Source organism: Lactuca virosa, chromosome 8, assembly GCF_052849685.1.
Source record: "Lactuca virosa cultivar CGN04683 chromosome 8, Lactuca_virosa_CGN04683_v6, whole genome shotgun sequence".
NCBI lineage: Eukaryota > Viridiplantae > Streptophyta > Magnoliopsida > Asterales > Asteraceae > Lactuca > Lactuca virosa.
In genome coordinates, this window is record NC_136433.1 from 377,733,219 (window position 1) to 377,805,307 (window position 72,089).

General features: G+C 36.7%; 1 protein-coding gene across 1 annotated transcript; it reads right to left on the bottom strand.

Moving 5' to 3' along the window:
- Nucleotides 1-17,412: 17,412 nt before the first annotated feature.
- On the bottom strand, nucleotides 17,413-18,438 carry LOC145131948 (uncharacterized). Its single transcript, XM_079066590.1, has one exon. It carries the CDS (start codon nucleotides 18,436-18,438, stop codon nucleotides 17,413-17,415), a length of 1,026 nt encoding a protein of 341 aa, XP_078922716.1.
- Between the last annotated feature and the right edge of the window lie 53,651 nt (nucleotides 18,439-72,089).

The window sequence follows — 72,089 nt, forward strand, 5'->3', positions numbered from 1 at the left end:
ACATATTTTTTTGGAAGGTGCTAAGCCGTGGAACTCTTTTCATGTTTGGAATCTATAAATACATCGAATTAGCTCTCAACCCTAACTTATGCACTAAGTTATTGCCGAGTTTTGAAGACCAGAGACATCCCTTGGAGGCTTTGGAGTCCAGAATTCGAATGAGAGATTTTTTTTGAAGAGATCTTAAGGCAACATTACTTCTAAACATTTATTTCCTTTGTTTTAATCATGTTTTGTAAAGTCAATTTTGTTTTTATCTGTTTTTTTCAGTAGTTATGGGCTAAAAACCCTAACTTTCATTTAGAGTAGAGGATCTCACTTGCTTTGTGTTGGTTTTCTGGATTTGGATTATTATTTAGTTACTTATTCATTATGTTATCCTGATAAAGAACCTTTTGTGTTAATGATATCTTCTTTTCTGTTTATTGTTCAGTTTTATTGAGATTAGATGATCTATGTATCTTAGTATACTTGTATCTTGTGATTCTGTGATTAAGAAGGTTATACGAATAGTGTTTTGAGCAAAAACATAGGGTTAAATAGAGATGTTAATAAATTAATGTGAAAGTTAATATGTGATGAACATTCATGTATTGAATTGATATTTATTACCATTTATATCAATCATAATTTCAAGTCTTGCATAATTCAAACTTAATACTAGTCTACTTGTTTGGTTATCCACTTGATAACTGAATAAATAAACTTGATACTCTAAAGGATTAGTCTTTTGATCATAATTCTAATCAATATTGGAATCAGTAAGCAACAACACTTTAATCCATTGCATTATCCATGAAATCAACCATAGAAGTGAGTAAATTGCATCTAAACGAGAAGTCTCTTTTAAAATCTTGTCTGAAAAACCATTTTTTGTTTCTTTTTAAGTTTAATTTGCTTTTGTTAATTTCTTTTAAGTGATCTGGACTTGCAAAACCAGAACACCCCCTTATTTTCTTATTTTAATTAGTTAACTTTAGTAGACATCTTAGATGTAAATCATTGTTGTTCCCTGTGTTCGATACCTAACTTACATGAACTCTTCTATTATTCGATTAGGTACACTGCCTATTACATATTAGCTAGTCTAGATTGGTTTGGTTTGTAAATAAAGAACTAGTATAAATTACGTATCAGATCTTTTCAGGAATTATAAAAATCAAATTAAGAATTACTTTACACTTAAGATGATTTGTAGCTTAGAGAATTACTTGCTAAATTGCTGGTTAGAACCTATATTTATGTTGATTAGTTATTTGACTCATAGGTTAGGTTGCATGCTTTTAAAATTAAATAGTTTTAGATTGCCTGATTCGGCATTATAGTCGATAGACTATTTGATTTTAGCGGCACGCAATCATATTTTGTCTGATAATTTGATAAAGTTAGTAGAAGTTCTCGACCAATAGCTGGATGAAGCAGAAAGAATCCTAAGATAAGAATCTAGGAAAATAATAATTAGGTCCTTATAACACTATGTGTGAAAAAGACCTAACAATAGGGGAGAGTAGTGACTTCGAAGCATTGGGGAAATTCTTGGATCTAGTATGGATAGGTATGGAAGATAGTGTGGGCCCGTACTACCGGAAACACATGATCCATACGAGAATCAAGAAAAATTGCAGAGTTTCTATGAAACTGGAAAGGGTTTAATGTTGTTCAAAGACAACACAAGAAATTTGTATTGATCTAGTCCCATTTATATATCTAGCATGGTGATGATTACTAGAGCAAGATGTTATGGTTCTGGATCGGAAGGGTCAGGACCAAGTGAGATTGACATATGCGACTGGATAGAGGCGACAATATGCACAACCATGAGAGAAATCATTCTAGAGATTTTCGAATCTATCAAAACCAAACTAATCGCCATGCTCGATGAGCGGTATGTTGTTGTTGCTAGTACCACTGTCATCACAGCCATGGTTGTTGTCGCTGTTGCAGCTTCACCTAGAGATAAGGCCAAGCCCCTAGAGTTTGATGGTATTAGAGATCTGATTGTTTCCATGAGATGGATCTCAGATGTAGAAGGATGCTTCTACACTTGTGCTTGTCCAACTAACTTAAAGTTTAGGTACGCATAGAATCTACTCCGTCGTGGAGCAAAAGATCGATGGAACTATTTCACCAAAGGACTACTCACCTGCGGAGAAAGGCATAGTGACTAGGTAGCAGTTTGATGAAAAGTTCAAGGAAGAGTATGTCCCATTGATGGAAAGGGAGTGACTAGCTCATTAATTCATATCATCAAGAAGACAACTAAATCGGTGACATATATCACAAAAATGTTCACTGAGAGAGAGCCTTGTTCTACCTCGAGTATGTACCTCAAAACAATTGAAAATGTCTCGGTATTTGAGAATGCTCAAGACTGACATCAGGGAGTTTGTATCAAACAATCGATACAAGACTTTAGCTAAGATACAAGAGCATGCTAGGAGGAGGAAATCGAGTTGGAAACCTAGACGAAGGAGAAAAGGCATACTCTGGCTCCATCTCAACCAACTGCCAAGAAATTCAAATCCAATGGTTCACGGTTTGGAAAGAAGAAGGGACGCGCTTGCAACAAGTGCGGGAAGTTTCATGATGGTCCTTGTCGAGCAGGACCTGGGTACCACAAATGTGGAAAAGAAGGGCACTGTGCCAGGGACTACAAATAGAACCTGAACGTATGTTTCAATTGCAACCAACTAGGTCACTTCACGACTCAATGTCCTCTTCTGAAGGCAACACGTACAACACGTGCTCCAACACCTATGACATTAAAGATAACTGATGGGTGCCAAGGCAGAGCTGAGGCTTCAAGGGACAAGGGGAGAGCCTTTCAGCTCACAGCAGAAGAAGCTAAAGAGGCGCCAGACCTCGTAGCTAGTACTTTTTTAGTCAACTCCATACATGTCTTAGTGATATTCGATTATGGAGCAAGTTATTCATTTGTATCACTCAAGTTTAGCAAGAACCTTCATAACGCCATAGAATATTTATAACATCCTCTAAGAGTAGAAATAGTTGATGATGAAACAGTTAATTCATCAAAGGTTTACCGTAGTTATACTTTAAGAATCGGCGATAGTAGTTTCCCAATAAATCTCATTCCCAATTCCTATGCGAGAAATGAACGTAATATTAGGTATGGATTAGCTAAACCAGCTTAAGGCCCTGGTCGACTACAGGCAGAAGATCGTAAGGGTTCAAACTCCAAGTGGGGGGAAACTTACTTTTCAGGGTGAAGATTCCAAAAGTAGTTCAGTGTTTTGTTCTGCCGCAAGGGCCAGAAATACCTACAACATGGTTGTCAAGTATTCTTGGCATATGTAATTGACACTCGGGAAGAAAAGAAGGAAGCTATTGCAGAAGTACCAATAGTTTGTGAATTCCCTGATGTATTTCCTGAGGACCTACCTGGTGTACCTCTAGAGCGACATGTAGAATTTAGGATCGACTTAGTTCCTAGCGCGACACCGGTAGCCAAGGTAGCATATCGCCTTGCACCCCCAGAAATGCAAGAGTTGTTTAATCAGCTTCAAGAGTTGATGTACAAAGGGTTTATTCAACGGACTAATTCTCTTTGGAGAGCACGAATTATGTTTGTTAAAAAGAAATATGGGTCACACTGAATGTTCATAAACTAAAGGGAACTTAACAAACTCACATTGAAGAATCTTTCCCAACTACCACAGATTGAAGATTTATTTGATCAACTCCAGGGAGCATTGTGTTTTTCAAAGATTAATTTATGATCAAGATACTACCATGTGTGAGTAAGAGACGAAGATATACGAAAGATGGCCTTCAGAAATCCGTACAACCATTATGAATTTGTGGAGATGCCTTTCGAGCTCACTAATTCACCCTCCGCATTCATGGATTTAATGAACCAGGTATGTAGGCCTATGCTTCATTGATCGGTAATTGTGTTTATCGACGGTATCTTGGTCTTTTCAAAGACTCTAGAGCAGCACAAGGAGCACTTGAGATAAGTACTCGAGGTTCTAAGAAGGAGAAGCTGTATGAGAAGTTCTCCAAGTGTCAGTTCTGGTTGCGAGAGTTCTAGTTCCTTGGGCACCTTGTCAACCAGGATGGTATTTTAGTAGACCCAGCCAAGATTGAGGTAGTAATGCGATGGCCGGTCCTAACTATCCCTTAAAAAACGTGAAGTATTCTGGAATTGGTGGGATACTACAAAAGATTTATTCAAAAATTCTCCAAGATTGCGGTACCAATGACCCGTTTGACGAAAAAGGGAGTTGTTTTTCGTTGGCTTCCTAAGAAATAGTTAGCATTTGAAACATTGAGGAAAAAGCTATGCGAAGCTCCAGTATTAAACCTTCCAAAAGGTATTGATGACATGATCGGAGTCGTCCTCACGCAGAGAGGTCGAGTAATCGCATATGCCTCAAGATGGTTAAAGCCTCACGGGGCTAATTACCTGACACATGAGCTAGAATTAGGATCAGTATTCTTTGTTCTCAAGATGTGGAGGCATTACTCGTATGGAGTGTGGTGTGCCATCAACACAGACCACAAAATCCTGATGTACCTAATGGATTAGCCCAACTTGAACATGAGGCAACGTCGATGGTTAGATGTAGTGAAAGACACCAACTGTGAAATCCTTTACCATCCAGGTAAGGCCAACGCAGTAGCTGATGCAATATGTCATAAAGCAGTTAATACGTCGATGAAGGGTATGTGCTTCAAGATGACGGTAATCACCCCAATGCTAGAGATGATCAAGCAAGCTCAGGGTGAAACAGTCAAGGAAGAGAACCGAAAAAGCGAGAGAATCGTGGGGAAAATCTCAGCTTTCGACATAGATAGTCATGGGTTGTTAACCTTGTATGGCAGAGTTTAGGTTCCATCATCAAGTGGAAATCAACAAGTACTGATGGATGAGGTGCACAAGTCCAAGTTCTCAATTCATCCAGGAGCTACAAAGATGTACACGGATCTCATACATAATTATTGGTGGCCTTGTATGAAGAGAGATTTATCATGGTACACCGAAAGGTGTTTGACTTTTCGGAAGATCAAGGCTGAACACCAGATGCACCGTGGAAAATTATAGCCTCTGGATATCCCGATGTGGAAGTGGGAACAAATAACGATGGACTCTCGGCACAAAGTAACATTCTCAATAAAATTTTACAGAGATGTTTGTTTCGCTTCTCATTTTTCATGTAACAGCTCAAAAATAGTAATCAATTTTTTTCATTTAAAAACTATCAATTTCGTTCATTACTCGTTTCAAAACCTTCACTAAATATTATATCCAAAATATCAAAATATAATTATGGAAAATGCAGAAATCATGAGGGTAGGATGTTGTGCCATCACGTCGGGTCCTTCTCTTTCGAACCAGAAGTACCTAAAACCATAAACATAAACGGTAAGCCTAGAGCTTAGTGAGTTACCAAAGTACCACATACCAGATATACAAATATGGGCCCTGCCTTTAGGTATGTTTCAATCCAAATTTGCCATAGTGAGCTTCGCCACGGGGTATGTTTCAACCCGGAATAACGCAATAGGCCCCACCTTAGGGAATATTTCAACATGATTAATCAATCAACTACACATCACATAACAACTAACATTCTATATAAGCAAAAGATGGGCCGGCATTGGTGCCTTCGACCCATGTATACAATTAGAAACTCACCTCACAAACAGATGGGAAAACGAAAAAGCACGCTGCTCCGAGATCAACTCTACCAGTAACCTTTACAAAAATAGTGACCAACTCTACTAGTAACTAGGTCAAAATCCAAGTCCAACTCAACTGAGTCAACTAAGATAACTCGGTGGGAACGTTGGGCATTCCCAACTCGAACATGGGGCATTCTGCTTGGTTGACCAAACGTCGAAGGGCTAACCCTGAACATGCAACGTACCATATGGTACGCCCAACGTTTGTGGTCGCCACCCATTCAATCCATTAAGTGCTTAACCCTTAAAAACTTATGTCTAAAATCTAGATCTATACCCAAAAAAGTGTTCTTAACCATAAATTTTCCAACTTTATGGTTTTGCATGGATAATAAGACCTTATTACCAAAACCCTAGCCTCTTGACTTATTAAGACAATCTAGATCATGCATGGGAAGGAACTGATGTCCAAGATCATATTTTTATGGCTTAACACACCCTATAACATCTGAAAGGACAAGTCAAACATCTTAGAGTACTCGATACTCACAAGGATCAAGATTTGGGACAAAAAGGTGCTAACTTTAAGCTAAACTATATCTTAATGAAATATTCATCAAGGTTGGAGCTTTAGACCTCCATAAGATGCACAAGAGAGAGTAGTTGTTGGATACAAAGCCTTGAGTGAAACTCCACAACTTCTAGGTTCCTCCTTCACCACCAAGAGCACTAAAATGGCTCTCCAACCTTCAAAACACACTCATTCACTTTAGGGTTTCAAGATGGGGATGGAGGCTGAAGATAAGGGAGGGTATGAGGTTATAATGTTGTTTAAATAGGGTCCAAACCCTAAAATTTAGGGTTTTCACCCTAGCCACGTACGCCCAGCGTACGAGGATCCTGCCTAGAAATTATGAAAATACCCCTTGGGGCTGAATTTGCAAACCAAAGTCAATTCAAGGGTCAATTTGAAAATACTTGGAAATCAGGATGTTACATTTGAAGGAAGTTCCATGATGAGCTGGTACCCAGTTGCATATTAGTACAACTTATCACCCTCAGACTAATGGGTAGAGTGAATAGACTACACAAACTATTGAGGATATGTTAAGGGCATTGTTCTCGTACAACAACATCTACCATTCCAATATTGGTAGACTTCCGTTCGAGATGCTTTATGGGAGAAATTGTTGGACACCCATATGTTGGGGAGAAGCTATCCAACGAGTCTTGAGAAGTACTGAAGTTGTGGTCAATACTATATAACTTATCCAATAAGTAAGAGAAAGGTTGCAAATAGCTCAGAGTTGGCAGAAGAGTTATGCAGATCGATGAAGGTCAAATATTGAGTTCCTTGTCAGAGATCTTGTACTACTTTAATATCCAGTTTCGATAATTTTCATATTTAGGGATTTATGGTCATTAAGGGATCAAGTTAGGGCCCTGGACTTCAAAGGGTTTGGGTTCTAGGCCCGTTTGCGAGTGGATTGGATAAGTTGTGTGAGCCAAGCTTTCAATTTGTGCTTTGGAGTCCAAGTGTTTAATGGTAAAAGTAATGTTTCAGATCTTTCTTGAATTAAGGATTTAAGTTCAGATGATTTCAAGTAGAAGGAAATTAGATAAGACTGTAGGGCGTCTCGTTACCTTTTCTGAGCATATAAATGACACCAAAAACATATTAGGGATGTGGAAGTCCTGACCGTTAGAAGTTAAGCATAGTTTGGATTAAGCCTAGTATGTTGGGCGTACTGGGCAAGATTGATCGCGGAGGGAAACCTGGTACAATGGGAATACCAGGAGTACGTTGTGCGTATGGGACCCAACTCAAACCCTAATATTGAACCTTTGAGCCCTATTTAAGCAACTTAACTTTTGGAAACTCTCTCTATATTCAACCTCCATATCCCTAAAGCAATTATCTCGAAACCCTAGCCCCATTATGAAGATTTTGAACCTCTTGTGTGTTTTAGAGTGTTCTCGGTGCACCTTGGAGAAGAAGGAACTCATTGGAGAAGTGTTGGTTGTCTTGGAGCTTGTAGATCCAGGCCTTATTCACCTTGATCTATCTTCTAGAGGTATAAAGCCTCAAACTTGATGGTTATTTGATGTAAATCTGGCCTTAGGTTATGTTATGAGCATGTTTTGGTCCCATGGTTTGGATCTTCTGAGTAGAAGTTACTCCAGAAACTTTGAGCCCCATTTTTAGTCATTTTTTAGGTCATTAAGTTATAAAAATTGAATCTTGATGAGTATTATCCCTCCATGCATGAGTTGGTAGTCTTTTGATGAAGTTAGAGATCTAGGGCTTTGGTTTGGACACCATTTGTTGTGTTATAATCACTATAACACCCCTATGGTGCACATGCAACCCTAGATGCTTTGGAACTATGGTTTCTCTAATTATACATGCAATTTGATTTTTCTAAAGCATACATCCTAACTAGCATACAATAGAGGATATACAACATAAAAACCAAGTGAGATGAATACCTCTTGATGTAGTTTGTAGTTCTTGGCCTTAGAAAGCTTTAGCACCTCAAGTGTGATGCATCTAATGTGTCACAAACACCAAATGCAAGAGGAGTCTTGAGAGAATAGGCTAGTTAGCTTCAAAATCGATTATCACTCTCTTAGAATGAATGGGCAACCGATTTAGGGGTTAAGGGGTTGTATTTTTAGTGTGGAAAAGACTACGATTTCATCCATGCAAACCCTAATGCACCATGACCCTTCATATTTCTTAGGCACCATGGGTTAAACCTTTTAGCCGACCCTAATTAACCATGGATCATTAGCCCATACTATAAGAATCATTGATTTACTTAATCATTCCCCGTATATTTAGCCAGTCTCTTTTGATCACTAAATTAATTCCAAATTAAATCTTGATCAATACTAATTAAATAATATGATTTCTCAATTAATATATTATACTTATAATAAATTAATAAATCACAAATAACCTCTTTCTCAAAAGTCCATCCTATCAAATTGCTCTGGTGAAGGCAACCCAAAAAGATCATGCTACTATCGGGTCAAGTACATACCAGTTATAATTATGGGCTTAGACACCTAATCCAACGTCTCCCACTTGGATAAGTCTAATAACTATAACTGCCAATGCAACCTCAAAAGCCGATTAGAAATCGTAGCTCTCAAAAGCCGTTGTCGAACTCTGACCTAGTCAGTGACGCGTCCTTTAGATAAGGGATCATATATTCCTTTGTTCTTCAAGATATCATTCGGAAAAATACATGGAACATAGTCATACTTATTGTCCTGCAGTTTGTTTCCCGATTTCCGATTTATCTGACATAGAACATAATTGAACACGTCAATCTAGTCCTGACCGGGCCCGACACATAAGTCAAAACAAAATCATCGAGGGGCCCAAGATATCGCTTTTAATCCTCTTAGGATAAAAGGAACAGATAAACTTCGACTTATATGGTTGTACTAACTACTCATTAAATCATGCATAACGATACGTTTTATAACATCAAGTTACTGATGCGTTTTCATACCATCAATGCACAACCAAATCGTAGTCAACAACTCATATATCTTGGTTTGAAGACTATATGATATTATCGTCTCACAATCACTTGTTATAAATTCCATGAAGTAATTCATGTGAGCGTGTGTTAAATCCAATACTCAAATCTTATTTCAAGAGCACTCATGAACGTTGTAGCATAAGTTTGCTATGTCTAACACCTTAGACAATCTACAAGCCAATTTATGACAGTCTAACCTCATAACCTACTTCCAAAGTATGATCGACTGTGGATAGTTTGAATAATCTTATTATTTTGGAAGTCAAAACATGCAAGGTGAAACAATAGTAAACAATTGACACAAGATAGTAACTTTAGTTATAAATAAAACTCCTTTTATTCAATCATCAAATTTCAATTACATTTTAGCTATTACAAGTTTCTAAATATTTATCTAATCACTAAAACTAATATCGTTCTTCAGCCCGATACTCTTAGCATGCTGCAAGTGCTCAACCCTACTCAATCCCTTCGTAAGGGGATCTGTTGGGTTATCCTCTAACGATACCCTCCTAACTACGAGGAGTCCTTCTTCTACTCGATGTCTTATGAAGTGGTAATTTATGTCGATATGTCTGGATCTACCATGATCTCTCGGTTCCTTTGTTAAGGCGACCGTCCCTTCATTATCGCAGAAAATCTCCACTGCCTCCTTTATGGATGGTAAAACTCCAAGGTCTTCGATGAAGTTTTTCAACCATATCGCCTCTTTCGATGCTTCGCTCACTGCTATGTACTCTGATTCACACGTTAAATCAGCTACAATCACTTGCTTGGAACTCTTCCATGTTACATCTCCTCCAAATAGGGTAAACACCCAGCCCGACTGAGAGCGTAAATTATCTCTGTAGGTCTGAAAACCGGCGTCACAATACCCTGTCACTCTCAAGTCATCACTCCCACCAAGGGTAAGGACCCAGTCCTTAGTCCTCCGTAGGTACTTAAGAATGTTCTTTACTACATTCCAGTGTGCTTTACCAGGATTCCCTTGATATCTGCTGACCATGCTTAAAGCAAAAGCCACATCAGAGCGAGTACAAGTCATACATGATCGACCCAACTACGGAAGCATATAGTACTCGACTCATCTCTGCTATCTTAGCCTTTGTACACGGACTCTGAGTTTTACTCAATTTGGTATTGCTCTGGATAGCTAAGTCACATTTATTGGAGTTCTCCATGCTGAAACGATTCAACACCTTGTCCAAGTAAGTACTTTGACTAAGTCCTATTAGTCTTTTACTCCTGTATCTCAATATCCTTATCCCTAGGATATAGGCAGCTTCTCCAAGGTCCTTCATAGCGAAACATTTCCCAAGCCAGGACATAACCTCCTGCAAGGTGGGGATGTTGTTTCTTATGAGAAGTATGTCATCTACATACGCTACCAGAAAGCTTACTATACTCCCACTATTTTTGACATATACGCACGACTCATCTTCGCTTCTCGAAAAACCAAACTCTTTGACTTTCTCATCAAAAAAAAAACACTCCATCTGCGAGATGCTTGTTTCTATCCATAAATGGATTTCTCAAGCTAACATACTCTATTAGGGTACTTTGCATTGACAAAACCCTCTGGCTGACACATGTAAACATCTTCAGCCAACTTTCCATAAAGGAAAGCGGTTTTGACATCCATTTGCCATATTTCATAATCATGAAATGCAGCTATGGCTAACATAACCCTTATTAATTTAATCTTTGCTACTGGTGAGAAGGTCCCAACATAGTCATCTCCCTAAGTTTGAGTAAAGACCTTCGCAACCAGTCGCGCCTTATATGTGTGTACTTTCCCATCCATGTTGGTCTTCTTCTTGAAGATCCATTTGCACCCGACTGTCTTGCGACTTGGTACAATGTCAACCAAGTTCTAAACTTGATTGTCATACATTGACTGAATCTCGCTGTCCATTGCCTCTTTCGATTTAGTAGACTCGGGGCCTGCCGTGGCTTCCTTGTAGTTAGATGGTTCATCCAAATTTACCAGTGTGCTATCACTGATAAACGTATCACCTTTAGTAGCAATATGAAAGGTATAAAACTCAGGTGTCATCCTAACTCGAGAGGAACGTCGAAGAGTTAATGACTCGTCAATAGGTTCAACAGGAGTTTCCTCCTTGGGTTGAGTGCCAGTGTTTGAGGTTCCTTCATCACTTAACTCTTGAAGATCTTCAAGGTCAATTTTCCTCCTACTGTCCTCTTGTCATATGATTTCTCTCTCTCTCGGAAAACGTCTCTCCTCGCAACGAAGACAACATTGTCACTTGGTCTGTAGAAGAGATATGCAAAGGATTTTTGTGGGTAGCCGATGAAAGTTCATACAACACTACAAGGTTCGAGCTTGGCATGAGTCTCTGGTCTTATGAAATCCTCGCAACCCCAAACCTTGATGTGATCTGATGAGGGAACTTTCCCTGTCCACATCTCGTGAGGTGTTTTGGCAACCTTCTTAGTAGGGACTAGATTAAGGATATTGGCGGCAGTCTCTAAGGCATACCCCCAGAATGAGATAGGTAACGAAGCTCGACTCATCATGGAACGGACCATGTCCAACAAGGTTTGATTGCACATCTCAGCCACAACATTCAACTGCGGTGTCCTAAGTGGCGTCAACTGTGAAACAATTACACATTCCATAAGATAGTCGTGAAACTCGATACTAAGATACTCTCCACCTCGATCGGATTGCAACATCTTTATCTTCATGCCTAATTGATTCTCCACTTATTTTTTAAACTCTTTGAACTTTTCAAAGGTTTCTGACTTATGCTTGATTAAGTAGATATACCCATATCTACTATAATCATCAGTAAAAGTCACATAGAAGCCACTAGTACAAAAATGACCTACGGTCACACTTTCCGAAAAACGGCCTGTGACACTTTTTATTAAAAGTGTGGCCAAAGGTCACTAAAAAAATTGAGAGACTGTTTTTGGATACATTTAAATTAGTTTGAGTGACCATTATATAGATAATCAAAACTTTATCCACACTTAATTATACCAAATGTGACAAATATTAGTCACACTTGAACACTGAGGCAATTTGTCACAATCAGCCACAGGTATCGATTAAGATTGTCATACTTTTTTTTTAGAGACAGTAGATAAAAGTATTGTCACATGCGTTAGTTCTTTGTGTGTCTATAACCTGGTGCCTTTTTAGCCACATAACAGACAAAGTAGCTAAAAGGTTATACATATGGTCACACTAAATATTTGTGTGTCCATAGGGCGGTTCTGTACTAGTTGTACTTAGTTACGATTACAGCTATTATATGTGTCTATATGTAAATATATTTATAAAAGAACAATAATATCTTATCGGTATAATTAGGGGTCGTTCATTGAATATGTTACTATAATTATTTAATGTTCATTCTGGTTGTACTGTTGTATTTGGAAGACTCTTAAATATAACCATATTTATCTTTGATATGATTTGGCAGAATAAAAAATGAACAAAAAGTTCAATCATGGTATTTTACAAAAGTACATTGCTTTTTTTGCAATTAAAGAGTTGTATCAATTAATGAAAAAAATTGAATGGAAGTTTTGTAAAGTTAGAAACAATTTCTGAAAAAAACAAAAAAAAACTAAATATAATAAAAACAAAAACAAATAACAATATAGTTGTATTGAATAAGAGCTATAAGAAAGGACCAAATTGCCCTTTTTGTCATCTATTCTTTTAATTGCACGAGATCATACACCATTAAAAATGAAAAGAATACAACTTATTTTAACAGAATAGTATGATAAATAAATGAAAAGAATACAACTTTGTTTAACATTACATAACAAAAGTACATTGCTATAACATGCAGTTTATGTTATAACATGTCATCCACCATTACAGTAAAAAAATGAAAAAAAATAACTTTGAGTTATAACAATATTACACCAGAATAGTTTGATGGTATAATATGGTAAAAAGATATTAAGGAAAGTACATCGTCATTTTTTGTCATGTTCTTATTCTCCATGTAACGATATGCTCAAGGTTTCGCCTTTCCCTTCTACAAACAAAAATAAAGATCATTAAATGTTAAAATAAGGAAAAATATTATCGCTACAAATGTAATTCATGACATTAAGAAACACATACCGTACGTATAAAAATACCATGACAATCAGTACGAAAATAATCATTTTCCTTCTGCAAGTCAAGTGTGTCTACACGTGGCAATATATTATCATTATGAGGAACTACAATACTAAATTCTTCATCTACATCTTCATATGTATCTCTGTAATTTTTGGGAGGTGTCTTGAACACAATAGACATTTTTTGATCGAGCGGGTCTATCACGTAAAATACTTGTTGTGCTTGTGAGGCCAATATGAAGGGATCACCTTTATGGCCTAATCTTTTTAGTTCAACTAGTGTGTACCCCAATTTATCCCTTTTTACCCCATTTCTATTGTCAACCCAGTCACACATGAAAATTGGAATTCGTTTAAAATGATAATCTAGTACCCATATCTCTTGTAAAACACCATAATAAGTGTTTTTGGCATATGTTACAACTTCTTTACTGATGTGTGTGTCAGTTGCAACGACACTAACCCCACTCTTTTGGTAAACTTTACCTTCACGAGCTTTTGTACGAAAAGTATATCCATTGATAGCATATACATCGTATTTAATAATGTTCTTATTGGGTACATGTGAAATCCATCTCATTGTCTCTGTTATACTTTCTCTACAGCCCCCTAACTCTCTCTGTACCTGAATTGTAATTAGATTATGAATTTAAGAAATAAAGAAATACATAACAAACAACACAACATATATGAAAAGAATGTACCTCCTTTCGTAACCAATGACCAAATGTATTAGTGTGCTCTTGTTCTAGATGTGCCTTTCGTTTAGTAGGGTGTTGATGTTGCAAAAATTCCATGTGTCGTCTGTCAATACGTTAATGTTAATATTATAACAAAAAAAACATAAATGTGAAAAAACTTACTTGATATACGGGAGTACTTCAGATGTATTTTGCAATACAAAGAAATGTGCTTTGCTGAATAGTTCTGCAGAAACTTCTACCGATTTAGCAGCTGATAGAGGAGTATTGTCCGTAATAGAACTACTATCTACACCTTTATGAATTCAACATTTGTTATGATTGTCAGGTGGAATACCAACAGTATCCATCTTTTTAAGGAATTCACTAAAAAACTCAATCATCTCTTCTGCAACATTCTCTTCTGCAATGCATCCTTCTGGTCTATTTTTGTTTCACACGTGCCCCTTAATAACATTCTAAAGAATATTGGACCGCATAATTTTACTTCCCTAGTTAGATGAACGGTTAAATGAATCATCACATCAAAAAATGATGGTGGAAAGTGTTTCTCAAGAAGGCATAAGGTTACACATAACTCCTCTTGCAACTTATCGAGCTCATCCAGTTTGATTTCTTTTCTACATATTCATTTGAAAAAGAAACAAAACCTTGTAATAGCAACTCTGGTGGGTGGATGCATAATAGATCGAATTGCTATGGGCAAAAATTGTTGCATGAGCATGTAATTGTCATGTGATTTTAGTCCGATCAACTTCCTATCCTTCAGACTCACCAAACTAGAAAAATTAGAACAATACCCTTGAGGAACCCTTAAGTTGTATAAAGTCTCACAAAATTTGTCGTTTTCCTCTTTTGTCAATGTACAACCTGCTGCGGGAAGTGTTGTGTTGTTCCCTTATATCTTAGGATGCAGCTCTGGTTTTAAACCATAATGAACCAAATCTAATCGAGCTTTATAACCATCTTTAGTCTTCCTGGGAACGTTCAACACAGTTCCGGTTAAACTCTCGCCCACGTTCTTTTCGACATGCATAAATCTATACAATATGGAATCAAATTGTTGCGCCAATACCTTAACTGTCTATACCATATATTGAATTTCTTCCAGTATGTATTATTTTGCTGGCCCACATCTGAAGTACCCACTTGGTGTGATTTTCTCTTTTTTTTATTAATCTTCCCACCTCTTCCAGTTGTAGATTGTTGGATTTCTGCCTCCTTTCCCTTAGACACCTTTCCCCATTTATTAATTATAAATTTTGTAACATCATAAATTCCAAAACAATTTTTCACTATTAAAATAATAATTTCATTCATAAATATTATCCATCTCCATGTATCACATATCAAATCCATAAAATTTATCCCAAGATCACAATACATAAAAACTCCACAAGTGTGTACTGATCATGCCGGCGCCTTCCCGCGATCCTCACTGGTACCTGAAACACATAACACAAAACACTGTAAGCATAAATGCTTAGTGAGTTCCCCAAAATACCACATATAACACATATTAGCCACTCGAGGCTATAACTCTGTGGGCCCACTGGCCCTAACTCTGTGGACCCTCTGGTCCTAACTCTGTGGACCTTCCGGTCCTCACTCTGTAAACTCTGGAATACACACAACACAAATCACATAGAAATAATGCAATGCAACACATCACATACATAGCATACGAGATACTCTGTCACATAACTCTACTTACCACTCAAGGTAAAGTATAGTGAGAAGACTCACCCCGGATAACTCGGTAAACCTCGAACTCGGAAATACTGATCTAGCCTTCGCCTAATCACATAAAATAATTACTTTAATTAATATGATTTTCAAGGACTAGGCTAATCCCTCTCTAAGTTCTCTAAGAAGGGTAAAAGACCATTCTACCCCTCCAATGGCTCACAAGTCCAAACATTGACTCAACCCTAAAAGTCAATGAAGTCAAATCTAGTCAACGGTCAAACTTTGACCAGACTTGTCGAGTGCATCCGGGCGACTCGGTGAGTCCACGCGGGTCCTCTGAATCCTTCTAAGCCTTACTTGGCACGTCGAGTCCCTCCTCCACTCGCCGGGTTTCTCTGCAACGAATCGCAGGGCAACCCCGACTCGACTCGTCGAGTCTACTTATGAACTCGACGAGTTGCTCCCATGACAACACTCAAATGACCTTCTGAGGTCAGATCTGCTTCTCAAAACTATAGATCTGACTTCCCCACGACCAATAACCACGTAAAGGTCGAATCTTGACTTACATGCAACGCACCCAAGGCTTCTTTTGGTGAAATAACTACTAAAATGGCCACCTAGGCTCATAACCTCAAAGGAATGGCATAAAGCAGAGTGATAGGGGCTCTCTGGACCTCTTAAGGTCCAGATCTAAGAATCATTTCACCGTGGGACCTCACACACTCCAGATTCAAGCTAAATAATGCATAAAGAAACCCTAGATTCAACTAAATCATCATAAATACGAGGATAAGCACAGATTGATACCTCCAACAGCTTCCTCTGATCAAATGGAAGTAGATCCAAGCTCCCCAACCCGCCTAGCTTGTCCTTCCTCCTTCCTTCTTGCTAAAACACACAAGAAATGGTGAACAATGTCCTCCTTTCTCACTGACAAGACTCACAGATGCTCTGGTACTCTCAAAGACGAAGGTAGCCGCAAATAAGGGCCATAAGGTCCTTTAAATAGGGTGCAGGCCCGGAGATTTAGGGTTTCAGCCCACAGCACGGACTCGTCGAGTCCACTCTTTCCGACTCGTCGAGTCCATTCATTAATCCAGTCAGCAATCGTGATCCTACTCGACGAGTCTAAGCGTCAACTCGTTGAGTCCCTCTCTTTAACTCAAAATAAATGATCAAAACGTAATACCTGGAAATCCGGATGTTACAAATTTGACCCTATTATATATTTCCTCCCCATTCATAGGTTTTGGAGAGGGTGAGAACTCTTGTTGTCCATTGAATGACTTTTTTTGTCTTCTCAACGGGTGATCATACGGTAGAAATCGTCTATGACCAACATAACTTTTCTTATTCGATTCAGGGAGTCTAAGGCAGTGTGTTTCTTCGCCACATACAACACAACCTTGAAATCCGCTGTATGGACATCCACTTAATCTACCTAGAGCAGGATAATCATTAATAGTCCATAACACAACTGCACGTATTTTAAACTGCTCTTATGCATATGCATCGTATGTTTCAACTCCAATATCAAATAATAATTGCAGATCATCAATAAAAGGTGCTAGGAACACATCAATATCGTTTCCTGGTGTTCCCGAAATCAATAACGAAAGCATGATGAACTTTCTCTTCATACACAACCATGGTGGAAGGTTGTAAATGACAGTTAAAATAGGCCACACACTACGATTCCTATTTCATATGTTCACATTGACCCCGTCAGCCGAAATGCCTAGCCGCAAATTTCTTGGTTCCCCAGCAAAGTCAGGATATTTGTCATCAATGGCAGCCCATGCTGGTGAATCAGCTGCGTGACTTAAAACACCAATATCCACCTTTCTGTCTGTTGCGTGCCATGTTAAATCTTTTGCAGTAGTCTTGGACTGAAAAAGTCGTTTCAAGCGCACAATAATTGGAAAGTACCACAAAAATTTTGCAGGAATATACTTGTAAATTTTATTTTTTTGTTCATCGACCTTCCATCTTGATTTACCACAAGTAGGACATGCTGCCATGTTTGTGTATTCGTTTCTTATAAGTATACAGTTGTTAACACATGCATGTATCTTAGTATACCCTGAACCCATTGCCTTGAATGCTTTTTTGGCCTCGTATGTACTACTATACATTTCGTTTCCTTCTGGTAACATATTTTTGATCAAAACTAATAATTCTGTAAAGCACTTATCTGATACTCCATTCTTACTCTTCAAGTTGAGTAGTTGTATGATTGCAGATAATTTTGTGAAATTATGACACCCTTTATATAGTTTCTTCTCGGCATCTTCTATCAGTTCTCTAAACTTCTTAGGGTTCCCAATAAACTTTTCTTCTACAGCTTCAACCATCTCTACTGTTTCTGCAGCATATGCTGGCATTTCTGTGTTCATGTTCGTGGAATCAACAACGTATGACGTGTCCATGTCAAAATTATGTTCATATATATATCTTCTGGGTCGTTCCTCTATTTCTCCATGCTTATTCCAGTTCGTGTATGTTTCATCAATTCCATTCCTGAATAGGTGATCATCTACCACATACACCGAATGAGATATGTGGTTTACACACTTGACACATGGACATGGAATTCTTATATTTTTGGTATCTACAGGATCCATATTATTAGAAATCTTGTAATTTTGTACTGCATATTTCAAGAATTCTGCAACATCCTTTACATAGGTTTCTGATGTTCTGTAAACTCCCATCCAAGACTTATCCATATTCAGTTTACAATAGCATCAACAAGCAATATATGTTTCCTGTTTATTGAAGCATTTTAACAAACCGTTGGTGTGCATAAACGAAATAGATCACATTACAAATAAATCCAATATATGGAAACCAAAAACTTGTTAATCCAAGAAAATATAATGATACACATCATGACCAAACGAAATAGCAAAGATTCATATATTGAGGGTAATTATTTTTTAAGTCCCTGTATAAATTAGTGTAGTATATGTACCTGTATGAATTTCATGTTGAAGTATCAATTTCTGGTTGAAGTATAAACGTAGTTGCAATGCCTTTGTAGTAAGCAGAGAATGATTCAATGGGAATTCATATTGTCTAAAAATTCATATTTACGCAATGGGTGTGGATGATCAGGGACATATCGAGAAACAAAAAAAAAGCAAAAAAAATTGTTGCTAGTGGGGTTCGAACCCATGCTATTCCAAACTATACCATTAACTACATGTACACCTACCAACTGAGGTGACTGGTTGTCTATAAGTTATTAATTTACGAAAAAAACAAAACAATAAACTAAATGAGAAACATTTGACGAAAATACCCCTGCATCCTCTAGAACTGATCTAAGACAAACACAGTTAGCATCAATCATACATTCCTCATTTGATACAATAAATGTAATTTTGGTTGCACATTGTTTTTAATTAGCCTTCACAATTGGAAATAAAAAATAAATGACAAAAATACCCATGATTCTTCTCACACTTTTTTTGTTTAATTGTAGTTATGCACATCATATATGTATCCAAGATTAACTTATTTTTTTCCTATCAATACTATGATGATGCATACCCTTAGGTGATGTTTCCTTTTTCTTTTCATTATCTATACTGAATGACCATTATACCCTTATATCTCAAACACAATTTCAATGGGAAATTATAACATTTTCTTTGTTTTATGATAATAACAAATAATTGACAGATATACCCCTCCTTTAGCATAATCTCCATATGTTGAAAACAAACATGGGACAAACTAACTAATCTAACCAATAACATAACTCTAAAGTGGAACTAAGTTGCAAAGTACATTGCTTTTTTTTACAAAACAATGCAGCAAAACAGGGACAATACTGACTCAGTTATAAGTATGAAACACAATCAAAATTACAATATAAAATTAAAATTATAGTTACTTCCCATTTTGCCCCTAAGACAGTTATAATCAAAACAACATCAAATATAGACATATAATATATAACATTAAACAACAAAAAAGAGTTTCATATTGCTTACAAAAAAAGAGTTTCATATGTACTCTGTATTAAACACAAAATGGAGTACAACATAGGTCGCCTACACTATGTTTTTCCATGCAAGCACATTCTCCTTTGCCATGTCCATTGCATCTTACATTTTTTCTCTTGGAATGGTCATGTTTAGCATATGCTTGATGTATGCTATTCCATCATCAACTGTTGTCATTGGGTGTTCTGTTACAAACAGATGAATAAGCTTGTCAACTCTTTCGGATGGTGAGTTCATCAAAAAGTGGGGGAAATTGATTGGAATAAATACAGGCCTGTGTTCAACATACAGATGTTCAATCTCTCAGAGTTGGTGTGCCCTAACGATCATCTTGAAAGTTCCCAAACAATCATCATTCAGAATTGGAATCATTGACAACCCACAGTTTTATTCGGTTGGCATATGATACCAGCTACCCAAAGTTGTATACACCAAGCTTTTGGAAAAACGACCAAGCATCTCCATGTTGAGCAAATTGATGTTGACATAAGAAATAAAGTGAAATTTTGTCTATTCATACACCTTACCTGGATAGTCTGTAAAAAACCCGCCATGTACAACTCTAATGGTGAATCTCTTCCTATTTGCTTTCCCGTACTCTAGTAATGGTGTGTTTTTTGGTGGTTTACTACTTACACTCCATAGTTGGAACCTCGGATTTCCCCATGGATCAGCATTCATCTTTGTTTCCATTGATCGTCGGAGTTTTTTTTCACAGAGGAGGAGCAAATAATCAAAGTTATCGTATGGTAATGAAGATGTAAGAATGACGATTTTGATATAAGGGGAGGGTTTAAATGGATCATCATTCGGAGCTGAAGGGACATCAACACAGGCCATCACTTCTGATTAATAGAAGGCTACAAGGGAGGTGGAATTTGAACGACGGCTGTGATAATGATTACCGATATTGTATTATACATTAATATAATATTTACATTAATATATATAATATTAATTAAGTGTAATATCCATACTTGCTTTGTTTTTATTATTACCATAAAAAAATAAATTTATATATAAATTCGTTATAAATATATAAAATTATTTTTTTAATTCATATGAGTAAGGGTTGACCATTATTAGGTCATGTACTAATGGTTTTGGACCAAAAGGTGTTATAATATGGGTATGGGTTGCAGGTGGTCGGGTGTTGCAACGGGTTGACCATTATTAGGTCATGTACGGGTGTTGGTAATGGTTTTGGACCAAAATGGGGTTATAATATGGGTATGGGTTACAGGTGGTCGGGTGTTGGTACAGGTTGACCATTTATAGGTCATGTACGGGTGTTGGTAATGGTTTTGGACCAAAATGGGTTATAATATGGGTATGGGTTGCAGGTGGTCGGGTGTTGGTACGGTTTGACCATTATTAGGTCATGTACGGGTGTTGGTAATGGTTTTGGACCAAAATGGGTTATAATATGGGTATGGGTTGCAGGTGGTCGGGTGTTGGTTCGGGTTGGCCATTATTAGGTCATGTACGGGTGTTGGTAATGGTTTTGGACCAAAATGGGTTATAATATGGGTATGGGTTGCAGGTGGTCGGGTGTTGGTACAGGTTGACCGTTTTTAGGTCATGTACGGGTGTTGGTAATGGTTTTGGACCAAAATGGGTTATAATATGGGTATGGGTTGCAGGTGGTCGGGTATTGGAACAGGTTGACCATTATTAAGTCATGTACAGGTGTTGGTATTGGTTTTGGACCAAAATGGGTTATAATATGGGTATGGCTTGTAGGTGGTCGGGTATTGGTACGGGTTGACCATTATTAGGTCATGTATGGGTGTTGGTAATGGTTTTGGACCAAAATGGGTTATAATATGGGTATGTGTTGCAGGTGGTCGGGTGTTGGAACGAGTTGACCATTATTAGGTCATGTACGGGTGTTAGTAATGGTTTTGGATCAAAATGGGTTATAATATGGGTATCGGTTGCAGGTGGTCGGGTGTTGGTATGGGTTGACCATTATTAGGTCATGTACGGGTGTTGGTAATTGTTTTGGACCAAAATGGGTTATAATATGGGTATCGGTTGCAGGTGGTCGGGTGTTGGTACGGGTTGACCGTTATTAGGTCATGTACGGGTGTTAGTAATGGTTTTGGACCAAAATGGGTTATAATATGGGTATGGGTTGCAGGTGGTCGGGTGTTGGAACGGGTTGACCATTATTAAATCATGTATGAGTGTTGGTAATGGTTTCGGACCAAAATGGGTTATAATATGGGTATTGGAACAGGTTGACCATTATTAAGTCTTGTACAGGTGTTGGTAATGGTTTTGGACCAAAATGGGTTATAATATGGGTATGGCTTGTAGGTGGTCGGGTATTGGTACGGGTTGACCATTATTAGGTCATGTGTGGGTGTTGGTAATGGTTTTGGACCAAAATGGGTTATAATATGGGTATGTGTTGCAGGTGGTCGGGTGTTGGAACGAGTTGACCATTATTAGGTCATGTACGGGTGTTAGTAATGGTTTTGGATCAAAATGGGTTATAATATGGGTATCGGTTGCAGGTGGTCGGGTGTTGGTATGGGTTGACCATTATTAGGTCATGTCCGGGTGTTGGTAATTGTTTTGGACCAAAATGGGTTATAATATGGGTATCGGTTGCAGGTGGTCGGGTGTTGGTACGGGTTGACCGTTATTAGGTCATGTACGGGTGTTAGTAATGGTTTTGGACCAAAATGGGTTATAATATGGGTATGGGTTGCAGGTGGTCGGGTGTTGGAACGGGTTGACCATTATTAAATCATGTATGAGTGTTGGTAATGGTTTCGGACCAAAATGGGTTATAATATGGGTATGGGTTGCAGGTGGTCGGGTGGTGGTATGGGTTGACCATTATTAGGTCATGTACGGGTGTTGGTAATGGTTTTGGACCAAAATGGGTTATAATATGGGTATGGGTTGCAGGTGGTCGGGTGTTGGAACGGGTTGACCATTATTCGGTCATGTGCGGGTGTTGGCAATGGTTTTGGACCAAAATGGGTTATAATATGGGTATGGGTTACAGGTGGTCGGGTGTTGGTACGGGTTGACCATTATTAGGTCATGTACGGGTGTTGGTAATGGTTTTGGACCAAAACGGGTTATAATATGGGTATGGGTTGCAAGTGGTCGGGTGTTGGAATAGGTTGACCATTATTAGGTCATGTACGGGTGTTGGTAATGGTTTTGGACCAAAATGGGGTTATAATATGGGTATGGGTTGCAGGTGGTCGGGTGTTGGTACGGGTTGACCATGATTAGGTCATGTATAGGTGTTGGTAATGGCATATAAATGATTATAAAAAATTATTAAGCTAACTAGACCTTAGTATTATTTTTGTTATATAATAATATTTTTCCATTGTATATATAATTTTAAATTTTAAATATTTTTTATTTCCAATAGTCATATAGTTGTATCCTAAAATTAATTTGTTAAGTTAGAAGGACCAAATATGTAATATTTTTATTAATACCAAATAAATCGTTATAATGTTTGAAAAGCCAGAACATGTTTCCAAACCACGATTTTTGCTTCTCATCGTGTGGGATTATTATCAGATCAAAATTTGGAAAACATTTGAATTCATCAAACGAATTTAAACAAAAATAATGGGAGGCAAACATTTTTTCGTATGGTTTTTGGGCTCCAAATCAAAGCGGGAAATTGTCATCTATCTCACCGCCAAAACTATTAAGATCAATCCATCTGATCAAGGAAATTCCGGTAAATTTTTGGTAACATCCATCAATTTAGGACGTATTAATTCATTTTAATATTTAGTAGACCTTCATTTATTCCACCATTGTTTTGTTTAGCGTTAGGTTATATCCCAATTGGATCATAATTCAGTTCATCATTCATCAAGCTTTCTACTGTAAGTATATTGTTTGTGTATTCTGTCAATGTTATTGATTGTATTGATTATGGATCATGCATAAAACACACAATTTTGATTCTTCATATTGGTGTGCTTGTTGCATACCAACTGTTCGATGAAATGTGTATCTGAACAATTGTCTGTAATATTAGTTAGTCATACCTTTTCATTAAACATATAAATAATCAAACTTAGTTATTATGTTTCATGCCAACAGAAGAATCATGGAGGTGAACAAGGAACAACATGAGGATATGCCCGACTATGATACGGAATATGAGGAAGATGATGGAAACCAAGAATATGATTCGGAGACAGAAGATGGTGAAAATAAGGACATTCATTACAATAGCCATTCAGATTTGGAAGAAGAAATCCAAAACACAGTTCCTACAAGGTCAAATAGGAAGAGGGGCATGACTCCATTGCCAAAGCTGAAGACTGAGTATGTCAATTCTGGTGGTAGAAAAAAATGTGTCAGGTTTGATGAATTCTGTAAGTTTACAGGGAAGAATAATGCAGTATTTGTTAGTTATTTGGGTGATCTTGTCCGCGAGAAGGTGGGATTAAGTGCTCTTTGCTGGAAAAAAGTTAAACCGGAAGTGAAGGACAAACTATGGGAAGAGATTACAGTAAATATTTTCTTCACTTTTTTAAACTACATATCATATTATATGTAAAAATCAAGTATTAAATACTAGCATATTCATTGTTGTTTCATTTTAGCGCTATTTTGAAGTTCATGAAAGTGGAAAACAATTTGTGATGAATAGGCTTTGTATCCTTCTACGGAACTTCAGAAGGAAGTTGTATGCAGATTACATCAAGCCACAGCTAGGCAATCCCAAAAAGCATGAAAAAATCCTCGTTCGTTATCGTGCACTAATTACTGAAAAAGATAATTGGAACAAATTCGTGACATAGACGCAATCTCAAGAGTTTAATGTTACAATCTTTTTTCAAAACTTCTTCATTTACTTATCATAAACTGGGTTACAAAAGTGTGTGACAAATATTTTACTTTTTTTGATAGAATGTGTCACAAAGGACTATCAAAGCGAGAAAGATGTCAAAGTATGCTCATCGGATGGGACGAGGGCGGTATACTACTCTTACGAGGAAGTTGGTAAGCTTGGTCTTTAGCTATATGATCCTATTATATTAACTTCATAGCATTGTAGTTAACAGGCTTTTGTTTCATATTCTTTACAATTTAATTTTTTTTTATCAAGATTGAAGAGAAAGTGATTTCAAAGGAGGAAATGCCCCCAAGGTCAGTTATGTGGTGTAAAGGACGTGAAAGTAAAGGAAAATTTAAGGATGAAGATGTTAAAATCATGGCTGATAAACTAGTAACTTCACTAAACTTTTCTATTTCTTTTACTATAAATATTTTAATCACTTTTATTAGGACAATAATTATTAATATTTTGTTTGGTAGATGGAACATGAGAAGCAGATAAAAGAAGGACAAGTAAATGTTGAACCAGACACGGATGCCATGAACTTAGTTTTTGGCAAGGAAAAGGGTGGATTTTTAAAGGGTGTCGACACGGGAGTCACTTACAACAGATATTTCAATGTTCGTCGCAGCAAAGGATCATCTAAGGAAGAAATTAAAGATCTTGAAGTTGCACTGCATAATGGAAAACTTGAGCTTGAGAAAAAAGATGTTGAACTCAAGGTTTTGTCTACAAAGGTTAATGAACAAGATCAAACACTAAAGCTAGTTTTTGCTCATCTTAATGCAAAAGGAGCTGAGTTTCCAAATCTGTCACATACAGTTGTAAGTAGTTTTATTAAAAACATTTATTGTCAATGTTACTTTTAAATTGCATTTCTTTTAGACAATTTCCCTGTTTCTTTATATTTGCTAGGGTATTTCAAGTGAGAAGATTGTTCAAAGTAATGAAACGTCTCTTGTTAGTCTCAAAACCAATGAACCTTCAGAACCTGTAACACCAGTATGTTATCATCTTATAAGATCATCATTGATATAATTTTTTTTTGGTGCTAATTTCTGTTTTTTCACCTAGGACTTTAACTTATTTAGGTTATTGCAAAACCCACCAAGAAACCAGTTCAAACGAAATCTGCAACTGCAACTCCCGATGCAGAATTGATTTCCATGAAATCTGCAACAGTAGTATATACTAACTTTACAGTTTTCAATACTTTTAAGTTATCTTTTATATTAAAATATAATTTTACATATATGTCTTAAACCTTTATATTAGTCAAATACAAAACCAACCAGAAAAGCTGTTGACTCTAAGACCGCCACTATCAATCCTGACATACCAACAGTTTCACCATATAAACCCCTTCACCACATAAGTGTTTTTTACATGTTGAATATACATTTCTGTCTTTTTTTCTGATTCTAATATTACTTATCATTGTAGCCATCAAGTGTAGTCTATCATATCCGTATAAAAGGAACAACGTTGCTTGTGGTACCATTCACTTATCATCAGAAAGACAATTCATTCATGGAGTTTCTCTACAAGATGATTGCTATAAAGTTTCCATTGATGAAGTGGTAATAAAACAAGCATTTCTACCCCATAAAACTGGAGAATTCACATTAGTTGAGGATGCATACAAAATTTTTGTTCCATGGCCAAAATACCTTGTGCAAACCGAGTCAAAGGTTTGTTTAATTATGTTCACTACTTTGTGCATTACACTTTATTTTCTTCATAAATTAGTATACTAAGTTTATGATGAACTCATTTTTTTGGTTTCAATGTTGTTCTTATAGGTACCAGAAATTATATTACATCAAAACTCAACGAAAAGGAAACCAACTTACATATCATTTGATGCCCTTCTCAAGAAGACAAGGAGCAATACAAACAAGATGAATGCCTAGTTATGATTAGGTTTTGGTTTATGATGTGTTTGATTTTTTAACCATTATTTAAATTCTTTAAATTAGGACAATTTTCTTTTCTTTGATATTTTAATTAGGAATGTAATGTATGGATTTGGATTTCAATTATTAGTAATATCAAATTATGAATTTTGCTTTTGTTTCATATTGTTGGGTTTCGTTACTCTAATTTAAATTAATTTGATGTATCTATAATGTATAAAAAGTAACAGTAAATAGTAAGTTAAAGTGGTTGTAGTATGATTTTTGCCATGTTTTATAGGTTTTTAATGTCTCTAAAAATATACAATGGTTACTTTACTTCAATTTGTAACGTGTGGCTAAATGGTTAACAATAGCCATAATATACAATAATTATGAGACTACAATTGATTTAAAATGATGTTTATTCTAAAGTTTTTGTCACTAAGTTAAACAATAACAACATGAAAAACCATTTATGTGGCAAATAAATACCATAATTGATTGGTGTTGATACTAAATACTAGTAAATCGTCACTTGCAACATTAATTATATGTGTCCAGTTACCGAACATGGACATGTTCACTGTAAATTATATGTGTCTAAAATATACCCAATAGTCTTAATACGATACCGAATTATCCTTAATTTTAACAAAATGTGTATCTTTATAATACTTATGATTGTATTTCACTTAATTGTGTGTCTCTATACGGTAGGTTATAGTCACAAAAATTGATTGTTTTTTGTGACTAATAATTAGCAATTCGCCACTTATAGAAGTAATTACATGTGGCCATTTAGCAAACATGTTCACACTCACCATAATTACAAGTTTACAAAAGATATACAATAGTCTTAATAAAATTTAAACTGTGTGACAATATGGAAGAAAACAACTACACTAAAACATCATGAATGTCGAAAGTTGGTGATATACAGTCACCACGTTTACTAAATATATGTGACAACTGACGGTTTAATGCTACAATATTGGATATTTAAGGAACAAAATTTTGTACACATTTGCCACACTTTTATAATACAGCCACATGTTTTCATATCATACGGACACTACATTTTAAAGTGACCATAAGACCCATACGATGGCGTCACCTTCCGTCACACTTTCAGTGAAAAAATAAAATGTCACTATACGCATATGGTCACACTTTTTTGGTGTGACTGTAAGACATTTTTCTTGTAGTGAGCAGTTAACATCCCTTGTGGTGGATCTAAAAGGTCTACACACATCTGTGTGTATGAGATCCAACAAACCCCCATTCCTCTCACAACTACTAGTGAAGGGTGACTTGGTCATCTTTCCAAGCAAACAAGATTCGCAAGTGTCATCCAATTTTAAGTCGAATGACTCCAAGAATCCATCCTGTTGGAGTTGGGCTATGCACTTCTTGTTGACAAGTCCAAGACGACAATGCCACAAGCATGCCTTGTCCAAACCATTGGACGAATCAATATTCAACACATTTTTACCTAAGTTATCTACAACCATCACAGTTTCATATATACCATTACAAGGTAATGCTTCAAAATAAAATACACCATTATAATAAGCATTATTACTACCAATTTCATTATTAAAAGAAATGCTAAAACCTTGTTTATACAAACTACGAAAGGAAATAATATGTCTCGTCATATCTGACGAGTAACAACAATTATTCAAAACTAAATTTAACCCACTACTAAGCAATACAGAGTAAACTCCAATCTTGGTCACAGGCGACACTTTCCTCTTCCCCATGATTAAGTTTATCTTCCCATGCTCCACATCCCTACTTCCTTTTAGTCCCTACAAATCAGAACAAATGTGTAATCCACAACCTGTATCAAGGACCCAAGAATTAGCATGCAATGAGTTATTAGACAGAATAATGTAAATACCTGCGAAGTTGGGCTTTATCTTCCCATCCATAATGTCCTGCAAGTATTTGGGGCAGCTTCATTTCCAATGCCTTTTTTCATGACAATGGAAGCACTCTGCTTCCTTTGGATTGGTAGAGGGATTAGCATAACGAACTTTGGTCCCAATGGAAGAGGATCCATCAAGAGACTTTCCCTTGCGGCTCTTAAAAGGAGCCTTCCTCTTCTTCCCTTTCCCATGTCCAATTACCAGAACAGCGGCAACAGCAGTAGGAGTAGGTACAATAGCATTGCCTTTCAAATTGCTTTCTGCAGTTCTTAGTAGGCCTTGAAGCTTGCTCAGAGTGACTTCCTCATTGTTCATATGATAAGTCATTCTGAACTGATCATAACAAGGAGGTAATGAATGTAGGATGATATCAACAGCCAACTCTTCATCGAAGTTCACATTCAACTTCAGCAAGCGGTCCACAAATCTCTGCATCTTTTGCAAGTGGGCCGTGATGGACTCTCTATTCTTCATTTTGGTTGTGATCATGGAGGCAATGATCTCATACCTTTCCTGCCGAGCACTTTGATGGTACCTTTCCATCAAATCTTGGTGCATCTCGGAGGGCCAGAAGTCCTCATAGGACTTTTGAAGCTCAGCAGTCATGGTAGCAATCATAATGCACGTGTTGGGTCTAAAATTATGGTTTATACTTTTCTTTTCTAGACAAATGTATTTTTTGTAGTGTAATATGTGTTTGCGGCTGTGTTCACGACCAGGTTGGTGTGTACGGCCGTAAACCCGTTCACGGCCGTGACCCTGTTCACGGCCCTTGTCTCATATATATATATAGGGTGAGGGGTATATAGGGTGTGAAATCCAAGGTGTTTTAGAGAGAGAAACTAGCGAGAGAAGGAGAGCATATGTAGAGTGAGAAACTAGAGAGAAGAGTAGTGTGTGTGAGAGAATCTAATGTGTATGGAGCATCACTCATATCTTTGAATACATCATAGATTCAAGTTATTCTTCTTCTCCTTCTTCTTCTATTGATCTGGTATCATCCGTTTGATTGGGATTCCACACCATCAAACGGATATGATTGATACACAAGCAGATTGAGGACTTACAAGTGGTATCAGAGCTTGGATTGTATCAATCAAATTTTCCAGATCTGGAGCTTATTTGATCTTATTTTTAAAGGATTTCTGCGGTTTTGGATAGATCTGGGCAAAATAGGGGGGTTTGTTCTTCGCGTTTTTCATAAAAATGAGTTCTGGATCGAGTTTTGGAGCAAAAAGTGTGAAAAACGTCGTTTTTCTTCGCATCAGTTGAAGGTGTACGGCCGTAGACCTGTGTACAGTCGTAGACCCATGTGCGGCCTCGGAGTATACGGCCTCGATGTACGGCTCAGCAGCCTTTCAAGTGTACGGCTCGGTTGTTTGCGGTCTTCGGTGTATGACTTCGGAGTTTACGGCTCAGGAGTGGTTTTCGCTTCGTTCTCGTCCTCGCACGCACATCAGCAAAAATAGGAGACGAAATTGAGGGTGTCGGGGATCGAACCCGGGTCTCCTGATTCCTCACTTCAGCGCCTTACCAACTCAACTAGCTAGCACCTTGTTCAAATCCTTCGCGACTTAATTCAAAAGGCTTCACTGCTGCAACCTAATTTCGCATTTTTGACTTTTAGCCCAAAATTCAAAATCCTTTTATTTTTTAAATTCCATTTTCTTCCAAAATTTTAGTTTTGATTTTTTTTTTGACTTTCTAAATTGACTTTTTCCTAAAATTTTGATTTTGACTTTTAAAGTTTGACCTTTGACTTTAAACATTGACTTTTTCGTTTAACTTTTAAATTTTCAAATTTAGTTTTTCGGTTTGACTTTTAAGTTTGACTTTTTAAATTTGACTTTTAAGGTTGACTTTCTCGGTTTATAGTCAAAGGGCATTTTTTATAAAAATGAGTTCCTCAAACATCCCGGTCAATGGGGTTTCTAGTTCTCAATCTTGTATTTAGACCGTCAAGTTTTTACGTGAACAAATCGAGTTGATTAAAAGAGAAAATGAGGATCTAAAATATGAGAGATATACTATTAGGAAAGAACAAAAACCATTAAAAGAAAAATTAGAGGCCAAAACTAAGGACTTCAGGAAATTACAAGAAGATTAGAGCAACAAGTGTGTAAACTATGATCACATTAAAAGCAAACTTGCTACTGTAACTACAAAACATAACACATTGAAAATTCGTTTTGGAAATGCTGATTTTAACTTCAAAAAATTCGATCGATCAAGTGAAAAGGTTGCAAAAATAATTGAAAAACAAATGCAGTGGAGAGACCAAAAAAAAGTAGGTATAGGATATGAGAGTGTCCCACCTCCATTTAATCATTCGTATTATGTTAATCCTTTAACAAAAGAAGAGATCGACAGAGAACCTTATATGGTTTATGGTAAACCAGCTGCCGAACAAGCAACATGACCTAGCGCTAGGGTTTTAGACACTAACGTTTCTACTTCCGATGCAGATTCGTCTCTAAGCCAAGGAAAGAAAAAGGATAGAAAGAAAGTGTCTAATAATAAACCTGGTGTTTTGATTTGTGATGATTTGGTTTTAAAATCTGATGATTCTGATAAGAGTGATGATGTGTCTGATAAGTCTGATGTTACTAGCACATCCACTCCATCTACACCTGTCACACAATCTGTTTCTTGCACTTGTACATGTGGGAACAACCAGAAGCAAGGCAAGGGCACGCCACCAGGAGCAGGAAGAAACAACTTCCCAGTGAAGAAAAAGACATTTTTTCACTGTGGAACACCTGGACACATTGCAAGAAATTGTCCTAATCGTGCATACGTTCCCTACTACGCACAAGGCTGGCAAAATGCGCCAAGAGGGAGATACTCCAAAGGAAATCCCTCAAGGTCACGTTCAGACAATGGCGACTGGAACACGTAAAAGGCCAAGAATCAAACTCCCAAGGTCAAGAAGGGAATGTCGGCCCAGAAGCAAAATTCAATAGATGCTCCAGCGAAACCAAGACCGACTAGGTCATAGTCATCTCGGCAACAGGCTTCAAGTTCTGAAACAAATGCCAAGGCACCCATCAGATCGAACAAGAAATGGGTTAGACCCAACTACAGATGGGTACCAAAGGTTCACTCTCCCAAATCTTCTAATGATTCTAATATTTCTACATCTTCTATTTGTGATAAGCAGGATATGTCTTGGGAGAGAGTTCCTTGTGTAGATGACAAAGGTCAACCCAGTTTCAAAATGGACTGGGTTCAAAAGACCAACTGATCCCGCCCTGTGCTGGAGCAGCTATGGATGCATATCATCAGACTTCGGTTTGTTGGTAGTGGCTGTTCCAGGCACATGATAGGAGGCGACTCTCAGCTGTACAACATTTAGAACAATGTTTGAGAGTATGTGTCCTTTGCCGGAAAGGAAGAAAGGAAGGGATCACTCATGGGGTCAGTGCTTAATGACATGAAGAATTTTCGGATCTGTTCTGAAATTATGCGTGCTGTTCTCAGACCTTCTGGATGCAAATTCAATCGGTGACTTACGGTTTGAGTTTTGTTCTCGATACTCCTGAGTGTTTCTTTAGCTGATTCGCTTCAAAGACAAATTTTTGTTTTAGGATAGTTTAAATTTGCGCATTTAATTTCGTTCCTCTCCTATGCACAAATTTAGGTGGAGAAATAAAAACAAATCAAAAATTTTAAAATTTTAAAAAATCCAAAAACATTAGAAAATCAGAAAATCCAAAAATATGTTGTTAATGGAATGTGCTTGCAGGTGATGTGTTGGGGAAGTGATATAAACTTTGTGATAACAGGCAATCTGAATCTGTGTAAGGTACCAAAGCTGAATTGTCTAGACTCTGTGTTCAATGCGCTGGTAGGCACGAAAGATTTAAATGGACTTGACTAGGTGTTGATGAACTTAAGGAATCTAGAGACTTGAAAAATCTTGACCTAGATAGATCTATTTAGCCTGACAATACGATACTTGGGTAGATTGAGCAGGGAGATATACATGAGAATCCACCGGTCATACTAAATAATCTATATCTAGAACCGTGGTTTAACTCTTCCTCGATGTACGAACTATGTCCTTAATTCCGGTATTGATGGGGCGACTGGGGAATTCCGACAAAGTAGGTCTGTATGAAATTATTTTCTGGCTTTCTTTCTGTTAGTCATATGTTGCCTCCTTTGCGTGATTGAAATACATCCGACCTGGACTGCAACATATGCAATTCTATTTCTCTTCATCTTCTATCTATGCAATTCTTCATGTCTGTTAGTCATATGTTGTCTCCTTTGCATGATTGAAATACACCCGACCTGGTACACAGCATATGCACCATTCTACTTCTCAATCCCTCTAAATCTGGTTAGTCATATGTTTCACCCTCTGCGAGATTGGAAGAGATCCGACCTGGGAGTATGGCATATGCATTCTAAATCTGACTTCTCTCATAATAATTGTCTGCTCACCTAAAGTAAGGAGTACTTTGGAAGTTCCTGATTATTGGGGTATGTCAGGAAGCGGGAAACATGTTCCAGTACATTTAAAATTGAACAACCACTAGGTTGTCTGTAGATCTCACTGCTCAATTTAGGTAGACAACAATATCGTTGGTCGTCGTCAGCTAAGTGGTCCTTTAGGAATATTATCTAGGAACATAGGATCACATTGGCTTGTCACTTGTAGTATGTCCTAATTTTGTCACAATCTCTCGTGTTTAAGTGGACCACAATATCGGCGATTGACCAGATCTATTCATGAAGGGAGAGGTACTGATAAACGGATAAAGGTTGTCTAAAAACTTTGATCCCAAATCACTCTTAAAGTTGGCTATTATTTTTTGTTTTTGTTAAATTTGTTCATAGTTTTCTTCCAATTTAAAAAATTAGGGGAGAATTAAAATTTTAAAAACCAAACAAAAATCAGAAAATTAAAAAAAAAAACAAAAATAGTGTTATTTCTGTTTTATTTCTTGTTCAGAAAAATCAAAAAAATTAATATTGTGTGCTAACTTTGTTTTTAGTTTTGTTTTTATCTTTTAGTTTTGTTTTGTATTGAAAAGTGAATTCAGATGTAGATAAGACTCATGGAGACTGTATCGGAGAATTTCTGAGCCAAGGCTTCGTCCGTGATCATCGAAGAATTCTCATTCGAAGGAGCAAGAAATGAAGATTATTCTTTAAACATTCAGTCCTTGAACACCAGAAGCAAGGTGACGCTGCAATTGAAGATTATGTGACAGATTGCATTGAACCCTCCTCAATCAATTTGCTGCTATCTTGAGACTGCTGATGTGATCCATAAGATTAGATTTCTCTATTGTTCTCCCTGAAGATTCTCAAGCTGAATGCACTATCTTTCAAGAATCAGTACAAGAAGCCTCCTCACCCAATGTGCGTTCAGAGTCAAATTTTGAAGAAAAGCCCAACTGCTCAAGATGAAGTCATTCATTGAAGATTCATCAAGTTCATCTTGAAGCTGTGAAGAAATCGAAGATTAACGCTGAAGTCAAAGCTCCCAATGAAGATTAACAAGAAAAGCTAGCTACTTTTTAGGGTGAGTTTGTTGGGTCAGTTAGAAAAGAAAGCTATAAACCAAGGGGGAGATTGTTGGGTCTAAAATTATGGTTTACACTTTGCTTTTCTAGACAACTGTATTTTTCTATAGTGTAATATGTGTTTGCGGCTGTGTTCACGGCCAGGTTGGTGTGTACGACCGTAAACGGGTTTACGGCCGTAAACCCGTTCACGGCCCTTGTCTCATATATATAGGGTGAGGGGTGCATGAGAGTGTATGGAAATCAGGAGCTTAAGTGTGTGAAATCCAAGGTGTTTTACAGAGAGAAACTAGAGAAAGAAGGAGAGCATATTGTAGAGAGAGAAACTAGAGAGAAGAATAGTGTGTGTGTGAGAGAATCTAATGTGTATGGAGCATCACTCATATCTTTGAATACATCATACATTCAAGTTATTCTTCTTCTCCTTCTTCTTCTATTGATCTGGCATCATCCATTTGATTGGGATGCCGCACCATCAAACGAATCTTATTCAAACACAAGCAGATTGGGGACTTACAACACGAAACCTTTGTTGTGTCCCTCTCATGAACCTTGTATTCCTCAATTTGTTCGGGAGTAGCAGTTTGTTCATCAATCTCCTTCAGCTCTTTATCGATGACATATTCTTTCTCCTCGTAGCGAAGGGCCATACGAATTTTTCTAATCCAATCGTTAAAGTTTGACCCATCGAAGATAGTTCTCCCAACCAAGTTCATGAGGGAGAATTAGCTAGAAGGGTTGGAGCCTGAAGCATTGTTTGGGATAGACATTTGAAAAGAAAAAGAACAAGTTTAGATTAGATAAGAATCCTTAATATAACACCCAAATGAAATATTAAGGCTAGGACCCAACACAAGATTTCAAAATTCGGAAGAGGGATGTCGCAATCCGATTGCAAAATATTTGAAGGTAGGTAAATGACGATTTACCAACTTCCACCATGAAAAACGAAATTGATAATTAAGTTTTAATTGGATTGAAATTCCTAGATTCTTTTGAGATTCATTGAACTTTTCAATGACATGTTTAAATTTCGATAATGCCCTTCAAGTTTGTGACTGGGATGCTGAGGATCACAAACAAGGTGTGAATAACCATGCAAATGTGCTTGGTACTCTTACTGTTACAAATCAGCTAATCAATGTGCCGGTTAACCAGACACGCTCCATTGATCTATGATTAACATCAAGCTACCCTTTGCCGCCCTTGCTAGTCCCAAACTAGTGTGTTGGTTAACCACACACGCTCCACTAACGACTTAGCAAGGTGCAAAGTGCAATTTCATGGAATAACACCACTTTCACATTTTTCCTAAAGTAACTAAGATTGGGAATTTAATAAAACATTTAGTTACTTATATAATTATCATTATACTTATAACAAGAATTAATGTCCTATCATACCCGTTCGGCTAACGACCCTCCACCAGTCAAGGAAGCGTTGGGTGAGAGTGGATACCCATTAAACCACCATTTTATAGGCAGTAACCTTATACCCCCCTTATAGACCGGCTTCGTGAATGAGGCCTACTAACGGTAAGACTGACTTGTCTTATACACACACACACACACACACACATATATATATATATATATATATATATATATATATATATATATATATATATTAAACTTATAATATTATAATACTATAATGGTTGAATTTTAAACCTTTAAAATTCTAAGGTTTGGACTTAAATGTTTCATAAGTGAGACTTTACAAATTCCAAAACTTGAGGGCAAGTTTTGTAACTCTTCAAAACTTTTGGTTTCCATAGCTTATGAGTTTTAATGTTCATGAATGAGACTTTTCATATAACTTGAGAACAAGTTACAAAAATCACTTCAAGAACAATTTAGATCAACTTTAACTAACAACATTATCATATACTTTACCATTGATCTAATCTAACTCATATAGCAAGGCAATTCATATCAAATAATACAAATAATTATCTTATTATCTTAAAATTTGACAATTGTCCTTTAATTGGATGAGGATCAACATTACCATTTCAGAAAATATGATTTTTATGATACAAAATAGTTTGTGGTAATGATCTTAATCCAATTCTAGCCAAAAACTCAAAATTCTGCAAACAACAGCCTCTACTCGACGAGTGCATGAACTGGACTCGTCGGGTTGCCCTTTTAGTGAGTGAACTCGTCGAGTCAGATCATTGGACTCGGCGAGTTCATCAGTCAGAGGCCAGAAAATCGATTTTTTCAGCTTCGAAAAATAACCAAGCATCAAATATAATAGAAAACAATCCTAGGCTCTGATACCACTGTTCTGTTATAAGCACTATAACACTCCTATGGTACACATGCAACCCTAGATGCTTTGGATCTAAGCTTTCTCTAATTATACATGCAATTCGATTTTTCCAAAACATACATCCTAACTAGCATACAATAGAGGATATACAACATAAAAACAAAGTTAGATGAATACCTCTTGATGTAGTTTGTAGTTCTTGGCCTTAGAAAGCTTTATCACCTCAAGTGTGATGCCTCCAACGTGTCACAAACACCAAATGCAAGAGGAGGTTTGAGAGAATAGGCTAGTTAGCTTCAAAATCGATAATCACTCTCTTAGAATGAATGGGCAACCAATTTAGGGGTTAAGGGGTTGTATTTATAGTGTGGCAAGGACTAGGGTTTCATCCATGCAAACCCTAATGCACCATGACCCTTCATATTTTTTAGGCTCCATGGGTTAAACCTTTTAGCCCATCCTAATTAACCATGGATCATTAGCCCACACTATATGAATAATTGATTTACTTAATCAGTCCCCGTATATTTAACCAGTCTCTTTTGGTCACTAAATTAATTCTAAATTAATTCTTGATCAATACTAATTAAATAATATGATTTCTCAATTAATATATTATACTTATAATATATTAATAAATCACAAATAACCTCTTTCTCAAAATTCCATCCTATCAAATTGCTCTGGTGAAGGCAACCCAAAAGGACCATGCTAATATCGGGTCAAGTACATACCAGTTATAGGTATGGGCTTAGACACCTAATCCAACACCATTAATCCATGCAAAGTCATAAAGGCAGGAACTTGATGACTTATGACGTCCCATACGAATAAGATATGGAAGTTATGCATGTTGTCTTAAGGAATTAAGGGGTTTGGATAGATTTTGGGCTTCAGCATAGTACGTTGGGCGTACCAGGATGGTATGCAGGGCATACTCACCTAAATATAGAGGTGGCAAAAATTGACACGACACGAAACCCGACACGAACCCGACACGAAATAAACGGGTTTGGGTAAGATATTTTAACCCGTTTAAATAAACGGATTGACACGACACGACACGGAAATTAAACGGGTAAGGTTAGGGTTGAGAATATCAACTCGAATAGGACTCGAAAATGACCCATTTATTTATATGCAAGTATTTTGAATTCTTTAAATAGACTAGAAAGATACAAACCCAAACAATAAATAAAAGAAAACTTTTGGATTGAGTCATTTTGTAATGTTTAAATGACTTAGCCGTCTAGATGAAGACTTTATTTCCAATTTTTCTGTTCTCTTCCAAACTACACTGCCCCTTTGTCCACTATCTCATCCTCATGATCTTGTCTTCCGCCTCCCCATCTCCTACTCTTTTAATTTTGTCATCTAAACTTGCTATGACTTAATGTATTCAACCTCCAAACTATTAGTTTTTCCATTCCGCCTACCCAACTCCTACTCTTTTAACATGCTCAATCTTTTAACCTGATTTGACACGGTATATTTCAAGGTATACCCCTAATAAGAAACCCGACACGAACCCGACACGAAAATAAACGGGTTGATAGGACACGCCACATTAATTAAATGGGTCGGGTTAGGGTCAAGCACTTTCAACCCGTTTAGTGTTTCGACACGACACAAACCCAACACGACACAACACGATTGCCACCTCTACCTAAATAGCTATTGCGTCATTTTTGGGCCTTTATTTGTTTTGGGTTTCGGTCTTGCTTTGTTGGGCCAAGTATAGGAAGGGTAAAATAGTCTTTTACCCATTGGTATGATACAATATGAATCGGACCTTGGATTATGGGAAATTGTCGTAATTTTTTATTAAGGATAATATGGATGTGTTTTGTGTGAGGAGCCCGGTAGCAGCAACACGTGTGATTCGGTTATCTTTAGTTTGAGGTGAGTCTCCTCATTGTACCCGTGGGCCAAAGGCACCAATGTCGGCCCACTAGGATATGTTATGTAGGATGCTAGTTGTCTTCATGATACTTGCATGGAAGACCAGGATCTAGCCCCTGGAAAATTATATGAAAGACTAGGATCTGGCCCCTGGAAATTTGTATGTAAGACCGGGATTTGGCCCTCGGAATTGCAAGGAAAGACCATGATTTGGTCTATGGAAGAAAGTGATAGTAAGACTATGATTTATGCCAAAGCATTCACTATCTTATGTATGGTATGTGGTCTTTTGTGGAAACTCACTAAGCTTTGTGCTTACGGTTTATGTTTATGGTTTCTGGTACTTCCGGTTCGAAAGTGTAGGGCCCGGAATGACTGTACAACATCCCTCAAAGTTTATTCCGCCTTGATGCTTTTTGCTCTGATGTTTAAATACTACTTTTCACGTGAATGATTTTGGGAACAAATTGATGTATGAATTATTGTTTAAAAATGAAAAATTTTATCTTGTATTTTTGGGACGTTACAAGTTGGTATCAGATCCTTGGATTGATGGATTCGAGCACACTCTTCGATGTGTCTGAACTCAAATTGAGGACTTCTTACTCTTTTGAAAGAAAATGAATTTTTAAAAAGGAAGATTTTTATAAAGAAAAAGCGGGTGTGATGCGTGCAATCAGCTGAGCTCAAGTGAGTGATTCACAGACTACCCATACATGTTGATATGTTATATGATATGAATGTTTACATGCTAGGATAAGGCTAAGAATACTTTCAGGAATTGCATGATAGATTTGCCTGATATGTGATGCCTCGTAGCCTAGAAGGAATTGGATGATATGCTAGATTTGGAATTTGTGTTGATAAAAGTTATTGCTAAGTGTATGCTTTAAAAATTGTATACGGTTAGGATCATATAGCCCTAGAATGACTGATTTAGCATTATTTTATGTTCCTTGTCCAATTGTGGTCCTAGGGTAGAGTCTTTCATTCGATAGTCTATTTGATCATGTATTGTGTATCATTTTCATGTATAAGGAAACCTGCAGTGTTAGTAGAAGTTCCTATCATGGTAGTAGCGAGCAAGCTGAGATGTCCTTTGAATGGTTATGGTTAGGAGTGTTAGTACATGAATGTTTCTTGATTTGTGCGTTGTGGGACCCTTATTGATGTGAGTTAACTATCATGTGAATACGTTAAGTCACACGCTGTAAAGGTTAAATAATCTCAATGTGATGGATTTTGATCTTTTGTGCAACTCTCATTTGAGTCTAACCATTGTAGGGCTAGTATTTTACTCGAAGGATTATCTAAAACTTGTTTTCATGTGATTGTATTCATAAAGTAGTTAGCTAACATTAGTAGGAGTTCTTCAGCAGTTGATGGCAGAGTGAGGTTGGGATCCTAGGAGAGCCTAGGAAGTGTTTTAGTGGGTATGGATGTGCTATATAGCAGATACTTGGAGTACCAGTCTGAGGAGGTGACTTAGAGGGTCTGGAATAATTCTTAAGGAAAGTATGGATAGGTGTGGAAGGTAGTATTGGGCCCATACTACTGAAAGCACAGGATCCATACTCGAATCGAGAAGGGTCACAGAGAATCTAGGAAGCCTATAGGATGAGGATTCTTTAGGTATGTTATGATCATTTGTATGATTGCTTGTCATAATGGTGATGATCACTTGTGGAGGAGGATCTGGTTCAGGCTCAGGCACTAGTATTGAGCCGATGGACGAGCGGATGCCGGAGTTCATCTCGTCGGAGATCATTCGGGATATCTTGGAGCTGACTCATGTGATCTTTGGTATAATCAAGGAGGGGATCATGGAGATTATGTAGAAGCGTCAGGACGTGTACAACACTGGGATTATGGAATTCCTGGATGAGCGACCCGGGGCCTTTTGAGCAGACATCGTGGCGGGACAGTTGGGAGCACGAACTTTCTGATTTTTAGAGTTCAAGGCTTGTGGAGCTCCAGAGTTCTTTGGGGATAAAGACCCCATTCTAACTGCTGATGGATCACTGACATGGAGAATGCTCAGAAGATGAGCTATTGCCCTGAGGGGGTGAAGGTGGGATTTTCATCTTGTCTTTTGAGGGACCGAGTCCGTGATTGGTGGGGGAGGTTGGTGGTGCATTAGGATCTGTGGTCGTGGTGGCCATTTCTTGGGAGGAGTTTGTCACGAGATTCCAGAAGGAGTTTGCACCTGCAATTAAGGTGCAACAGTGGGCGAGGGAGGTTTAGGACCTTCGTCAGACTACTGAGACTATGGCAGAGATCACTGCCAAGTTTTGGGAGAGGGCTTTGTTGGTTCTTCAGTATGAGGCGGACGAGGAGATTGAGAAGGAAAGGTATCTTGATATGTTGAGGGATGACATCAGGGAGTTTGCGAGCTTGTCAGGGTGCAAGACCCTGAATGATATGATTGCTAGAGCCCGAGAGCGTGAGATTGATTTGTAGCACCTCGGGAAGAGGAACTCAGGGAAAATTCAGATCGAAGTGGGCCAGGCGAAGAGACCCAAGACTCAGGATTTTCGTTTGGGGGCCATCAGGGTCGGGGCTGTTGTGCCAAGTGTGGGAGGAACCACAAGGGGAGCTGTCGAGAGAAAGGGAGGGGTTGCTTCATTTATGGTCAGACTTGTCACTTTGGCAGGGACTGTCCTCGAGGCTCGACTCTGATGTGTTTTCACTACAATCATGTGGGCCACAAGAAGGCTGACTATCTGACGTTGATGGGTGGAGCAGTGAGTGCACCTGATCAAGTTACTTTGAGGATCACTGACGGTCGTGAGGTCAGGGCGGAGGCCCCATCAGTGTGGAGCGAAGCATTGCAGCTATAGGCAGGGGAGGCCATAGTTTCATCAGATGTTGTCACAGGTATGTTATCTTTTGTTCTCCTTGTGCCTTATTATTTGTATTTATGTGCTTTCGAACCATGTGTCTGTATGTGTAAGACATTATCTTCGGTTTAGTTTCTCTGTAATTGTCTGTTTACTAGTGTCAAGGGTCGTTATATGCCATTTGCATGCCGAGAGTTATGAGTGGGTCTCATCTTGTTGGTGGGCCTTTGTTGAAAGCAAATTAAGGGTACCTCTTGGAAGATCAGTAGTCGGATCAGTGTGCTAGTTCAACAATGGGGCAGAGGAAGTTGTGCAATTTTTTTTTACTATTGGAATTCAAGATAGATGCCGGGTGTAAGGGATCGGTTTGGATTTGAATGCAAGGGAATTGCCGACGGGTTGATATTCTCAGGACGTGAGGGTGGTCTTCACATCAGAAGCTTTGAGGAAAATATATCATGGAAGTTGGTTATCCGCTCTTGGGACAACGAAGTCAGAATTCAGAAGAACTTGCATCGCTCAGTATGGATGACAGTTGTTTATTAATGGACTCTTGGGTCTAATCGCTACTGTTGTTAGGGAAAGATCGGTAGCGAGTGGATGATGATGTTGGGCGCGTGGGTTTGTTCATACACTATAATTGTCAAAGGAAATTCGAAATTGAATTGGGTTAATATCGTTACAATGCATAAATTCTTTGGCAAGTGGGAGGTTGGGTTGGTGATCTGTCAGTTCTCATAAAGGGGTTCATCATTTGTTGTCTTTAGTAAGGTTGGTATGGCGTAGTTAAATCCAAGTGGGGGAGAACCATTTAGATTTACGGGGATAGATTCATGTGCAGAATAAGGAGGAGTTCCACATCCTAGTCGAGATGAAAGTCACTTCAAGTGGCAGTATGGATAGAGGTTGCACAAGGTTGTGGGTTCAAAAACTTTCCATGATAGGGTGGAATATTTGTAGTGATGCATGGCAGATATGTGATTCGATATAGGTTGAGGGTTGTGTTAGGGTCTCTTTGCTTGTTCTTGTCTGATGATGGTTTTGGGGTTCGAAGCATGACCCAAACACCTAATTGGGATATATTCGATGTGGTTTTGACCCATGTTTGATTGTGGGTTGGTATGGTAGATGGAGAGCAAGACCATGAGTCGGGCTCATGGGTGATATGGGAGTGTTGTAAGACTATGCGGTAACCGTTTCATACACAAGGATGATAGGTTGTTAGGGAAGTGTGGTAAGTATGGTGATGGTTTTGGGGTTCGAAGCATGCCCCAAACACCTAATTGGGATATATTCGATGTGGTTTTAACCCATGTTTGATTGTGGGTCTGTATGGTAGATGTAGAGCAAGACCATGAGTCGGGCTCATGGCTGATATGGGAGTGTTGTAAGACTATGCGGTAACCGTTTCATACACAAGGATGATAGGTTGTTAGGGGAGTGGGTTGAGGAAGGATTAGCGCGTGCCTGGGTCGAGGCGGACAGTGTCGATGGAGGACCATTCAATGATTAGTATGAGGATCGTTAGATCTGAGGCGATGTGCGGCCTGCACAACACTCGATTGGGTGAGACCAGTGGGTGAGGCATGTTTGGTTATGATAGCATGGGTGAGACCCGGTAGAAATTGGCTAGAGTAAGGTATTGGATCACATTTAGAGTGAGATGACTCTATGGTCAGTGTTTGGCATCCGTGTGGTGGTTAGGCTAGGGTAGCCCTTATCAGCTAGAGTCTTAGTTGGAGCCTTGTGGTGGGATCAGGTGTGAGACATTTAGTCGATTGGGGATTGTATATCTCAGTTAGTGGAAGGTCACCATGGAATCAAATGAATTCGGATAAAATACAAGTGTGAGTCTTTGGATTTCGGGATGTGGGTTATGTTTCGGGTTGGCACAAAGGGACGAGACTCACATTGGCAGTAATGTATGATCAAGGATTCTGTCTGGCAGGGCTATTAGCTAGATACTTTAGGACCAAAAGGATTTCTTTTAGTTAAGATTGTAGAGATAGAGGTAATATTGATTGTGTTTCAGAATGGTTCTGCCTGTGTGGAGGTAAGGTAAAGTTTGTGTTTCCGGACTTATAGCAGAGAAGTGCTAGTTTTCCCGTATTATTTAAAGTTAGTGGATCAATAATGCGTTATCTATCAGGGCTTATGAGTCCTGCTAATGTTGGGTTTCGATGGTAGCGTTGGAAGTTCGACGTGAGTGTGAGTCAACATTGGGGTCCAAGAAGAATTGGTCGGATCGTCTGATTACCTGGAAAGTATCAAGGAGTGATTTTGAGGAAGAAATTCAGTTCAAGTAGGGGAGAGTTGTAACATCCGGTTTCGAGAAGCTTCCTATTTAGGGATTTATGGTCATTAAGGGATCAAGTTAGGGCCCTGAACTTCAAAGGGTTTGGGTTCTAGGCCCATTTGAGTGGATTACATAAGTTGTTTGAGCCAAGATTTTGGTCTGTACTTTGGAGTCCAAGGGTTTAATGGTACAAGTAATGTTTCAGATCTTTCTTGAATTAAGGATTTAAGTTCGGATGATTTTAAGTTGAAGGAGATTAGATAAGATTGTAGGGATTCTCATTAACTTTGAGAGTATATAAAAACGCCGAAAATGGTTTAGGGATGCAGAAGTTGTGACCGTTATAAGTTAAGAACAGTTTGGATTAAGCCTAGTATGGTTGGCATACAGGGAGTACGTTGGCATTACTGGGCAGGATTAATCGCGGAGGGCAACCTAGTACGTGGGGCGTACCAGGAGTACATTGGGTGTACGCAACCCATACTCAAACCCTAATATTGAACCTTTGAGACCTATTTAAGCAACTTAACTTTTGGAAACTCTCTCTATATTCAGCCTCGATCTCCCTACAACAATTATCTCGAAACCCTAGCCCCGTTGTGAAGATTTTGAACCTCTTGTGTGTTTTGGAGTGTTCTTGGTGCACCTTGGGGAAGATGGAACTCATTAGAGAAGTGTTGGTTGTATTAGAGCTTGTAGATATTAGCCTTATTCACCTTGATCTATCTTCTAGAGGTATAAAGTTTCAAACTTGATAGTTATTTGATGTAGATCTAGCCTTAGGTTATGTTATGAGCATGTTTTGGTCCCATGGGTTGGATCTTGTGAGTAGAAGTTACTCCAGAACCTTTGAGCCCCCATTTTTAGTCATTTTTGGGGTCATTAAGTTATAAAACTCGAATTTTTATGAGTATTATCCCTCCATGCATGAGTTGGTGGTCTTTATATGAAGTTAGAGATTTAGGGCTTTGGTTTGGACACCATTGAGACATGCAAATTCATAAAGTAAGGAAATTTATGACTTAGGACGTCCCATAAGAATTAGATCTGGAAGTTATGCATGTTGTCTTAAGGCATTAAGAGGTTTGGATAGATTTTAGGCTTCAGCGTAATACGTTGGGCGTACCAAAATGGTACTTGAGGCGTACTCACATGAATGGCTCTTGGGCCTTTTTGGGCCTTGATTCGTTCTAGGTTTGGGCCTTGCTTTATTGGGCTAAGTATAGGAAGCGTAAAAAATAGTCTTTTACCCATTGGTATGATAGAATATGAATCGCACCTTGGATTGTGGAAAATTGTCTTAATTTTTTATTAAGGATAATTTGGATGTGTTTAGTGTGAGGAGCCCAGTAGCATTAGAGCATGTGATTCAGTTATCTTTAGTTTGAGGTGAGTCTCATCACTGCACCCATGGGTTGAAGGCACCAATGCTGGCCTACAACGATATGTTATGTAGGATGCTACTTTTTTTTGTGATACTTGCATGGAAGACTAGGATCTGGCCCCTGGAAATTTGTATGTAAGACCGGGATTTGGCCCTCGACATTACAAGGAAAGACCATGATTTGGCCCATGGAAATAAGTGACAGCAAGACTATGATTCGGCCCATAACATTCACTATCTTATGTATGGTATGTGGTATTTTGGGGAAACTCACTAAGCTTTGTGCTCATGTACTTCATGGTCGAATGTGAAGGGCCTAACGTAACTATACATCATCCCCCAGAGCTTATTTTTCCATGATGAGTTTTACTCTAATGTTTAAATACTACATTTCACTTCAATGGTTTTAGGAACAAATTGATGTATGAAATATTGTTTAAAAATGAAAAAATTTACCTTGGATTTTCGGTACGTTACAACTACTCAAGGTTTCGGCATGGAAGTGTGTCATTTGGTTCCAGAAGAGGGGCAAGTTAGGCCATAGGTACATTGGATCTGTTCGATTTATTGCTTCTGTGGTTAAGGTTGCCCACCGTCTGGATCTACCAGAAGAGCTCAGTCAGATCCACAGTACCTTTCATGTCTCCCAATTAAGAAAGTGCACTACGGATCAATCAGCAATTGTAACTTTAGAGAATATTTACATGGATAGATGTCTAAACTACGTATAGAAAACAATGGTGATCTTATATAAGAACACAAAAACCTTACGCAATAAGGTGATTAGTCTGGTGAACATATAGTGACAACACCAAAATGGATCAAAATAGACGTGGGAAACAGAAGAAGAAATGAGAAGCAACTACCCAGAATTGTTTAGTTAGATTTCTAGGTCGAAATCCTTGTAAGTTGGGGAGAATTGTAACGCCCCATTTTTACAACTTCCGTAAATTGTAATATTAAGCAATTATTATGAAATAAGAAGTACAAATATATTTGTTTTTAGCCAAAGTAATAATCATAAACATGTAGAAAACATTGATATGATTTTCGTAGATATATAGAACGCTTAAATCTGACTTCGTATGAAAAAGTTTTGCTTCTTCGAAGTTTTGTAATTAAAATGACACGACTCTGTGTATCATAAAAAAGTGAATTTAGATAGGTTTATTATTAGTCTAAGCAATCTAAAAAAAGGTTGAGAAATCATAAAACCGAGAGCGTGCATATAGAGAACGTCCAAATCTAACTTCCTATGACGAAGTTATGATTTTTAGAAGTTTCGGTATAGCAGCGCGCGACTTAAAAACCGAAATCAAGATATATCGATTGTTAACCAAAACAATCTAAATGATATTTTAAAAACTTGTAGATACAACTCCATCAATATAAAGACAGTCGAGAACAGATGTCATATAAAAGCGGTATGAATTTTAAACGGAGTTTAGCAAACTAAGCCTTCTAAAAATAATAAATTAAAAATAAAGTGAGAACTAGCTGACGAAGTCTAAACAAAAGTTGTAGATCTCATCGATAGCTACGCATTGATATAAAGAACGTCAAAAAGAGAGACCGAACGAAGAAGTTATGGGATTTTTAAGATCAGAGTTTTGCATTGCGTGCACAACTTCTAGAAGGTGAAACGTGGACCAGCGAGCAGAAGAAACATGGCACAATCCGACACCACCCAAGTGCACGGCACACCTCATAAGAACGTGAGGTGCACCTCCGCAGAATAAGCCCTATAAATAGATCTCATTTGTTCCTTCTTTCTACACACCAAATCCTTCCAAAGTCTCTCTAGAACCGAACTTCTAAGGTATTTTCAGGATTCTGAAGAATCCAATTAGCAAGGTACTATGACACAGGAGAGCCCAACTAAAAGAAGTGCTCGGTATCGAAGCCCTGCCAGCACAAATCTCAGTTTTTGCTAGAAACTCTCTATAAGTTAGGCTACACTTACGACGCTTTAAGTGTAACTTATACTTATATTCATAGTTGTTATTATGAATGTGAAAATAAGATTTATCAGTAATTCAAGTTATAATATTGATTAACCTACTTACCGGAGAGGTGTCTAGAATGGTCAAGTTGGCTTGGTTGTTGGATATTAGAAAGAGAATACGCTGAAATGGTCGTGTCTCCCAACTACCATGCCTGGTTGATCCTTATTTGATAGAACTCTCAGTATTCATTGGGGTAAGTGAAGGATCTAGTTTTTCATTACCAGATTCCCATAATAACTAATAAACTATAGTGTTATAGGTAAATCATCGTTGGCGTGTTGCTTGCCAATTGAATTTGTCCGGTTAACTGTTAATCATCTAAGAAGTTATACATGTGAGTTCTTCTCACTCTATTATATACTTCAGTATGTATCATTTGTATGTTAGGATGTAGTGGCTAGGTATGTAATTAGGTCACTATACTAGCTTAGTTAGTTGCATATCGTGTGGAACTGTTGAATGCTAAATAAGTGATAATATATATATATATATATATATATATATATATATATATATATATATATATGTATATATATATATATATATATATATTTATATATATATATATATATATATATATGGGAGTTCAGGGCGGGCCAGTCTCATACTGAAGGAAAATATACTCGCCCCGACCAACGTTACACAAAAGGCCAAAGTGTGGACCAACTTTAAGTTAAAGACAAAAAGGGGAAAACTAGCTTTATGTTGAAGGTCATTATGTGTATGCATTATATATGTGTTGTGGTATATGGTATTTTGGGAGAATTCACTAAGCCTCGACTTAAAGTTGTTGAATAACTGCTTTTCAGGTTGTTCTTCGAAGCATAACTGCACCTGCATCGAAGGCATTAATAAAATATTTGAAGACTTTCGCTAAAACTCTATTTTATAATTAAATATATAATATAACGTGTGTAAAACTTGCATTTTGAATAAATAAAAATGAAAATTTTGCCTTGTGTGATTTATTAGGAGGTGGATTGATAGGCTTTGAGCATTCTAACACTCCTATGGTGTACATGCAACCCTATAAACCTTGGATCTATGTTTTCTCTAATATTCATGAAAATAATAATTTTCCAAGGTTTACATCCTATCTAGCATGGCATGGGGTACTTGTAATATATAACTAGTAGAATGACACACCTTTGATATTGCTTGGATTCCTTAAGACCTTGTGAGCCTAGCACCCCAAATGTGATGCCTCAAATGTTTCACACAACACCCACAACTCTTGGAATAACTTGAGAGAAGGAAACTTTCACTCAAAATCGGCTAGCCCTCTTATTCATGTCTTAGTGGCCAATTTTGCTCCTTATCAGGTTGCTTATATAGTGTGCCACATGTAGGGTTATACCATGTAAACCCGAATGTGCATGGCTTTTCATTTCCCCCATGATCCATGGGTTTTAACCTCCATGGAGCATCCATGGAGAACCCAATGGGTCCTAACCCAATCTAGTGAATCATGGACCATAAGCCCACTATATAAGAATGAATGATTTACAAATCAATCCCCATATATTTAATTAGTCTCCTTTTGATCACAAAATTAATTCCAAATTAATTCTTACTCAATACTAATTAAATAGTATGATTTCATATTAATATATTAGAACTTGTAATATATTAACAAATCGTAAGTGTCCTTTTTCTCATTTTGTCTATCCAACAGTTGAGATGAAGATGCAACCCAAATGGACCATGCCAAATCAGGTCAAGTACACACTAAATATAGTTATGGACTTAGACACCTTATCCAATAGTCTCACACCTGGATAAGTCTAATAACTATATGTATGATTTCAAGAACCGACCAACAATCGTAGCTCTTTCAAAGTCTCGCGGAACTGAGATGATGCGCCATTTAAGATAAGTGATCATATAATCATCTGTTCTATATATCAGCCGGACAAATACATGGAACAATGACGTACTTATTGTATAGCAGTTTGTTTCCCGATTTCCGACTTGTTTGACATAGAACTAAAACTGAACACATCAATTGGTTCTGACCGGGCCCGGTACATAGGTCAAAAAAAATCATCGAGGAGCCCAGATATCGCTTCTAATCCTCCAAGTACTAAAAGGAACAGATAAACTTCGACTCATATGCTTGTTCTACTACTTGTTGAATTATACACAAAGGTACATTTTATAACATCGAGTTACCGATGCGTTTCCGTACAATCAATGCACAACCAACTCATAGTCAACAACTCATATCTCTAGGTTTGAAGACTTATATGATATTACCGTCTCACGATCACTCGAGATAAATTCCATGAAGTGATACAAGTGAGCGTGGGTTGGATCCAATTCTCAGAACTTATGAGCACTCATGAATGTTGTAGCAACCATTTGCTATGTCTAGCACCTTAGACATCTAAAAGCCCAATTCATGACAGTTTTGATTCATATCTACTTCCAACATATGACTTATTGTGGAGAGTTTGAATAATCTAGTTATTTGGAAAGTCAAAACATGCAAAGTGAAACACAAGAATAATACTAATCCTATATGGCCCCAAGCACCTTTGAGAGTAAATAAAACATCCTTTTACTTAAACACCATATTGATTACACATTATTCATTGTATAATGTTTTGATTTATCAACCTAATACTTGAATTAAAACAATAGTCATGCCATGCTCCAAGCATGCACACTATGTTTGTCTAAACAATAGTTCTGCCATACTCCAAGTATGCACACTATGTTTGTCCAAACAATAGTTATGTCATACTCCAAGTATGCACACTATGTTTGTCTATGATCCTTACTTTGTGAAATATACCACTTGAACATGATTCCAATGATGCTCATTTCACAATCCAAATCCTTATCGTAAATGTAAGAATTCCAAATTCCTACCATTTACCGAAATTTGTTAGATTCTAAACTTATATGCATTGATCCTCTTGTAATGACTATGCACAAAGTCCCAAAGACTTGTCAACATACATTACAGAGTATTCCAATGGAGATCAATTCCATGGAAGCGAAGTTTCAAGTTCAAAGTACATTCCTTCGAACATCCTTCTTGCATAAAAGTTTCTAACTTTCTCATAGATTCTTAATATCCAACTCCCAATATGGAAAAACATTTCCATATTCCCATTTTGACTATCACAAGAGTCGCCTCCTTTCAGAATATGTCAATATGGTTCCTCTCCAAAATTTAACACCATACTTCCAACTGTCCATGAGCGACCAATCTTCGGTAAACCTCAGATTCTCCTCAACAATTGCTTAATCATTTTAGTCATATCCAAATTCTAGTACTTTTCCCTTTTAATGCCCTAGGTATATGGAAAATTTAGAAAGGATAAATATTATAGCACATGTAATCGATCTTATATCTGAAGCATATCGGACACGATTCATGATGTCTCACATAAAGATATGATCCTAGACTAGCCTTTTGCTATATTATTTTTATTTTTTATTTGCCATGTTTTCATAATTCGACTATGAAAAGGGATGTCGTAATCATAATCGAATTTTGAGAACTCAATATATATAAAATTTGCTTATGTTGAACCACTCCAACATAAAATTCATATATATATCCTTGACTAAAGATAATTAAAATCTCAATCTAAGCTTTTAGAATTGAAATGAATTATAATTTCCTCTCCCTTAATTATATCAAAACAACTTTTCCCAATTGAAACCTTTTGCTTTCTATAATTAACATTGCTAACTTGCAACACTTATCATAATTTATTATGCTCCCACTAGCATAATAATTACTATTAGCATAACACTTATGCTCCCACTAGCTTTGACATGTATCTAGAAATCAGCTGGACATCTAGAAATCAATACTTTATTAACTTTCTTACCAAAGTTCAGATTTCTGATACGAAATTCTATGATAAGACTTTATCAAAATCATACACCTTTCCTTAGATAGCTCACATGTGTGTCTAAACAATTTTTAGAACTATGAAAAGGGATGCCGTAATCATAGTCTCAATTTTTTAGACCTTTGCCATTTCTCATAAGTCCACGTTAATGTGTCGGTTAACCACACACGCTCCACTAACAACTTTGAGAATGCAAATATCACAATTGCTATCTACTTAAAATCTACTTTGTGAAAGCATTTCCTCACCATCATTTTCATGAATCGGAGAGAAACCAAATGAAACTTAGATTTTATGGTGTATGTGTTCCTATCCATGTCAATTTCTCAAAACCATAATCACAATACAAGGTTAGTGACAAATTCAAAATCATATGGACTGAACTTGTTCATTCTTAATTTCTTTCCACCTGGCAGCACAAGGGCCTACCATTGCTTCCAGGTTGTTATGCAACCAATTGGGAACTCTCAGAACTCATATGCAAAGCCAACTTTAACTGGAATGGGCACAAAACTAGAATATGTCAACACGATAGGCGGTAAACCTCAAGTCGTGTGCTGGTGATAAACTACATGTTTTTTATTCTTGATTAGTTCTTGGCCTTTTCAAGATCTTTAAGACTCCCATTGTCCTATTGACATATAAGACTCTCTTGTCAAGAACCATTCCTTGACAAAACAAATATTCAAGAGTTAGTGCAGATACTTATCAAGATGAACACTTCACACAATTGGCCTTAGTTGGTCTTTGTTTTATCCAAAACATCACAACTTACCAATTTCAAATGCACAAGAGTAAGAAAACATTTTACTCTACATTTGACAAGTGTTATAAACCTTCTTTAGATTATGTCACTCAAGTCACAATCTTGGAGTATGACTCTAAGACTTGTTTTGGAACGAAGTATGGTTCATCTTTTTGATTTTAACCATTTGAATAATTCATGACTCCTCTTCTCAGCCATAAGAATGCACTAAGATGTCCTTAGAGGATCAATTGTGATATGGTTTCATCAAGATGATCATAAAACATGATACTAAAGTACTCTCCCATCTTTTCAGATTTGAGAAACTTTTATCTTTCTTCCTAATTTGATTCTTCTCATTCGTTCTGACATACATCGAAACTTTTCCAACGTTTCTAAATTATACTTAAAATTGTAAGTATAACCATATTTACTAAACTTTAGTAAATCATGACGAATAGTCTTATCGATCTTTGTGGTGGACTTGACCAGTGCACAAGAACGTGTACTCGATCCCTTAGTCCTTCACTTGACTCACATATACATGTGAACAAGGAATTAGTCTTGATTTTCCAAAAAAGAAAATTCTCATTCATCATACAATACGACTTGCATGATTCCAAGTTTCTGTCCAAATGAAACTTGGGTGACGAGAATCTTTCCTTATTTGGTAAATTTAGACACTACCACAAAAGAAGGAATCAAATTCATATTTTCAATATTGCTAGAAACATACAAACATCAATTTTTTTTCATAAGTGCCATTGCAAGAGATATAATAAAATAAAACAAAATTTTATTTATTTATAAAATGCGGAAAAACTTTTTCCTTACAATGCAACTTTAAATGAAAACTATGCTATTACATATTTCCTAGCAATCTATCATAATTCCTAAGCAACAACTCAAAATCCAATCTTCGAACCATGCGATTGAAATCCATCTTCACGATCAGATTCAGCATACTATTCCTTTAAGTTTCCCTCCCTTTGCTTGATCCTGCCAAACATCAAAATGCAACCTAGTCACATCATGTATTAAGAATCAACAATTAGAAACTTAACAGAGTTAGATAGTGTACTTACCTGAAGTAGAGTCAAACTTTTTGATTCTTCCTTCTCTCAGATCTTTCAGGTAGTCAGGGCAGCTTCGCAACCAATGCCCATTCTCTTTACAATAAAAACATATAGACTCTTTGGGAATGGTACACGAGACTATCACAGATTTAGCCTTTCCATTTACCTTTTGGTCAACCGGGTTGACTAAGGCTGATACCTTTCCATTGGGAAGAGAAAGCTTTTCTGGACTTCCAATTTTACCATTGTCAATGTCCATGGAAGTTTGAGAAGTAGATCTTCTACCCAATCTTACCTCTCCAGTGCGCCAAAACATTTCTGATTCAGCAGCAACAAGCAAATAAGTAAGATCTATAAGGGTAATGTCGTGGTCTGTCACATAGTAGTTCTTAATGAACTCACTATATGATTCAGGAAGTGATTGAAGAACCCAGTCAACAACAAACTTCCTTGAGACTTCGACACCCAACACTCTCAGTTTGTCGATATGTGACTTCATCTCTACGACGTGAGAACACACATGCCTTCCATCTTCATGTTTCATTGCAATTAGGGCTTGAGTGACCTTGAACTTTTCAAGTCTTTGAGCTTGTGGGTCAGGGAGAATAATTGGAGAAGGTGGAGGAAGAGAAGTATGATTTCCATGATCCAATCACGGGACATCATCTTCATTAAGAAAGCTTGTTCCAAGAGATTTAGGAAGATCATAGTTGTCTGATCTAGACATCTACAATGGGAGAAATTCAAGTTAGTTGATTTAAGTCCTTAATACAACACCAAATATGAAATATTAAGGCTAGGACCCAACACAATATTTTATAACTTGAAAGAGGGATGTCGTAATCCAAGCTATAAAATATTTGAAGGTAGGAACAATTCACCAGTTTCCACCATGAAAAACGAAATGGGAATTAGGTTTTAACTGGATTGAAACTCCTAGATCTTTTGAGATTCGTTGAACTTTTCAATCGCATGTTTAAATCTCGATTGTGCCCTCTCAAGTTTGTGACTGGGATGCCGAGGATCACAAACAAGGTGTGAATAACGATGAAAATTAACCTGGGACCCTTAAATTTATCATCTAATCGATGTGCCGGTTACCCACACGCGCTCTACCGATCTATGATAAATATTAAGTCATCCTTTGCCACTCTTACTAGTCCATGTTAGTGTGCCGGTTACCCACACACGCTCCACCAACGACTTGGTAAGGTACAAAGTGCAATTTCATGGGTTAGCACCATATTCACATTTTCCTAAGTAACTAAGATTAGGAATTTATAAGTGTTTAGTTACTTAGTATTTATCATTATACTTTTAATGAAGGGAGAATTGTAGTCCTTGTCCTACCCGTTCGGCTAGTGACCCTCCACCAGTCAAGGAAGCGGTGGGTAAGAGTGGACACCAACTAAGCTGCCATTTTATAGGCAATAACCTTATACCCCCCTTATAGACCGGCTTCGTGAATGAGGCCTACTAACGGTAAGACTGACTTGCTCTTATATATATATATATATATATATATATATATATATATATATATATATATATATATATATATATATATATATATATATATATATATATATATATATATATATTATTAACTAATAATACTATAAAGTATAAGGGTTGAATTTTAACTTTTAAAACTTTAGGGTTTGTAATTAATGTGTGTATGAGACTTTACAAATTCCAAAAATTGAGGTCATGTTTTGAACAATTCAAAAACTTTTGGATTTTCATAACTTATGAGTTTAATTAAGGTTTTTAGAAAAAACTTTAATGAATAGACTCTTGAACATCCATAACTTGAGGACAAGTTATGGAGTCCATAAAACTATTTATGAGAAAGACTCTTCAATTATGAAACCTATGACTTTTTAACGGATCTTTAAAAGAAATGACTTTTGGTAATCCATTACTTGAGGATAAATTATGGACTCCATTAAAAAAAACATTTAGATCAAGAATTAACTAACAAACAACTTGCAAATAATTCATATGATCTTACTAAAACTCATAAGCATGAACATTCATATCAACTATTTCAAGAATCATATAAACATACATAAAAATTGAAAATTTGATAATAACCATTGAAAATGGATTAGTATAATCATTACCACATCAAAAACAGGTTTTACAAGTCCAAAACAGTTTAGGGTAATGATTCTAGTCCATTTCCAGGAGCAAAACTCGAAATTTTGCACACAGGGGCTCCTAATCGTCGAGTGAGAGAACCTACTTGACGAGTAGGATGCATTTTGTCATGGACTCGTCGAGTCCCCCCATGGACTCGGCAAGTTCACTGTTCAGGTTGCAGAATTCTTGACTTTTTTCAAGCAGTTTGCATCAAATATCAAGAAAACAAGCCTAGGCTCTGATACCACTGATGGGCTTTGAGCATTCTAACACTCCTATGGTCTACATACAACCCTATAAACCTTGGATCTATGTTTTCTCTAATATTCATGCAAATAAGAATTTTCCAAGGTTTACATCCTAACTAGCATGACATGGGGTACTTGTAATATAAAACTCGTAGAATGACATAACTTTGATATTGCTTGGATTCCTTAAGACCTGTGAGCCTAGCACACCAAATGTGATGCCTCAAATGTTTCACACAACACCCACAACTCTTGGAATAACTTGAGAGAAGAACACTTTCACTCAAAATCAGCTACCCCTCTTATTCTTGTCTTAGTGGCCGATTTTGCTCCTTATGAGGTTGCTTATATAGTGTTCAACATGTAGGGTTATACCATGTAAACCCTAATGTGCATGGCTTTTCATTTCCCCCATGATCCATGGGTTTAACCTCCATGGAGCACCCAATGGGTTCTAGCCCAATTGATGAAACAATAAATCGGGTATGAAATGAATCAGAGTTTAATGATCAAAGTAGGATTGTGAGATTTGAACACAGATGTAAATATGATCTTGTTTCAGCTCTATTACGCTCTCAAGTTTACAGAGTACAAATGACAATTCTGTAAAGACTCATGTCCATGACTCTAGTAAACACTCCTATTTATAGGAGAGGAAAGCGTACAAAAAATATACTAAGGACTATGCGTTAAGCTTTGAATACAATGCCCTAGTAAAATAGATTACATAAGATACGAAGACTCAGTACATTCGAAGACATGAAACCCTTCGACTGATTACAACTCTATTTACCCTTACAATCTCCCCCTTTGTAATCAAAGTCGAAGTCTTCAACTTGTAAGCAGTTGAATTGAATACATCATCACTCTTCGTATCTTTGTGTACCATGCAATGACCTTCTTAATCTCCTTCTTGTCTCCTTCATTATTCTTCCTGCATTGGTTCATACAAACAATTAAGCTCGTATACTGAGAAGTTGCATACTCCACTTCGCACATTTGGAACAAGAACCGCTTTGCTCTACCAGCTTTGTCTTTTCCTGCGAAGACAATCCCCAATGGTTTTAAGCAGATTTCACCATCTTCATATTTCTTCAGATCTGCTTGTTTCTTCGTAGGAGCCATTGGTGCAGTAATTTCAATACCTTTCGCAGTAGCCAATTCCACATCAGTTTGAGCAAGACACTCAAAATAATTTTCAATAAAGATCTTGATGTGTTTGACTCCAAGTTGGAAAACATCTGGCTCTGTTTCTTGTAGAAAGGAGAATGACTTGTCTTTCAGGATTAATGCAACTTGTATAAGATCATACAAGTTCATTATCGGAAAATCAGCAATGGTAAACTCATAAAATTTTTCATTTGATCTGATCACTGTGTATTTGAGATTCTGAATAACATTTTCGAAAACCATGTTCTTATGTCACTTCAATTGGTATCAGAGCGGGTCTTCAAGATCAACGTGATTTATGAAGAACGATTCTCAGTTTGGCAACATTTGTCGCAATTTGAACAATTTTGGTGAGTCTCTCTCTATGATCTCTCTTAATCATGTTGTATTGTGTGTTACGTTTTTGAATTTTGATCGTTTGATTCGTTGGATCAAATTTTCTTTAAAAAACCCATTTGTTGTGGTCCAATAATTCTTTTGTTAATCAAGTCCGATCCAATCTCATATTCGTTTGTTCGATTTGATTCTTAATATGCAGTTGTTCGTTTGAATCAAAATTTGACTCAAAAACAAAATCAATAATTGTTACTGTTCATAGATCCAATTCCTAAGCCCAAATCTCAATCTTATTACTATTCGTTGATCTGAATATTCGAAGCCCAAAATGATATTGAATTTGATTTGAATTCTTGAGCCCAAAGAGTAGATCTGATAATGTTCTTGTTTTTTTTTTTGCCCAATCATTGTTATTAAACCCGATATCTTTGATTGAGATAATAAGCCTGGAAGTCAACAATCGAAACATTAACTGTGTATGTTCTTCTTTGTATGCATAATAGTGTTGTACCTTCATGGTTTCATTATGATTGGATTCTTTGAGCATCATATTCTTTTCCTGGAAATTAAAATCACATCGATTGAGTATTTGTGATTGTTGATGATGATCAAGATTAGTTAGAAACTCATAATGTTCTTGAAATCGATTGATGATTGAATCGATTGTCATACTTCACGTCTTTCGTTGTAATCATGTTCTTGAGTTCCGATTTTGTTTCTGTGTTTCTCAAAATCGACTAGTAATTCTTGATTTGTATATCTTGTGAATCGATTGTGTTTAAATCCGTTGATTTCTAAAATCGATTATGATCAAGATGTTGATTTTTGATTACATTGAAAGTCAAAATCAAGTTCTAATTGTTGTTGTCAAAAGCGATGGTTGATGATTGAGAATATTGAAATAAAATCCGAAGTAGATTTCATCAAAACAGGAATCGATTGGATGATTTTGTTGTTCGTCGTGATGAACCAAAAAGTCAAAATAAATTGGTGAAGTGTTAATTTTGAGACTCGTTGATGATATACGAAGAACGAACTAAGACAGATTTGGTTTGATTGATTTTGAAAGAGATGATATGGAAATCGAAATCAATTTTGGAGTCGATAGAGTCGATTTGTGATTATGTTCACTGTGATTTCAAAAGATTGGTCGAATCACTTGGTATTCGAACACAATGACTGGGTTTACATGATCAAGAAACGAAGGACTTGATTTGTTTTGGTGGTTGAGGAATCAGTTGAAATTTTTTTAATCGCATGAATTTGTACGAAGGGTCCCTGTGTTTTGATTTTGAAGAATCGATTGTTGGATGGTCAATTGTTGATGTTTGGGTTTGAACGAAGGGTATTTGAGAATTAGACGAAGGGTCGATGATTGATTTATAAGAAACGAAGACTGTAAGAACGAAAATTTGGTTTTGGGTTGATGATTGATATACGAAGAATTGATGAACTGTAAGAACGAAGAATGAAGAACGGGGTTAACATACGAAGGGTTGATGATTGAACGAACGAAGAATGATTACTGTTCATTACTGTTCATATATAAGTCTTCGTATGCTTCGTATGCTGAGAAATTTTTGTTTGATTGGGGAAGATGGAGTTTCATACGAAGAGGAGAGAGAAAGAAAAAGTTTCGTATGTTTTGAGTTTTGACTGTCTTCGTATGTTTCATCAAAAAGCTTCGTATGTTTCATCAAAAAGCTTCGTATGAATTGAAAAAGCAAACGTTTCAAAAACAGCCCCTGAACCTTCGAATATTTGGCACTTTGAAAATTAAATGAAGTTTCGTATGTTTGACACTTTTCACCCAAATTCGAAAATTTTTGGAGCTTCGTATCTTTGGGACTAGTCTTCGTATGTTTGGTGCATAATGGCAGAATTTTCGAAAATAGTCCCTGAGGCTTCGAATGTTTGGCAGTTTGCACCCAAATTCGAAAAAGGACTATTTTTGCTGAAAATTGAAGAAAGTTCATTTCAGGCCCCTACAGTTTGTGCAAATTGACGCTTTCTACACAGCATTGAAAAAGGGGGAGAGTTTTGCATATTTGGCTGTTTTAGGCGCACCGGGTCACTGCAGAATTTTGAAATTGATAATTTCTACCCATTTTTGAGAAATTTTGTCAAAGGCGATCCGTGAACGAAGTTAAAAATTCAATATTTTTTGAATTTTCCGGATTGAAGCACAAAGTTTATGCCACATGTTAAGGGGGAGTTTTGACACGAAAAATTCCGAATAGAGCACGTTCTCTTTCCTTGAAGGTTTTATAATCAAATTTCGATTATAAAAAGGGGGAGAAATTTATATGGAAATTCGAACTTGAATTTTTCATATTACGCGGATTTGACGACCGAAGTGACCTTAATTTTTGAAGCTTACGAAATGATGAAATTGGAAGTTCGGAAGTGGTGTATTCGAAATGGGTTTGGTTTTATTGAAGATTTTTGGGGTGTGTTTTTATGCGCAACCTTTGGGTGATTATTTGAAGTTAATCAATCGTTGCTGCTGGGTTTGTATGGTTTCACATCCTAGAGCCCAAATTGAAGAATCATGGAAGAATTGAAGATTGAAGTTCGTTTCGACATGTGTCACGCTTGAGGCTCGGGTCGCGTAGTTGCTCGATTTTGGAAGATTTGAAGTGGGTCATCCATTCCTAACTTTGAGAGGGAAACTGTTGGGGTGCAAAGTTCTTCATGTATGACTTTGTAATGGTTTGACTCTTGTAGACCCACTTGCATGTGGTGCATTAGCCTTTAGACCCACATGTTAGTGAGAGTGAGAGAGAGACATGTAAACACCTCTATAAATAGTGGGTTCATACCACTTGTAGAGGTGTGCTTGAGAGATGTAAAAGTTGAGTGTGTAAGTGTGTGTTATTTATGTAGTCTAGATCTAGATCCTTTTTGTAACACCATATACAATCAATACATCTCTTGAACACCCAAATCACCATGTTCATTGTGCAATCTTTAATTCCGCATGCCAAACCATGTTCTTATGTCACTACACCAATCTAGTGAAACATGGACCATAAGCCCACTATATAAGAATGAATGATTTACAAATTAATCCCCATATATTTAATTAGTCTCCTTTTGATCACAAAATTAATTCCAAATTAATTATTGCTCAATACTAGTTAAATAATATGATTTCATATTAATATATTAGAACTTATAATATATTAACAAATCGTAAGTGTCCTTTTTCTCATTTTGTCCATCCAACAGCTGAGATGAAGATGCAACCCAAATAGACCATGCCAAATCGGGTCAAGTACATACTAAATATAGTTATGAACTTAGACACCTTATCCAACATGTATATCACCCATTCATTGGCTATGAGAGCTATTAGCTGTGAATACGTCTGCGAGGTGAGTCTTCTCATTAATCTATGTAGGATGCTAATTGTCTTTATGTTACTTGCATGGAATACCAGGGTGTTCCCTTGGCATATGTATGAAAGACCAGGATTTGGCTAGGTGGTGGCCCCTGACACTTGGATGTAAGGCCCAAATTTGGCTCTCCACATTACAAGGAAAGACCATGATTTGGCCCATGGACAAAAGTGACTGTATGGCTATGACTTGGCCCATATCATGCACTATCTTATGTATCGTATGTATTATTTTAGGGAACTCACTAAGATTTGTGCTTATGGTTTTGTGGTTTATTTTTAGGTATTGCTAATTCCAAAGGGAAGGGTCTGCCTTGACTGCACAACATCCCCTGATGGCTTTTTCCGCACTGACTATTATTGTTTTTCTTTGATGTTTGAGAGATACATTTTACTATGATTGGTTTTGAGATAAATGATTGTATGGATTTGATGGTTTACAAATGAAAACTTTATTGGTATTTTGGGGACGTTACAGCAAGAATTGTACATATTATATATATATATATATATATATATATATATATATATATATATATATATATATATATATATATATATATATATATATATATATATATATATATATAGAGAGAGAGAGAGAGAGAGAGAGATGTAGGTTCAAATGTTTCTCACATTTATTGTGTGCTAGAGTGTACCAATAACAATTTAGTGAATGTTATCCATAATTATATGTATATTAAATGATATCCATAATTATAATTCATTTTTGTGGAAACTAATTAAATTCGTTATTAATGTCAACGATAATATTCTTTCAGAATTAATTCGTATCTAGAAGAATAACATTATATTCTAGCAGAACGAGAGTGTATTCTAATAGAATACACTCTCGCCTTCATATTCTATGCAACTTTATTGTATTTTAAGTGACTGTTCTGAAACAAAATACGAATTCATACATAAAAATCAAGATGTGAATTCATTCTAAAAGAATGTTACTGATGACATTAATAACGAATTTAATTAGTTTCCGTAAAAGATAATTATAATTATGGATATTATTTAATATACACACAATTATAGAAATCATTTAATATCTATCTTTATTTAATTAAAATATTATTTAATTTTACTAAATTTCTATTGCTGCATTCTAGCACATAATAAATGTAAGAAACACATTAACTTTTATATATATATATATATATATATATATATATATATATATATATATATATATATATATATATATATATATATATATATATATAACTGAAGCATATGAGACTTAATTCATCCATCTTATTATTGGAACTAGGATACTAAGCTTAACACAACTCTAAACTATACTACATAAGTATAAACTTGTTTGGAGTTTTGACTCATTTCAGATATTATACATATATATATATATATATATATATATATATATATATATATATATATATATATATATATATATATATATATATATATATCATTTCAAATATGTCCCGATCGATCTTGATGAAAAAGATGTATGATATCATCTCTCATGTTCTTAATAGAAAACGATTCCTTAATTAAGGTTTTACACCATTGGAACATTATTTCCGAGTATGTAAGCAACATACAACATAACAAAGACTAAAATGCTCCAGACTAGTTGTAACATATAATTCCTTAATTTCTTCAATTTTAATATATTAATTTAAAACAACTATATAAAAATGATGAAAATAATTAATTTTCCAAACTTCATTTTCAATAAATCAAAATTTCCTCCGATCATGTTTGTCCTGATGTATTTTGAATTTAACATCTATATAATAAATTTAAAATAGCATCATACTAGAACAGTTATTTCATAAAATATCATGTTTTTATATGAAATATATGCTAATAAATGAGATGCAAAACAAATTGGTCATATGTGTACCAACAACATGACAGACGTATATTCTACGCAAAATGTTTTTCATGACATATGTCCAACAAATCAAAGAGAAACATTAATTCCAACTCTAAAGAAGATGAAAAATACGAGACAAACCTAAAGAAATACTCATTAAAATCAAATATAAGACGAGAACACATGCACACCTAACAAAATAGAATGCACGAAGGTTGTTAAAATCATGATATTGATCATAAGATCGTACAATCCTTTGTTTCCACCTAAGTAAAGCGATCCCGACATATTTAGATCATTTTTCGGTAAGATCGAAGGTAGGTTCATAAATATTTAAGATCGTTATTATATATATATATATATATATATATATATATATATATATATATATATATATATATATATATAAAAGTTCAACAAACAACCATTTTAAACCTTAGAACAAATGAACCATTGTATTTTTAAGTTTTAGAGCTTATTCATTATAAAAAAACTCTAAAAATATCTAAATTCATAACTTTCTATCTTCTTTCCATTGATATCAAAGTCAATAATTTTTTTTTTTTACTTTTTTAATCTGTTCAGATTCACACTGTGAATCCGCACTGTGAATCTACAGTGTGAATCTGTACAGATTCACAGTGTAAATCTGTACAGATTCACAATATGAATCAGAACATATCAAAAAAATAAAAATTATCGAATTTGATATAAATTGAAAAATGATAAAAAGTTATGAATTTCTATATTTTTAGTTTTTTTTATATAAAAAATGAAATAACCTCTAAAATTTGAGAAAAAGATTGATATATTGGTTTTAAGGTTTAAAAAGGTCCTGATACGATGAAAACTCAAAAATAGTGAGGACTGCAATGACAATTCTCCACAACCTATTTCGTAAAGGGCACAAACGTCAAACCCAAATAATTGGTCGTTGTGTGTTCTCCTGCGACCCACATCTGTGATAACTAATACGAACTCGAGGATTTAATCACGTGCGGCGAACGTCCATGGAACGTTATTTAAGTAGGTTTTATTATTTATTTTCGTTTCATTTCGTTTTTTTCATTTATTTTTTTTTATTTTTTGTATTTTTCGTTAAAAAAAGTTAAAAAGAAATTGATAGATATATGCTCGGTTTTGACGTTTTTATTCTTTTTCGTTTTTTATTTTTTTAATTTATTTAATTTATTTATTTTTTTCGCTTTTTTTATTTTTTTTTCGTTTTTTTAATATATTTACTACATATTTGAAGGTACAAGTGTTTTTCTTTATTTTTTTATTTTTTTTATATTTTGATTTTTTATGAATTTTTAAACTAAATATCGGTTTGAGTTTTTAATGTTTAACAATTATAAAGTTTTAAATAAAAATAATATTAAGGATCATAATATTTTTTGTTCATATTTTTTTTGAATCATGTTGTTTTTGGATCATAAAATTTTGAATCAAGTTATTTTGAATCATTGTATTTTGAATCAAATCATTTTTTTGAATCATATTTTTTTGGATCAATAATACATATTCAATTAAATATAGTTTTTGTTCAAAAAAAAATTATGCATCATTATATATTTTGAATCATAAAAGATATAGTTAAGAATTATAAAATATTTGAGTTTAAATATTTTTTGAAGGTTTATATCGATCGGATACACTTTAAGTATACAGACGAAAGTAAACTTATTCCAACTTGTCTTTCACCAAGAAATGGTTTTTTCTTCACCAAGAATACGACTTGTCACGAAGACGGTCACCAGGACGAGCTCTCTATATTAGGGTTTACCCTAATGTAGATTATATACTAATCTATACATATGAATCCCATGATTTAAAGGATTATATCTTATCTATACTAAGAACTGATCTTCATAAAAAAGATAACGGATATGCTATATATTCTATACTTATCTATATCATTTCCTAATATACAAAAGATTATAATAAAATAACTTTACTAAGAGTTGACGTTGATAGGCTTGATACGATGGCGTTTTCCGTGTTGTTGACGATGACGCTAACAAATGTGGAGAGTGTTTGACTCATCAGATCATAAGGTGTGACCTTAGAAGCTCCCCTTATCTGATGATGTCAAAACTAATCTTCAATGAATTATTTAGCTCATGCTCCCCCTGAGAATAAGAACGAAGTTTTAACTCTTCAGCTTTAACGAATACTCCCCTTGAGAAGATGAATGAATTCTCATGATGATCAAGCAGCGGATGAAAGATAATGTTGACGTTAGCTTGACTCCCCCTTAGAGTATGCTTGGCTCCAGTAGTTTCTTCAGCTTTAGCAAGATTATTCTCCCCCTTTATACATCAGTAGGAGAATGGAACAACAGGATGTTGGATTAGGTGTCTAAGAAACTATAATTGGTATGTACTTGAATTGATAGTAGCACAGTCTTTTTGGGTTGCCTTCATACTAGCAACTAGACAGGATGACCTATTGAGAAAGAGGAAGAATTTATTAATTGATTAATAAATTGTAATAAATGATTTTTTAATGTATTATGGAAATAATATATTAATTAGAAATCATATTATTTAATTAATATTTAATCAGAAATTAATTTGGAATTAATTTTGGGATTAAAGAAATTAATTAAAAGTACAGGGGCTATTTAGCAATTTATTGATAGTTGTAGTTTTGGGCTCTAGAACCCTCCTAGTGTTGAATTAGGTGTCTAAGCCCATAACTATAGTTGGTATGTACTTGATTTGATATGTAGCATGGTCCTTTTGGGTTTCCTTCACTCATGCAACTTGACAGGATGACTAGTGGAGAGAGAGTAGAATTTATTACGTGAAATAATAAATTGGTACTCAAATGATTTTATTAATATATTATTTGGAAATCATATTATTAATTGGCGATTATTCATAAATTAATTTGATATTAATTTTGGGATTAAAGGAACTGATTAATAATGGAGGGGCTGTTTTGCAAATCACTAATAGTTGCAGAACTGGGCTATTGGACTCCTTAATTAGGAGTGGACGAAATCCTATAGGGATGCCCTATAGATTTCGTCCAAGGTCTCATAAGGAGGAGTCCATGGGCTGCTTAAGCCCTAAGCAGGAATTAGGGTTTCCTCTAGAAACCCTAGGAACCCACAGTTATATAAAGAAGCCCGTGTCATGGGATTTTCGGCCTATGCATAAGAATACATAACCCTAGCCGAATATCCTTGTCTCTCCAACTCATCCTTTGCATTGGGTGTTTGTGACTCCATTAGAGGTGCAACACTTGGGGCACTAAGCTTTCAAAGGTCAAGATCAAGCTAGGAACTCTTGTTATTACAATATAACAAGTGAGGTAATCTTCTAACCCTATTTTCATTGTGAATTTCGAAAATACTATGCTAGAAGTTATTGCTTCCGTATTCAATTTGCATGTTCAATTAGTGGAAAACTCATATCCAAAGCAATTAGGGTTGCATGATCACATAAGAATGTTGTTATGCTCAAAGGCCCATCACCTAGATGGGTTGGATGAAATCTTCTAGGAATACCCTAAATTTTTTATCCAAGGGCCTCTTGTAAGAGGTTCTTGGGCTGCTTTGGCCTTAAGCTAAGGAATTAGGGTTTCCTGCTTAAAACCCTAGCTTTGGCTCTAAGCTACCAACAACTATATATAAAGGGCATACCCCTTTGAGATTTTGGCCACTCTAACCCTAAGAAGGATAGGCGGATTTCTCAAGCATTTACTCCCCTCTCCTATCTCATATCATCATCTTGCTAAGTGTGTTTGTGAACCATTAGAGGCACGACATTTGTGGTGCTTTCTCTCTAAGCTTCAACAACTCAAGGATTAGGATTGTTATTTCTATATAATAATCAAAGGTATGTTTACTAAACCTAGTTATGATTTTCGAAATTATTGCTATTAGGGTTTTTCCTTTTGATGTTCAATACTTGCATGTCCAATAGTGAAAACATAGAGCCTACAAATTAGGGTTGCATGCACACATAGGGATTGTTTGTTATGCTCAAAACCCATCAGTGGTATCAGAGCCTAGGATTGTTTTCTATTGAATATGATGCAATTGGTTGAACTTGACAATTAGGGTTTATGGCAATTACACCCATTGGAATTAGGGTTTTCGCAAATTAGGGTTTCCTAACCCTAGTTTTCGAAAATTTGCATTAGGGTTTTAACCCTTTCCCTTGCCCTACAAGATTTCGATTTTAGGGTTTCCTAACCCTATGATTTTTCGAAATTATGACAAGGATTTGAAATCCTTGTTTTCCTACCCAAGATTTGCCATTTTTTGGAAATTAAGGTTTTTGGTAATTATCTTCTTATTTGATTAACTAGATAATTGCAAGATTTTGTTTGATCCCTTCCATATTTTAGAAAATAGCTAGATATGATAGATATTTGCAACATCCCAAAATACGGTCGAAAAATTTCGTTTTTAAATCATTAGTAAAACTTTAAATATCATCATCATATAAAATCATCAACCATGTATCTCAAAATATCGTATTATCTGTCAACATATCAAAATCTCATATCAATATCAGAGTAAATATCCCAGGCTAAAAGGCAGTGGTGTGTGCCATGCGATCATCCCGAGCCCTTCCCTTTACTAGCTGAAGTACCTGAAACCAAACTGAAAACTGTAAGCACGATGCTTAGTGAGCTCCCCCAAACTACCACATACCATAAACATAACATATAGCATGTAACATAAACTTTGGGACACCGCCCAGCTGCATCAGGACGAACCCGACATCGGCTTACCCGACATCGGACTCCTGCCCGGCATCGGGTTTACCCCGACATCAGACCACGTCTGGCATGAGGCTCACCCCGGCATCGGGCTTACCCCGGCACATACATAACATAGCACATATCATAAACACATAACATAAGCATATAACATTCATCGGGCTTACCCCAGCAGCGGACCGAAACCTGGAACACATAACACATAACATATAAGCTAACATGCATCGGGCTTGCCCCGACATCAGGCTTACCCCGGAACACATAACTCATAACAGATACACTAACACACATCGGGCTTGCCCCATCATCGGGCTTGCCCCGGAACACATAACACATAACATGCATGAATCACAAAGACATCAAGCATACATATACTCTTCTCGGGACCGCCCCGGCATCGGAACGTAGTCCGAAACTACTAACATCTAAACGGGTCGTCATTGTGTCCTTAGCCCGTTCCTACTGGAGAGAAACTCACCACTCAAACTGGATACTGAACTCGTACATGAGGAATCTCTGTTGGCTGCTCCCACGACTCCCCGACTAACTCTATACAATAATACTTAGTCAGAAACCTGAGAATCTTTCTAAGGGTAAAATGACCATTTTAAACCTGCTCTAATTTTGGACCATATCCATAGCCCAATTCCAACTAATCTTTCTAAGTCCACTAATGGCCCACTAAAGTCCCACTAATGGCCTAATTTTATAAAATGGGCCCAACTTCTCAAATGGGCCTTCACTAAGCCCAAACATGTCCTTAGTCCAAAATCTGACTCCTGATGGCCCACTAAGGCCCAATAGCTGACAAGTCCAAAGGTTGGCCCAATCCGTGGCCCAAAGATGTAAAGCCCAATACTGTTGAGTACGCGGGGCGTACTCCTCTGTGCGCAGCGCGTACCTGTTGTGTGGCTTGTACGCTGCACGTACTGGATGGTACGCCCACAATACTACCCTGTTAAGCCACTTTTCCCCTTAAGCACTTAAAACTCAACTCCAGAGGCTATAACCACAGATCCAAGTCCTCTTCAACGTCTTAATCCATAAAGTGGATTACTTGGTGGCTTGCAACCCACCAAATGAACATAAACTTGGAAAATAGCAACATACTTCCGTGGAAATGGATAGATCTCATGCATGGTCACAAATGGACCTTAAAGATTGAAACTTTACTGCTTAAAGGACTCATATGTCACTAAGTACCCTAGACCTAGAAACGAGTTTGAGTCATAAAGTTCAATTCTTGGGACTAAAAAGATCCAAAATATCTCTACCATAGATCTAAGCATACATGAGGAAAGTTGTAAGCTTTATACCTCCTTTGAGTGCCAAAAGAAGAGATAATCCCAGATCCTTGAGCTCAAGATACTCAATTTCTTTTTCTCCAACTTCTCTTCTCTTCTTCCGTGCTCTTCTTCACCAAACTAAGCTTCAAAATGCCAAAAACACACACGAATGGAGTAAAAGAGGGTATTTAGGGTTTCTGAGGGTGAGGGGCTGGTAAGGAGGCCAGGGTTGGGCTATAATGGGGTATTTATATGTCTTAAACCCTAAAAATTAGGGTTTTGGAATCTGCACACATACGTTGCGCGTACGTGCACGCGTCCCACGCATCCAATACGCCTCTACGCCCCGCGTACACCAAGGCTGCGCCCAGCGTACGTCTTATGGGCAGCCCAAATCCTCGGCCCACTTGCTTAAGTCCACTCCAATAGTCCTTTTATCCATATTTTGCCCAACGATAATTTAAGAAATATTTAATAATCAAGACCTCAAATGACGGTCGTTACAATTCACCCCCACTTGAATTAGAATTCATCTTCGAAGTCTGCTGCATCCGGAAACAACTCCGGGTAGTGCTCCCTCATCTTCTCCTCGGGCTCCCAGGTCCACTCCGAGCCCTTGCGGTGCTGCCACTGTACCTTCACCTGCTCCACTCTCTTTTTCCTCAGCTCCTTCGTCTTCCTGTTGAGGATAACCACTGGTCTCTCGATGTAGTTCAGACTGTCATCCACCTGAATATCCTCTAAAGGTACAACTGCTGACTTATCCACTAAACACTTCCGTAGCTGAGAAACGTGGAAAGTGTTGTGGATCTGGCTGAGCTCTGTCGGAAGATCCAATCGATATGCTACCTTGCCTACCCGGGCTATAACCCTGAAAGGACCGACATACCTAGCGCCCAACTTGCCCCGCTTTCGGAACCAGATGACCCCTTTCCAAGGTGACACCTTCAAGAGGACCATGTCGCCCACCTGAAACTCCAAGTCTGAACGCCGCTTGTCGGCGTAACTCTTCTTCCGACTCTGAGTAGTCTGAAGCCTACTCCGGACCTGTTAGATCCGCTCTGTGGTCTTGAGTACTACCTCCGTACTCCCCATGACCCTCTGACCGACCTCACCCCAACGGATTGGGGTCCTACATTTCTTCTCGTAGAGCATCTCGAAGGGAGGCCGGTCTATACTAGTGTGATAACTGTTGTTATACGAAAATTCCACTAACAGAAAATACTATCACACCCCAGAACCAGACGGCGGAAACATCTGGGAGCTCGTGTGACTAACAATTGAATAATCATCACAATGAATATACATGAATCATAACACGATCATCACTAACATTACATAACACAACTAGCATTGTTCACATCAAGTACATTGTTAAAATACATAAGTTCAAATTGTTAAAAGTACGATAAGTGCTATTACATAAAACGAGACCATACACACTTGCATATCTTCCAGCTTAACGATTACCTGAGAATACAAGTTATTTTGAAAACGGTCAACATATATAATGTTGGTGAGTTCATAAGTATGTTTGAGTAAAAGTCTTTGTATCTTTCATAAAAACCGAGAAAATCCGATATTTTCTGTAAAATGTCTGAAAATGTTGTGAAAATCAAGTATAAATGCATGTGAATTACATAGTTATAGTTCATAAAAGAGTAGGTTAGTTTCATTGTATTGTGAATAAATGATAAATATATATGAAAAATTTCCCCCAGAAAATCCGATATTTTATGTTTTATAACAATGTCTAGATTCTGGTATCGTTAAATAAGTTATTTTGTATTGACACAACCAAAGAATTTATCTTCGAAAGATTCTTTTGGTATTGAATCCCTATATGAGCCGTTATAACCATGCATGATAATGACTAGGTCGCCCGTCTTGGTATTTTTCCAAATGCCGGTCTTGCTAAGGATGTTGTCACCCTAGACTGGCATAGTCTAGCTATAGCGAACAGCTAAGGCGTGGGGGGTCACCCCGTATAGATCTATACACAAACTCCTGCTTTCCTACCAGGAAACTCTGATTATAACTACAGGCTACGATTGTACACTCAGGGGTGCCAACCGATAAGTCTCACTAGATTCACAACCTCATCTTGTACTATGTTTAACGTTTAGTATATATGATATGTATTCGAAAGGTACATGATTAAGTATAGTAAGTTTGATGATTACGTAAAGGTATCATTTCGGATTGCTAACACATGAAATTTACATTCCAAGCCCTATTAGTATGAAATTTGGCCACGAAGGCTCAATCACATGTAAAAGGGTAATTTAGGCCCAATAGACATGTAAATAGGCCACAAAAGCCCAATAAACATGTAATCCATAACTTAGGCCCAAATTAACATGTAAGTGGGCCACAAGACCCAATAAACATGTCATGGAAAACATTGGGCTCAATACACACTTAATTGGGCCCTAAGGGCCCAATGGCCAAGAAATGTAAATATTGGGCCCAATAAATAGTTTTTGACGTATTTCGTTTGTTCGTTTGATTCGGTTGTTTGTTTTAGTTCGAGGCTTAATAGATTGATGATAAAAATCTTTCATTTTGTAAACATGACATTTTTGGCCAATAATACTCAAATCTTTAATTAAGGCCCAAAGTTTTGTAATAATGACGCTTTAGTTCATAATTTATAAAAGTTTGCAATGTTGTCCCAAATGTCTGTAAATTTACGGTTTTGACCCAAAATGTTATATTTTCACATTCAAAACCCTGTTTTGCAGAAAATTACATTTTCAGCCCCTTATTGGTAAAAGTTTACATTTTCGGCCCAATTTGGAAAACTTTACATTTTTGGTCCAATTTGAAAATAAATGATATTTTCACCTCTAAATTTGGTTTATTTACATTTATGACTCAAACTTTGGCCAAATAACATTTTTAAACCTCAAATCTTCATTTTTTTCGCAAATTGGGCCCAAAGGCCGTGAGGCCCAAAAGTTTGGCCCAATAAGCTTAAATTTTTATTTTTGATCCTTTTAAAAGTATATTTAGCATAAAAATACCTTTTTATACATGTAGGACCTGTTTGGCCCTTTTAAGAACAGAATTTTCACTTTTTACACTTATATTTTGTTTTCTTGACAATTTTGACCTTTAACAAGGTTTTTGTTGAATTCTTTTGCATCTTAAACATGTGTTCACCTTTGGCTTGATAATATGATATATATAGTGTTGTAGTTCTTAGATCTTTGCTACATAATACTTAAAATTTCGAGATTCACTAAGATCTAACACATTTTTACCAAATAAACTAAGAATTCACACAAAACATGCATATATCACATAAATCTACACATTTTACTTGCATTCTCCCCCAAAAATCATATGAAAACTAAAAATAAGGGGGTATGAACTCACCTTTGCTTGATGTTTCGGTTTTTGGAAGAAGAAGTGGAAAGATGAAGTGATTTTCGGCCCTAGCAACTCCCTTGAGTAGATCTCGAACTTAAGAAGATTTTTAGGAGTATGATGACAAAAAACTTTGTTTAAAAGAGTGATCTATCATGCAGATGGAGTTATAAAACTTGAGTGTGTAAAGGGTTACCAAGAATGATGATTATCCTCTTGAAACTTAAGCTAAATCTTGAGAATTTTGGAGGAAGAAGATGAATGATCCTTGAGAGAATGGAGAGAATTTGGTGTAGTGTGTGTGTGTGTGTTGCATTCGGCCGAGAAGAAGAAGAGAGGGGAGAGAGAGAGAGATGAGGTGACAAGCATGGATGCATGGGAGGTCTTCACCTTGATACATGTTGAATATTATGGAGGTGGTACTCCAAAGTCAACCCTCCCCCCCTTAATCTCTTCTTTTCCTTTTTTTTGTTTTATACATGGGCCGACATTTTGGGCCAAGAAAAAATAATGGAGTAGTTTGGGCCCATTAACTTTAGCTAGGACATTTGGATCCAAAACATAAGGTTTTTCGGCCCATTGGGCTCTTGGAAGCATTCACGGCCCAATTAGAGTAAAAGAATGGGCTTATGGCTCACTAAGGTTAATTGGATTAGTTATGGCCCAATAAGGCCCATTAGGGTTAGAATGAATCATTCTAGGCCCAAATGGTCCAAAATGTTTTACATTTATGGATTGGGTCCAATTAGGATCCAATTAGGGCCTCTAAGTCCAATAAAGTTGAATTGGGTGCTTATTGGTCCATTAGGCCCAATAAGGTACTCCTAGTCCAATATGGACTTAAACCATGGATCTTAGGGCTTCAGACTCTTTGATGAACATGAATGGTGAATCTAAATGTGCATTGAGTGAGATTTACTTAGAATATAAGTTTTACAATAGTTGAATGGTTACACAGTAATATAATTTCCTAGCTAAAATGCCAGTTGTGACAGATACGTTTCCCAACTGCTACCGAAATCCAAGACACATGCACGAAGCATGTCCTCGACAGTCTGAATCGTCCTCTCGCCCTGTCCGTCCGTCTGGGGGTGGAAATCGGTGCTGAAGTGGAGACGAGTACCCATCTCCTCGTGAAACCGCTTCCAGAATTTGGAAGTGAAACGGACATGTCGGTCTGACACCACCGAGACAGGCACCCCATGCCGTGC

Excerpts from the sequence above, each read along its gene's own strand:
- LOC145131948 (XM_079066590.1), bottom strand. The coding sequence starts at position 18,438 with ATGGATAAGTCTTGGATGGGAGTTTACAGAACATCAGAAACCTATGTA.